The following is a 72,089-nucleotide window of genomic DNA, read 5'->3' on the forward strand; positions in this document are numbered from 1 at the left end:
TAATGAGAATGTATGTTGTGATTGCGAATTGGGGAATACCATTCGGGTGTTTCTATCTTGGGACATCAGTGGATGTGGCATGGGACACAATCCTATGATGCCGCTTGGCGCTTTCCATGATCATTGTATGTCATAACTAGGAAGTCTAGTTGTGTTTGCTTAGAAAGCCCGTCATATCACACCCTATTGGCGTGGGTATTGATGTCGAGTGACCCATGGCAACAATGTGGGGTGTGGGAGCTAAGACCGGTAGCCAACTTGTGAGAGGACACAACCACATTGTGAGGGACATTCATTGGTAGGGTCACATTATAATAGACTTGGGCTCATGGGCGCTCAAGACCCATAGCCAACCCGTTAGAGGACATGAGAGTTTCCTGTCCATTATATGAAGATGACCAATAGGGTTAAGAGTCAGCGTACTCTGAGCTGGTTGGTGCCATAGGATATGATGACTCTAGTAGGGAAGGATATAAAACCAATATTGTGAGAGCATGAAAGAAAATATCTGAACCTAGGTTGATGTGACTCAATAGCTGGCTTGCATTAGGCTAGGTATAACCCTGACACGCGCCTGTACTCATAGTAATGGTGGTGAGAGAGCGGTGACCTAAACCCCAGCCATGGTGATAGTCCAAGAGGGATGCCTTGACCCCTTACCCGAGATTTCAAGACCAGTAACCAACCTATGAGAGATCAAGTGACAATACCTTCCTAAAGGAGGCTGGTGTTCCATCTAAATGTGTGTCCACCATTAGAGACTAGCATCCATTAGAGTATAGTTGCATTCTTGCATTTTGTCTCATATCATATTGCATCATATAATCTCTTGATTTGGATTGTAATTTGTTATTTGTATCTGAACTCCTAGCTAAGTTCTTTTGAGCTCACCCTTTGGGGACAATATTGTTTTAGAATTTACTGCAAATACAGATGTTACCGAGATCCAAGAATACGAGACATTTTACGAGCGATCCATATAGTGTACAAGGTTCTAGTGACTATGGCATTCACAGTGAAGAATGTTCGTGTCTCAACTGCGTGCACCAGGATTAGCTCGACTCATGAGTTGGTCTACCCCGTCCTCGATATGAAGATTTTTGAGCTTAGAAACTACATTTTGCTTAAAGATACATACCTAATGTAACACTTAGAATAGTTTTGACCTTTCCTTATTCTTTTAGTTGTATACATTAGGTTTATTATTTCTTCCACACTTTGATTATTTGACATCACTTCCGCAGTCTAATATTGGTTTTGAGATCCTTTTGAGATCCTTACTTTTGACTTAATTCTTTAATTATATTAATACATTGATTTATTCTTGCTCATGATTGGACTAATGTGTGGATTGGTTGGATGATTGTCTAAGACTTGATCTTTGGGGCTATGGATCACACCTTTGGGCATTCGGGTAATTTGGTACTAGCTACAAGGATGTGACATTAGTTGTGGGAACAAGCATCTAAGAAAGCCCTGACAAGGAATGTTGGAGTATCTCAAGCCTCACAACTAGGAGAGTGAATTGTCAGACAAAAGCTTGGGCTGAAAAGATCACAACAAACATCCCTTGTGGAGATCCTATCTACCCTCCACTCCCCTAGGATCATTCGCGACAATAGGGAACTGAAGAAACACTTGTGGCAAATGCTGCTCAAATCAAAGGCCTTCTTGACAATGTCATGTTAACCTAAAAAAGTGGCCGAAGGGACACAGTTCAAAAACCAAAGGGAAGATCAAGATTTAAGATGATAACAATGTCAATAGTATTCAGAGAGGGGAATCGATTGAAAAGCTAAACAAGGTAGAGTTGATTACTGAGAACCGTACTCGAGTAACCATGATTGGACCCGAGCAAGACAAGAATTCAAAACAAAGCTAACTGAGTTCCTCCAAGAAAATGCTAGCATATTTCCATGGTTGGTAGAAGAAATGCTCATAATTGATTGACAAGTGGTGGAATGCAGTCTTTGGGTCAATGCCAAAGCTATTGCACTCGTGTAAAGACGTTAGAATTTCTTTACCAAGAAACACATAGCAATCAGAGAGGAGGTCAAGAAATTGGAGTTGTTCAGGTTTATAAATCTGACTGAGCTCCCAAGTTGGTTGGACAATGTTGTGATAGTAAAGAAAGCTAATGGCATGTGGATAATTTGTACTAACTACACGACTTGAACAATCATGCCCTAAGGGTCGCCACCCTTTGTCTCGAGTCGACCAACTCATTGATGCTACGGTGGGGCACAAGGTGCTATATTTCATAAACGCTTACTCAAGGTACAACCAAATTCTGATGAAACCCAAGGAAGAAAAGCACATAACCTTCATGACAGGTCAAGAAAGCTATTACTACAAAGCTGTTGGGTTTGGATGTCTTGTATTCTACGGGTCCATATAATTATAGTTTGGTGGTACTTGTAATTAGAATAGGTTTTGGATGAATTACTTGTACAAGGGGTAGAATTGTAATTGTATGGGGTTAGGGTTTTGGGTTTCCTAATGGGTTTAGACCCACACCCCAACCTATTGATCAATGGAAGAAAGTGCTTACAATCCTAGCATTCAGGTAACCCACATAAATCGGGAGTCGGACAATATAAATGAGTGCCTAGGGTAATTAGATAAGAAAGGGACTGATGATATTTACTTGATCCTTTGGAGGACCCCATTCTCAAAAGCCATAGCACAGTTTGAGATTACCCACAACTTCAGGCTCTTGACTTTTTCTTTGTTCGAAGGGGATGAGGATCGAGTGGCACATGTAAGCTACTATAAACACATTCAAGTGTTCCCCTCATCCTCGACCAACTCAAAAGTGGTTTCCAAACCTACCTTTGGGATCGATATCGAGTTTTGATGAACTTGGGAGGAAATTTATCGGTCGGCTTTAGAGTGGAATATGGACTAAACACACTGAAGAAACATTGTTCACTCTCAAACAAGGAAGGAATGAATCCATTTGGGAGTTCTTGCAATGCTTTAATAAAGCTTCAATGGAAGTCAAGAACTTGGATGAACAGGTGGCTAGGATAGCACTATACAATGGGATAATCCACCCTTGGCTACTTAAGGCTCTGTTATAGGATAAACCGACAACCTTTGCCAAACTGTTGTAGAAGTGCCAGAAGCAAGTCAAGGTTTCAGAAATAATAGAGGCCCGAAGCATGGAGGCAAAGACTTGAATAAAGAACAAAATAAAATTGACTACCAACAAAGCTTAAAACCACGGATGACCGACATAACTAGAAAGGGTTGATCATATTGGAGAAATAGATCCCCCCATAGAGGATTACACCCCCTGAACGCAAGAAGATCTGAGACATTGATGCAGATAAAGGATTGAGACCTCCTCAAATGGGCAGCAAAGATGATTTCAAAGCCCAAGGAAAGATATATGAACAAGTGTCATAGGTTCTATAAGGGCTATGGACATTACATTGATGATTGTCAAAACCCAAAAGCAGCGATCAAGAGATTGATATCACAAGGGCATCTATCCCAATATATCCAAGCATCAGGCAGTTACCGAGCGAGGAGCCAAACCGAGGAGAAAAAAGAGACCATTCGGTGCGTAAAGAAAGAAAGAACAATCAGCTTGCGGTAAAGAAAGAATGAGAGGAAGTAGAGAATCGGTCTCCAATCTACACCATCTTCAAAGGACTGACCTTTGAATACATCCATAAGTTGCAAAATTTTGTGTGGGGACAACAAAAATTAGAAAGTAGCGTAGACATGAGAACTATCCCGAACTAATAATGCTCACGGATGAGGACCAAAAGAGAGTATAGACACCACACGATGATGCCATTGTGATAAAGGTAGAACTGGCTAGCCTAGAAGTGCACTGAGTTTTGGTTGATACTGGCTCAACAACCGATCTCTTCTCATGTGAAGCATACTAGAATTGAAGCTGGAAGATGATATGCTAGTGCCAAGTTCGAACCAATTGTATGGAATCGCAGGATCTTCCACTATTGGTGAGGGAATAGTGTAGTTGGACCTCACAATCAGAACATATTCAAAAGAAGCAACAATAAGAACCACTTTCCTGGTAGTTCAAGACTTGTCAGTGTACAATGTTATACTTGGAAGGCCAACCCTAACCCTTCTAGGGGTAGTCATGTCTATGAAGCACATAAAGGTGAAGTTCCCAACTGAAAACGGACTTGGTGAGGCCCTACCCGACTAGGAGACAATGCGACAATGTTACCTGACTTATATGAAGGGAAAATGAGGTCCATTATCAGCAACAACCTAGGGAATCGAGGTTAGATGATCAGGATGAAGAAACACTTCAAAGACTGAACCTGTTGAAAAGTTGGAACGAGTACAATTGCCTCTCGAAGATCCAAGCCAAGGAACCTTTATAAGGTCAAAGCAACCCTCGAATTTCAAAGAAGCATTAACTGAGTTCCTACAAAAAAATTGATGTCTTCGCCTGGTTTGCGGAGCATATGCCTAGGATCAACTAAAGTGTTACAAAGCATCTTTTGTGGATAGATCCAAAAGCAAAACCAATGATCTAGAGGAGGGGGAATTTTTTCCATAGAAAAGCACGAGGTGATCATAATGGAAGTGCAGAGTTAGAGCAATCGGGAATCATCAAACCGTTCGAATGTCTGACCTGGCTAGCGAATGTGGCCATGGTCAAGAAGGCTAATGGGAAGTGTCACATGTGCACCAACTATGCTGATCTCAACAAAGCATGCTTGAATGACTGCTACCCATTTCCTAGGATCAACTTTTGATAGATGCCACAGTAAGTTACAATACTTTGAGCTTTATGGATGCATACTTGGGTTATAATCAAATTCTAATGCACCCAAATGATGAGAAACACACTACCTTCATGACCGATAGAGAAATCTTTTACTACAAGGTGATGCCATTCAGTTTGAAGAATCAAAGGGCAATGAACAAAATTTTTAAAGATTTGATTAAGAAAACCATGGAAGCATATGTGGATGACATGCTGGTAAAAAACTTTGTTCGAGCAAAGCATATTGAAGATCTAACAGAAGTTTTTCGGGGTATTAAGAAAGTACCATATGCAACTAAATATAGAGAAGTGTGTGTTCGAGGTATCATTTGGTAAGTTCCTTGGGTTCATGGTCTCTCAGAGGAAGATCGAGAAAGGAGACAAAGAATCCCAATAGACCGAGGAGTGCCAAAAGGCCTTTGAGAAGTTAAAAGAAAACCTTGGATAACCACCAATATTGTCTTAACTAGAGAAAGGAGAAAAGCTACAGTTGTACTTGGCAACTTCACCCTCAGCAATATGTGTGGCTCTTGTTCAAGAGGAAGGAACAAAGCAATTCCCGATCTATTATGTTAGTCATGTCTTACTAGATGCTAAAACCAGGTACCCAAATGTGACGAAAACAAGTGTGGGCATTGATGATAGTAGCAAGGTAGCGACGCCCATACTTCGAAATGCACTTGATCAAGGTCTTACCAAACTTCCTTCTAAAGAAAATACTATATAGACCAGACTTGGCCAGAGAATGTTGGCCTAGCCAATGGAACTTGATCGTGTTACTAACCAATCAAAAATAAAATCCATACAATCTAGCAGGAGACGGGCGAACATGGGGAACTAAAAGGCTAAGTCACTAAAATTGAATTCAACAAAACTAAATTTAAACTAAATCTAATAATTAATGCAAAAACGTTAACTATGAATATGTGAAGATCTTTGGGATTTCGAATCCCCAATGCTTTTCCCTAACCGATATAAATCTACACTCAAAGTAAATTAGGGATGGCTTCCTAGGATGCCCTATCTGCAAGACTACGCCTGGGAAGCTGGCACGCAGTTCGCTGAGCTATAGAACATCTTTGGCCAAACTCAAACACAATCAACTAGAAGAGATAGAACAATCAAATTAATGAAATAAGCATGGTTCAACACATCCCAAAGAAAAGGAACTAGCACCATTATTACAAAGTCAAGGAAAATAAAGATGAAACATAGGGGGGAGAGAGATGTGGCTCTTCTTCAGCAATGAGAGATGAGAGGGGCTCCTCTCGTGGGGCTCTCTATGTCTCCGCACACAAGAACCCCCTCTTACGCGTTTGACCTTTATTCTTCGGATTTTGGAAAAACCAAAACTGGAAAGTTGTAAATATTTCAATACGTCAAGAACTTGAATCACCGAAACCAAGCTCATAAGATAGAGATAGCCCAAAAACGAAGGAGGCTGTTACCCGATTTCAGATTTAATTACCAATTTGTCCTACACCAGTCCAATGGCTAAAATCCACTTATGATTCTGGGCAGCAAGATTGAATGCAGATTTAAAATCCTCCAATATCTAATATATTGAACGTTACTCCATATTATCTCTAATATCAAAATCACCTATCTGAAAAATACACAAAATACAAAGCTCTCATTAATTAAATAAGTATGGGGAATTAAACAAATAAATAATGGTAAATGCATGCTATCAAAACCCCCACACTGAGTGTTTGCTAGTCCCGAGCAAAACAAACAATAAAAGTAATAGAAAATAAAGAAAGAAAACCCACTGAGGAACAGGGCACAGCATGGCACAAGCCTTCAAACCCAAGTACAGTGGAGAGGGCAGTGAATGTGGAGAATATACACACAAAACTAAGTGCTCTCAATATGCGAGTAAGAGTAGAAAGATAGGTCCAAGACAAAGACACTCCATTAAAGATTGAAGGGAATATGGGCACCCCCACACAGCTCTTACACCCTCTCTGAGTCTAGCCTAGGCAAACAACAACGAGAAGTCTCTTATCTTAGCTACCAGTTCACCCAAATAAAACAAACTAGATACCAAAAATACAAGAACCAAGATAAGCAAATAACCTAGACATTCTCCTTATAAGCACATTTATCACCCATTAATGGCAGAGGGAATGTCTTGCCTCTAAGCTTCAGATGGCCAGTAACGAGTGTTGGGTCAGGCAAGCGATGGCCTAAGAGACTAGGGTAGAATACTCCCGAACTTACTACCAAGCCAACAGGCTAGGGCCAAGGGACAAAGACAAAGTGAGCGAGGACGATGTTGATGACAGAGACCGGTTACTAAGAAGGAGGTCTAACCTTAAACTAGCATTCTTTCTTTTCTTTCACATTTTACTCAATTCACTCACATTTAAATAGTCTAAAATGGTCTCAACTTGTCACCATAAGCACAAGGCAATACAAGATAACAGATGGTCAAACTTTTGGACTACTTGGAATTCCTATTTCCGATTCAACCGGTCTCAAAATGTAAAACCATTACTATTCTCTCAAGAGGGTATTCATTACATCAAATGGGATTTCTAAAACACTTTAACTCTCATTTTGTATCTAAGCAAGGAATTAAAACATTTATCTTACCAAAGCGAAAAATTGGGCACTTTTTATCTTTGTGACAATGCTCTACCAACTATCAACAAGTCTTACTGAGTTGACACCCCCCCCCCCACACTTAAATTAGCAATGACCTCGGTGCATGCAAAAAATAATAGAAGCAAATAGAGGAAAGAGTGTACCCGATGTTTGAACTCATGATAGAGCACGCAACAGAAAACCTAACAACAAACAAAGAAAATAAAGGAAAAGAACAAGAAATAATATCTAAACATATGGGTTGCCTCCCATAAAGCGTAAGTTTAGAGTCTCAGCGGACCGAAGAAGCAGCCAATGGAGGTGGAAGCTCAAATCTAAATGTGAATGGTGATGCTCCAAAGAAGTGGAAGAGTCCAACAATATGTTGACTTCCTCAATATTTAGGTTATATTCCCCAAATGGCAAGTAATGTTGTAGGGGATCATCAATAAGAATGTTTAGAATATAATCAATGACTACCACACAATAAAGTTAATGAAAGCACCTCATCTCTATTTGGGCTTAAAGATACATTCTTATAGAAGGGAATGAGGACTCAAGAGCTTCAGGGAAGGGGGCTTTGGGAGTGTAAGATTCAGGAGTATGACCCTCTACAATCGAATGTGCAACCCCACAAGGAAATTGATGGGAAATACTCATAGGTGGTGTTCTTTACTAGGCTTGTGTGCATCATGCAGTCTCATGGGTCAAATCAACCCTCGACTCCAAGATCAATGGGCAATGGCTTAGGAGTAGGCAAAGGTGCATAATATTCCTTCCCACGCATGTCACAACAGAGATTGCTTGGACTTGTTCTTTCCTAGACCCAATTTGATGATTAGGGTTACCTATTGGTTGACTAGGTAAGACCAACCTCCCCCCGATGGCATCAGCTAGTTGACCAAGTTGAGTTTTCAATTTGTTAATGGACTGAGAATGGGAATGCAACAATTGAGTGTTTTGCTCTAATCCACTAAGTGCTTTTAGTACCTTATCCTCAAATGATGAATTATGTGAGGGTTGTGAAGATGATGGGTGCTCATTCCTATAGGCATTTTGGTGCATATTAAATGGAGGTGGCCTATAAGGTATTTGATTAGAGGGATTGGGCATTGAGTTTCGCCATGAAAAATTGTGGTGGTTTCGCCATCTTGGGTTATAGGTATTGGAATATGGATCATTGCCAAATTTAGAGACTCCTTGGGCCAAATGTGTATGCTCCTTAACAAACTCAGGGTATTGTGTAGCCAAATAGCAATCGGTGACATGATGGGATAGGCTAGAACATAAAGCACATGCTTAATCGATTAGGTGGAGAGAAACTTTTAGGAAGTGGAGATGGGGTTTGTTGTCCTAATGACAAGAGATGATCCAATTTCTTTGATAGCAAGTCAACCTTAATGCTCATCTCAATGGTAGGATTTATCTCATAGAGACCGCTCCTCTTTGGTTGCCCAATGGATGGAATCTCAGTCCTAGCTGCTGAAGTATGGTGTTGGGAGTTTTCACTAAGGGTCTCAAAGAGTTCCCATGCTTCATTCTCATTCTTGTGCATGAAAGTCCCACCACAAGAAGAATCAACCATTTGCCTATGTCGGTCTCTAAGGCCATCATAAAAACATTGAACCAATTGCCATTTAGGAATAGCATGGTGGGGGCACTTTCTAAGTAATTCTTTTAGTCTTTCCCAAGCCTCATGAAATTGTTCTCCTTCTTGTTGGGAGAAACTCGTTATCGCTCTCCTAATGCTATTGGTACGGCCAATGGGGAAGAATTTTTTAAGGAACTCCTGTTGCATTTCTACCCAAGTGGAAATTTTAACATTGTCCAAAAAATGAAGCCAATGCTTAGCTTTATCTTTAAGGGAGAATGGAAAAAGAAGTAACCTTAAAGCATCAACTGAGAGGTTTTGAATTTTAACCGTGGATGACACCTCTAAAAACTCATCTAAGTGCTTATAAGGCTCTTCATTGGCAAGTCCATAAAAAGATGGTAGCATTTGAATCACACTAGATTTGATCTCATATTGAGCCGCCTCTATGTTAGGCAACTTAATACAAGAAACCGGAGTATATATCGTAGGAATGAAATGCTCACTCAAGGGCCTCATTGGAGGCTCATAATTTGCCATGGTTCTTTGCCTTCTAAGGTTGGCCAAAGTCTCTTCTAACTCTAAGTCAAGTGGGGTCAACTCAGGGTTTAGGGACCGACGACCATGCATACACACAGAAAAATAAAAATAAAAAGAATAAGCTAAATAAGTAAAATTAAAAGAAAATAACTATAGCAAAAGGGAGAGTTTAGGACGTACCTGAAGCGCAATCCACGTGATCTTTCGAACAAAAGTTACACATGTGGGATATGAGGGATGGGGATTTTTTAAAATTAATCTAAACAACCCAATCTAATGCAAATATTACAATTGAAAAGTCCTAAATAGAATTATATCTAAGAAAGAAAATATGACAACCTAAACTAATTATCGAATCGCTAATCTTGCAGTTACCTACAAAACAAAAGAAAAAGAGATTAGTTAAATAAGCAAAGAAAAATTAAAAATTAAAAACACTAAAATTACTCTAAAAATTATGTCTAATTGACAAAAATCAATCCTAGCAACCGTGCTTTGGTTCCCTGGCAACGGCGCCAAAATTTGATCATGTCGCTAACCAATCAAAAATAAAATTCTATACTAATCTAGCAAGCAGAAAGTACGAGGTCGAACTATGGGGAACTAAAAGGCTAAGTCACTAAGATTGAATTTAACAAAACTAAATTTAAACTAAATCTATTAATTAATGCAAAAACGCTAACTATGAATATGTAAAGATCTTTGGGATTTCGAATCCCCAATGCTTTTCCCTAACCGATATAACTCTACACTTCAAAGTAAATTAGGGATGGACTTCCTAGGTATGCCCTATCTTCGCAAGACTATCGTCCTTCGCGGAAGCTTGGCACGCTTAGTCTGCTGAGCTATAAAACATCTTTGGCCAAACTCAAACACAATCAACTAGAAGAGATAGAACAATCAAATTAATGAAATAAGCATGGTTCAGCTACATCCCAAAGAAAATGAACTAGCTACTCATTATTACAAAGTTCATAAGAAAAATAAAGATGAAACATAGGGAGGGAGAGAGAGATGTGGTCTTCTTCTTCAGCAATGAGAGATGAGAGCCGCATTCGCCGTCTTCTTCTTCTCTGTGGTTGGCTTCTCTTTTATGTCTCCCGCACACAATGAATCCTCTCTCTTTACCCGTCGATTTGACATTTATTATTTCGGATTTTGGAAAAACTCAAAACTAGAAAGTTGTAGATATTTTCAATATCGTTTCATAGCATCTTGAATCACCGAAATCCAAGCTCATAAGATAGAGATATGCCCAAAATACTGAAGGTAGGTCTGTTTACCCGATTTTCAGATTTATTACCAATTTTGTTCCTTAGACCTCCACATGTTTCCAATTTGGCTAAGATCTCACTTTTCATGATTTCTTGGGAAGCAAGATTGAATGCCATGATTTAAAATCTACCAATATCTAATATATTTGCCAACGTTATTTTATATTATCTCTAATATCCAAAATCACCTTATTCCTGAAAAAATACATAAAAATACTCAATTAGCTCTCTTTAATTAAATAAGTATGGGGAATTAAATCAAATAAATAATGGTAAATACATGCTTATCAGAACTCTGTGAACATGAAGTGGATTTTAAACCCCAAATAGGTAGCCTTGGAAGATTTCTTGGTCTAGACCACCACACTAAGTATTGAAGTATGTGAGTCCTTGGACTCAGGGGATGGAAGTTATTTGTAGATGGCTCGAGTAATAGGTTAGGGACAAGAGATAATGTAGTCCTATAAAGTCTAAGAGGGTCCTATAAAGTCTAAGAGGGTTCACCATTCTGTATGCACTCCGATTTGGGTTCCCGGCAAGCAACAATGAAGCAAAATACGAAGCATTACTGGTAGGACTTTGATTGGTTGCAACACTCTATGTGGAGGAGTTGAATGTTTACAGTGATTCCCAGCTAGTCATGAATCAAGTTTGGGGGGAGTACAAGTTTAATGAACCAAGGATGGCTAAGTACCTTGAGAAGATAAATCAAAGCTGAGCAACCTTCGCCAAAATGGAAATTACATAGATTCCAACGAGGGAGAACAAGATGGTAGACAAGTTATCCCGACTGGCCAATGTAAAACACACAACTCTTGAGTTGGCTATTTACATTGAAGAGTTGAAGATCCCCAACACCAGAGAACCCGAGCTAATGTACATTGAAGAAGATCCAACGAGATAGATTTGATAATCAGCTACTTAAGAGCTAAAGACCCGAAGGAATCCCAAGCAATAAGATGAAAGAAGAAAGATATACACTGCAACATAGGAAACTATACCAAGTGTCATTTGCAAGGCCACTACTTAGGTACCTTGGTCATAGAAGTGCCTAAAATGCCTTGGTAGAGGTACATGAGGGGATGTTTGGAGCCCATATAGGGGGACGAGCCCTAGCTCATAAGGATATAAGACATGGGTTATTCTGGCCAGAGATGCAGGAAAACGCCTTAGCTTATGTTTATAGATACAAGCAATGTCAAATTCATGACAATGTCCCGAGGAGTCTAGTAGTCCCCCTTACTTTGATTTTGAACCCGATCTCGTTCTCTATGTGGGGAATGGACATAATGAGCAAATTCACAAAGGCGTTTAGAGGACGGGAATACCTAGTGGTCGTGACTGACTACTTCATTAAGTGGGTAAAAGCGAAACCTTTAGCATCAATAACTGAGAAGCGTATGGAGAAGTTCCTTCTTGACAAAGTGATTCATCGGTTCGAGCTACCAAAGGTAATCGTGACTGATTGTGGGACTCAATTTGACAACCCTTGGTTTAGTCAATTCTACGAATGATACATGATCCAGCACGAAACTTCATTAGTGGCATATCCCCAAAGTAACGGCCAAGCCAAGGTAACTAACAGAATTTTGCTTGACAAGGAACTCCCAGACATCCTTGGGGCATCTAAACTACCATAAGGAACCCAACCGGCGAAATTCCATTCAAGATGACCTATGGAGTAGAGGCAGTAGCATCGCTCAAGCTTATGGCTGGGACGATCCAAGAACAAGAGTTTGATGAAAAGGCAAATAAAGAAAGACTTTTGGATAATCTAGAGTTTCTAGATGAAGTTCGAGTTAATGCAGTGATTTGGATGCAGCAATATCAAAGGAGAGTATCAGTGTACTATAACACTTGGGTAAAGCCCCAATGTTACTGGCCAGGAGACCTAGTGTTAAGGAACATAGCAACATCTAACTCACATAATCAAGGGAAGCTCGACCCTAGCTGGGAGGGACCCTATGTGGTGGTTAAGGAAGTTGGGATAGGAGCATATTGACTGAGGAATAAAACAACAGGCCAAGAGCTGGACCGATCGTGGAATGCAACGAACCTGCAGAAGTTCTATCGGTAATGTTATTTCAAGTTTTCTTTTCTCTCTAAGCATAGCCAGTCAGGATTGTTATGTAATATTTATTCGGTTTGAGCAATTTTTGTTCGTGGCTCTAATCAAGACATTAATACAAGATTATTGCAAGTTTCTTACATCAGTCTACATTAATTTACCATAGGAAAGCTCCCTAAAAACATCTTAAACGCTAGGAAAGGTCCCCAACATAGACAATCAAAGTAAATCGAGACCTATGACTTGGGGGCTATACCCTTGGGGGAAACAAGGAAAAGTCACAGGGTTTCAGTCATCCCGAACAAGACCCACAAAGCATACTTAGAAAAATTTCAAGAAAAGTTACATAGGGCATTGATCATCCCAAGTAAGACCCATAAACTTTACTTAGAAAATTTCAATAGGAAGGGGCCTCGGTAACTCAAGTAAGACCAGAACAACAAAACAAAGAAAATTTTCCATTGAAGAAACAAGGAATAGAAAGTCCTCACCATAAGCATTACCAAATGTAAAAGGCCACAAGGGCCATTAATCACAGTATCAAAATAAATTCAAATGCTACGAAGGCCACCCATCATCAAACAGAAAAATAAATTGTAAGAACTCGGTGCCAAATATACAACCAAATTGAAATTGTTTTGATGACCCCTTAGGGTCAGATAAATTGAAAGAAATTGTTTTAAAAACCCACTCAGGGATAAGAGAATGGAATTTTGAAACCACTGTGATGCTCGGTCTCAAGACTTCAGTATGGGGGCTCATAGATCAAGTACGCCTTGTTGTCTAGGTCTTCCAGGACAAGGTCAGGGTATTCCACGGTCCAAGTCGGAGGGTCCATCTTCAAAGAGTGGTAAACTCGGGCGCTACAAACATCCCTATATGGCTTGGTGTTGAAACCTGACTCCCTTGGAAGAATTGCCTCCTACATCGAATCTTGTCCATCTTGATAAGAATTGCCTCACACATATGGTTGGTTAGAAGACTTTAGAAACCCTTAAAGTCCCTTAAAAGTCCTATTCTTAGCCTTTAGACGGACATCCGTCTGGTCACAGAAGCTCAAATGGATTTTTCGTCTGAGCAAATGGAGATCCGACAAATCAGATGGATATTCACCTAGTTAAAATAGCCTCAAGGACTATTTTTCAGACGGCGATCCATTTGGACTGAAATTTCACCCAAAAAAAAATTTTATTCGATTATCATTTTGGGTGGGGAGTGGGAAAGAGTGAAGATTCAAGATCAGCCAGAATACATTCGAAACAGAGGCCATAATTTTGAAAACTAACTTAATCAAAAGACAGAGCAGACTAAACTCCTATGACCAGTGTAGCTAACCATAAGTATAAAAATCATAAAGTTCAGAATTAAGAATCTTAGAGAGTAAAAGAACAAACGGAACTACAGCAGTGTCCAAACCTAATGAACTAGCTGATGTGGGTGAAGAAGAGGGTCAGTGGACAAACGAGACCTAGAGCTGGAACTCCTGGGCAAAGACTGCTTCTTTGAGCCCGGAACAGGATATCGAAGAGAAGCTGAATGGTCAAATGAAAGCGAACAGTTCTGTTGATGCTGGTGAAAGAGTAAAGCCGCAGCGAGAACTTGTTCTTGTGTGAGAGAATTTTCACGCTCTTCCTTCTTTGAGGATCAGATTCTGTTCCATCTATTGTTGAAGCCTGCTGCTGCGCCGGCCGAAGGTGGATTCGAGTAACGTTTGGAAGGCCTCTTCTTTACTTCCTTACGGGAGCAACAGGCGAATAGAAGCTGCTTCAAGCTACTTCTTCTTCTCCTCTGTTACTGCTTCAAGATGTGTTTAACATGATAGACTTGTGTGACCAAAGCTTGGAATGAAGCTTCTTCTCTTCTTCTCCGTCAGAGCTTCAAGCAAACGCTGGGTATAATTCTGCAATGAGGTCGTAACACTTGCTAGGTTGGGTTTTGTGTTTTCGGTTTTTCAACCGTATATTTTGATTCAAAATTTGAATTCGTAGGTTAAATTTTGAATCAGGTATAAAATACCTAAAACGATGGGATACGAACCGCTTGTCTCGAACCGACGGTTTGCACTGGATCGAACCGTTACTTGAACCGACGTTTTAAAAACCTAGATTTCAGTTTTTTACATTATTTTAATGAAATAATGAATCCAGCCGTCCGATTAGATCAGACGGCTGGCTTACGATCCTGCACATTAATGGCGCAGGACCCAAGCAAAATTGGAAATGAATGCCCATTGGATTGAAAAAGACAAGGGGTTTGAGATGGTTTCTCTAGCTTTTTTGGTTGTGGATAAGGATATTAATATGCTAGACAGGAGACACGATCTATCAATCTATGGCTAATGGTATTTTTCTTTTGGGAATTGGTACAAGGATGGAGACTGACCTTGCTTCAATCTTGCTTATCATCATCATGGGTTCGTCAAAAAATTTCGACTTAAATTTCCGATCTGAGGGTCCAAAATTTTGCTGACCATTCAGTGCATGACTAAAGCAATTTTGGATGGAGACAACTTCTTTTTCTTTTTTGTGGTAAAAAGCATAACTATGCAAATGATAAGAACAACACTTTTTTTTTTCTTTTTTTTTTCTTTTTTGGTGAAAGGAGGTTTTATTCAAAAGAAGAAACATCAGTAGAGCAAAAGCCCGGTTCTAAAACAAGCAAAGCTTGGCCCCAGGGGGAGCTCACAGACCAAAACTGTCTGGAGCCGAGAGAGATGCCACGAGGGCAAAGAGTCTACAACAATGTTGCCAGAACGAGGTAAAAAAGAAAAAATTACAATTGCAGAGCCAGCAAGTTCCAAAATATCATCCACCAATGGAACAGCCATTAGCGGAGGCAACTGATTCTTTGTTGAGAGCTCGAATAGCAACTTGGCAATCCAATTCAATGATCAATTGACTTACACCAACTTCCAATGCAACCAGAAGACCAGCTTTTATAGCTTCCAGCTCCCCAATAAGAATGCAACTCATAATCAGGCCCTCAGAGAATACAAAATTGATGCCCGCAGAGGCCAGAATCTGGAAGGGCAGCATCAACATTGATTTTAATCCATCCTTCATCCGGAGGAAGCCAAATGCAAGGCTATGTAGAAACCGCAGGATAGGGGGGAGTGTTCCAAACAGAGAAGAATTCTGCCCATGCTAAATTGGCCTTATCTATCACCATTTGAGGATTAATGTCAACACCATTAAATAAGAGATTGTTCCTGGACAGCCATAAGACCACAAATAGAATGAAGCTCGACCGAAGAGTTCTCTGCTAAGCCGTTTGTCTTTCTTTGTAATATCACATCAAGCTTAAAGCCATGCAGCTAAAAAGAATTTGATGTAGTGCTGATTCTAGGAGAAATGTGAGACCCAAACCGGGGGGCCGGGGGCCCAATTTGGGGTCCCCAAAAGAAAAAAAAAACCCCGGGCCCCAAAAACACACCACCATCAAACCAAGGGCGGAAAAAAACCCCCCCCATTTCCCCCCCGCCGGAGGGCGCCCCCCGCCAGGGGGGGAGAGCGCCCCCCCACCCCCCCCAAAAAAAAAAAAAAACCAAACCCCACCCCCCCCCCCCCCCCCCCCCGGCCCCCCCAACCCCGGCGAGGGCGGGGGGCCGGGCCCCCCCCCCCCCCGCGCGGGGGGCCCACCCCCCTCCCCCCCCCCCCCCCCCCCCCCCCCCCCCCCCCGGCCCCCAGCGCGAAGACCCACCACCCCACCCCCCCCCCCCCCCACCCCTCCCTCAAATAAAATAAAAAAAAAAAAAAAAAAAAAAAAAAAAAAAAAAAAAAAAAAAAAACAAACCACCCCCCCACGTGAGTCCCAAATGTCGGCGACATATCGCCGACACGCCCCCCCCCGGGCGGGACACCCCCGGCGACACCGACATCCGAGAAGTCGGTCGATATCGCCGACTCTCGCGATATATCGTACGGTCGAAATTTCGCCGACATCGCGAGAAGTCGGCGATTTATCGCCGACCCGCGATAAAAAGAGTCGGGCGAATTTGCCCGAATTTCGTTCGAATTTTTTTAATTTCTCTCTCTTCTCTCTCTTCTCCGAGCTTCTCTCTCTCATTTTTCGCACTTTTCACTATATTTTCGTCCGATCTTGAACAGGAGCGGAGTGTGGAGGGGGGATGAGAGTTTGAAGAGGAAATAAGAAAAAGAAGGTGGATGATTTTGAAAAAAAGGAGGGTGATTGGGTGGATTTGAAAGTATTTAATTATTTTGTGGGTAAAAAATGATATTTGATTATGATGATACAAGTGATGGGGTTGATGATGATAGAAAAAAGGGAAGGAGGGAAGGGTAATGAGAAAAATAAGTTATTATTTAAAAAATATGATATAATAAAAATATAATAATTATGAAAAAGAAAAAAGGGAAAAATGGGAAAGTTTTGAAAATATGGAAAATTATAAAGTATTTAATGGGTGGGAGTGGAGGTTGATATGGGGTATTAAATAAATAGAAAATAATCATAAGATGTTATATGTGTATAAAGTATAAAAATATAATGAGGAGTATGTATGAGGGGGGGGGGAGGGGAAAAGAGAGTGGGAGAGAGGGTTGTGGAGACAAAAAAGATGAAAAAAGGGGAGGAAGGACAGGAGAAAGGATGTGACTAAATGAAAAGATTTAAAAAAGAAAAAGAATAAGTCGCTAGTGGGACAGTGGTGATTCGGATGATGTATGGATGATTAATAAAGTAAATATGAGCTAGGAGTGTATGGGAGGGTGTTTGTGTTTGTAGGCCCAATCGTTGGAGGGTAACGGAGGAAAGTAAAGGTATAAAAAGTAAAAAGGAATGTCAAGTGGTTATTACAACATGAGGAAGAATTGAATATCCCAGAGAAGAGGGGATGGGTGGGAAAGTCCATAGGAGGTTGTTTTGAAATCTGAGGTCAAGAATGGCGGATGTGAGGTGGTAGGAAAATGTGAAGCAAGTCAACTATAAAGGGAAGTGTGTGGTACGTTATCTGTGGACGGCAAGAAACAGGACATGGAAAAAGGGTAGAGTAGGAAAAAGGGATGATGAATCAAGGGAGGAAAAGAGAGATAAAGTGGATATTTGAGAAGTGGTTGATGGGGGATAAGTAAGATAATATCAATCATCTATAAATAAATTTATATATGTTTATGATTATCTTGATGGTATTGACTTAATGAGTTTGATAATTAGGACAGAAAAGGGAGGGTTCTGTGGCAAGTTATAGTAGTTCTTGGGGACCCACTCCTAGTCCTTGAAGGATGTATAAAGAAACTAGAGATTTTAGATATTGTGTGTGGGGTGTGATCCTCTTAGGGGGAAGTAAATAGGTTGTTGATTTGTAGTTGTAGACTTGTAGTCTGTAGACTTGTGGGCTTGTAGAATTGTAGGTATTGGTACTTGGTAGTTGGTACTAATTTTAAGCTTTTTAATTATGGGATATTTTCTAAACAGATCAATATAGTCAACATTGGTTGGAACAACCTATGGATGGGGTATGAAGTTGGGGGATGAGATGGTAACAGATGAGGTGAGACAGGAACAACGTAGTGAGTTGTATTAATTGTTTAAAAATTTAGAAACCAATCAAACAATGATTGTATTATTATCAAAGTTTAGAGAGCTTTGGGTCTTTAGTGGGGGGGGGAGAAAGGATGTAGATACATATAGTTAGATCTTACTTAGATGATAAATTTTTGAGTCTTTTACTTTTGTTTCTAACTTAATGTTTTTGTGATAATGGGTGAATGGTGGATCTCATGGCATAGTCATAACGAGTTGGGGATGGTTGGATGTGAAGGTTGGGACAGAACTCAGAGGTTGGGAAGGGGAAATGACGTATTTATTCATATAATATGAGGTTGAAGGATATGGGGGGGGTGGAATGAAAGGAAACAAAGTGATATAGATGTGGAAGGGAGGGGGGAGGGTGAACGGGGGGAGAGTGGGGGTTAATGTGGGTAGTATAGGCCGAAGAGGGTGGAATGGAGGGGTGAGGTGGTGTCAGGGACAGTGGATGAGGGGGGGGGGTTTGTTGTGTGTGTTGGTGGTGGTGGTGGTGGTGGTGGTGGTGGAGGAATTGGAGAGCGTATACATGTTCCACTACCGGAGACACGGAGCCCCCACCCGGATACCGGGGAGAGTCATTTTGATCATGCCACTCGGGATTATGATCATGGTGGTGAGTATCGGCGTGGTCGTCAATATCCGATACGAGGCCGAGCCACCATCGAGGGGGAGCTGGCCATGACTATGTTAATCCTTGGGATGCGGCGATTGCGTCAATGGGGTCCATGAGCTTGGATGAGTCCGCAGGGCTCCACACCGGGTTATTGGCCTACGGGTAATTATGGTGTCCCTCTCCCTCCTTCGGATGGACGGTATGATATGGGAATTAGTAACCCCTCTAATTCTTCGTATCATGGGAGCTATGGTGTCCCCTCCAGTTCTTCGTATCATGGGAGCTATGATGTCCCTCTCTCTCTTTCACAATCGAGTCATTCGTACCAACAAGGGCATCGATGCCATGCGATCGTTCCTTGGCCCTATTCTCACTTCCCTCAATTGGAGTTCTCACGGCGGAAGATGACCGCTATAGAAGCTGCGGTGAATGATTACTTAGACAATTTTCAATATCGTATGAGATGGGATGAGTATGTGAATTTGTTGGGGGGCATCAATGGAGACGATCGAGTCGGAGGAATTCGATCCACCTAGGCACGGTGCCAGTGCGAGGCGAGAGTTTCAGATTTTATATGGTTGGATGACTTTATGTATTACGGTATTTGTACAATGAATTGTAGACTTTATATGATTTGGTTTTATGAGTTTTAGGTTTTTAGTTTCGGGGCTTTCGTCCGCGTATAGTAAGACATGGGTCGATTAAGAACATTAGTTTAGGTAATGTTTTAGATCAAAATAACACTACCAATGTGTTTATTAGCCTCAAATTAGGCTACACATCAAATTTCAGGTCAAAATGACCAAAAAACCCATCGAAACAGGGGTTCGATTTTCATCGAACCCCTACCAAAAGTCGCCCGACTTTTGGCGAAACGCGGGGGGCGCGGGGGGCGGACCCCCCCCGGCCCCCCGGCGGGGAAACAACGGTGGGAAATCCACTCAAATCCAACAATTCAAGTTCATCAAGTCTTGGGTAAACGACTCTTTCATCCCCAAAAATACGTAGCACTAGAACGACCCACTAAATTAAAACTGAATATAGGATTGGGGCATGAAGCCTACAGATTTGCAACATCAAAATCCTAGAATATGATCTCAACATGCATGGAGCCTCTACCTGTTTCACAATTTGTATCTGCAGAATACTGAACCCAAGTTGCAGAAACTTACTTCTGGCCTAGATTCAAAAGTTTAATACACCAAGAAGATGAGACTACGACATAAACAGTACCACCAGTTTGAGCGCCCAACACAAAGCTGCCACATGATATGAACTTTATGCTAAAAATTTTGATTACCATCAAAAGTCTAACAAATATGGGGCATTGAGGAAGGTCAGAAAGACACCTAAGGCTTCAAAATTAAGAATGAAATACACAGTTATTCAAATAAAACCCTAACGAATGAGAGCAAGCCCGGGGGGGGGGAGGAAGTGAACTCAGATATTCACAAATCGGACGTCATTCTGCCCAAACGCGGTTCCACACCCTGGGCACTTCCTATGACGAATCTCCAGGTTTCTTTGGATGCATGGATTGCAGAACAGGTGGTAACACTTTGTAATTACGACCTGCCAAAAATACAGACTAATTCCATCAGCAACACACACCCATGAAGTAGTTAACTTGATGCAGGTAAACTTCTCTAAAAACAAATTCCTATATCAACCAGAGCGTCAACATTATGCATAACCAAAAGTATTCTATCTAATTGGAAGATTGACCTGATATATGTGCAAAAATATAACTCTCAGTTTACTAATATTGATGCACTCACGGTACCAATATAGGCATGAGCAGAAGTACTTAAGTAATGCGAAGGTTAATCTTAACAGCAATGAGTACCAAAAAGGTTCAGAAAGTTTCACTGACAAAGCAAGCTTAAAATCCTACCTCTTTAGGCCGATCAAAACATACACCACACTTGAGGATTGCCTTGCACTCCTTGATCTCATCTTGAAGCTTCTGTACTGCAGCCTCCCCAGTCGCTGAACTCATCTCAAGTACCTTCTCGTTCGACTCCTTGAGCTCTTCCTCGAGCCTCTTTCTCTCAGCTCTGAAGCAAAAACCACTAACAAATCTTACAAACACAACGGTGACAAAAACTAATATGAAACTGAGCCATCCTACACAACAAGTTGAGATGTGGACCATCACAAGGTCAGGACCAACAACGAATAGCTCCATCTGCACTACGTGCAATCTTGTTTGAAGATACAGTTAAAAGTTAAACCAAACCTTTCACTCTCCAGTTCTGAACGGATTTCTGCTGCCTTTCGCTGGTTCAGATCAAATTCTTTTTCTGAGGAAGCAACAGCAGACTTCAGCCATTTCAACTCTTTCTCAGCATCAGCTAGTTCCCATTTTGTACTCTCCATGTTGATGGAAAGGTGTCTGTTTTCCAGAGAAGATTTCCCAGCTTCAGATACATATGGTTTCATCTGCAAAAACAAATTTTGGTTGGAAAGGGACGTGAATTTCTCCTCCCTTTAGAGAATAAGAAGGGGGGGGGGGGGAAGGTGTGGGGAGGGAAGGCGCAAGGGAATGATTTTAGAGTAGACAAATGTCTACCTGCTCTTCGCTGCTGGAAATCTTAAGTTTGAAGGATTCTAGTGATGCATTAACTTGCTGTAGCTGCTTTGCTAACATCTGTTTCTCAGAAAGGAGGAAGCTCTGTGCCTGTTTTGTTTTAACACTCTCAGACACTAGCTGCACTCAAAACCCAAAATAGCCCCAAAAATCAACCATCAGCAAATTTAACGAAGAACAAAAACAAACACACAGCTGGACACAGATATATTAACAGGATTGAGCTAGCAAAGTATGCACAGCTAAAACAGACCTTGATATTGTAATCATCTCTGTCGGTAACCTGTTGCAACAAATGTTGGTTCTGGGTCTGCATATCTTCATATGCTTGACCAATGGTCTGCAGAAAAAGAACGAAACCATTAACATTAGAAATGTTCAGACTGACTGGTTAAGCAGAAGTGCATAATGACAGGAATAGTGCAGGCAAAGAGTCAACTGGAGACCTCAATTTCAGAAATATAAGCCTCTGCTTCTCCATCCTTGATTTTTATGGCCTCTGAAAGCTCCAACACATCCCTAAAAAATGAAATGCAACAAAGTGCCGTAAAGAAACTTATGGATACTACCAATTGGACATAGAAAATACACCTTAGTTTTAATTTGTTCAATAGAAATGACAGTTGCAGAGACTGAAGTTTCAGCCAAAACAGGAGTTTTCACAAGCTTATTCAGTAACCTTGTGAAACATCTTGTTAGTTGCAACCCTAAGCTGGACCAGGAAAGTAATGACCAATTTATAGATAGGAAGTTAATTTGGTTTTAGGAACTCTATTTAAAGGCTATTTCTTAAACTGAGATTTACTTGTTCACTAGGGGTCAAAGCACAGAGTTAAAAAATCATAAAACTAGAAAATCAATAACAATGTATACTTGCACATGCATTTAGTTTCAAATTAACCTTTTTCTGAATTTTAAATCTAATTAATAGGCAAGGAAAAAACAAAAACTAATGCTCAAGGAAGTTTCCAAATGGCAAAAATAAGAATGTCACCTCTCAGAAGCATCCAATTTGCCCCTCAAATCTGCTATTTCTGCTTCAGCTTCAGAAAGTCTACGTTGACAAGCAGCTTCAGCTTCATTTGCAGCTTTAACTCGTAATTCTAGACTATGTTCTTCCAAAGCATTCCTCAAGACTTCAGCCTGTACATGAGCTCTATGTTCTGATTCTTTTATCTCCATCAGACCTCTGGTTCACAATAGAAGCTAATTATAGATGACATCAAAAAATAAAGAAGGAAACCTGCATACATCGACTAGCACCTGAAACTTAAAAAAAATAAAAAATAATAATAAAAAAAAAAACCTAATAATTTGAAAACCCACCTTTCTTAAGATGCACAGGTGTTCTTTTGGATACAATCTAAATTACTGTGCTTAAACCTACAAGTTGAATCCAGCTATTTAGATTCTTCCACAGAGAGCCCCCCCCCCCAAATAATTCATAACATTGAAGCATCGTCATCACATATTTAAAAACTATAGGGGAAAAAAGGTTCTCAGCTTCCAGTCAGCATGTCACCTCATCATTATAGAAACCCCTGTTAAACTAATGCCAAGTTGTCAACAGCACTGTTAGTAAGAACGCCTAGAATAAATTTAGTTAGGTAAGTACCTATTGTCAAAACATTCCTGTCCATGCATTTCCAATAAGATTTCTAGTTCCTGTCTTTCCTTCTGCAATTCCTCAATCTGAAAAGGGAAAAAGAAAAAAAGAAAAGAAAAGAAAAGAAAAGAAGAGAGAGGAAGAATAAGTAAATATAGATAATTTCAAGGAAACAATAACCCTAATTTTGCAGAAAAGGCTGAAGTTCAATCCTGTTTTTAGGAAGATATTCATACACATGAAAAAGAAGTAAAAAAAAGCTATACTAGGACCCAAGGCGGATGAAATGATGACCAACAACTTTGAAAACAAGCCAGAAGTTTGAAAAGCCAAGATTGTTATGTCTGCCTTGTGCTGGATTAAGGTTTTCTTAATCCTTCAAGGATCAGGATAGCACAACTCAAAAAATTAAGTGCATCACTAAGATAAGAGATAACATACCAAAACTTTGAGAAATTTGATCTCTGCAGCTTGTTTAGCACATCTATCTTCTAGACTCTTCATTTCATTCATCTACAAAAATAGAGGTGATCTTACATCCAGATAATAAGAAAAGAAAATCATATAAAAAGCAATAATAACTATTTTAAATAATCTCAAGACCATCAATTCATCTCAAGTGTTAAAACCTTCATAGCCTATACAATCAGTCCGAGCAACCAAAATGTGTTAAACAAATTGCTTGTTGCCACCACAATGAGAAATTCTTCCCTCAACAAAGTGCTTATGGATAGACATTCCTTTTGTTCTTATTACTCATGGAATTCCTTTCAATCTATTGAATGATAAGTTAGAATGGCGAATATGTAGTTCATAAACTCCTATAAGTCAAAACGCAAAATACAAGCAACAGCACACTCATAAGGTGAAACAATGAATAATTAATATTTGATGAATTGACCACCAGATTGAATAAAGAAACACTGCAGAAAAATAAATGAACTGAAATGCACTAACATTAGTCAAAATGAAGCATGTAAAGATTTTAACTGACAGAAATGGGTCCAATTACATCATGACACTGTTGTTACCAAGCATCCATTAATATCTCCTTCTTAAGTCCATATATAGTATATACAACTATACGTATCAGTTTTCCAATTGCTAATTGAGATGGCACATGAATTTATATGTTTACCTTCAAGTTTTAACTCATGTCACAAATTTTTCTTTGGATGAATAATCAACATATTGCAATTTACTTTTAACATCAAAATATAGAGACCAATAATAAATTTTAAAAAATGAGGGGGGTGGGGGTTGCAAGAGAACACAGTAGCGTAGGGAACTAGGGATCTGACAAGAACCTTTCTACTTAACAAAGCTTTCAGAGAATGGGATTCTTCACGTAAAGAGATGGCTTCATGAGCTGTCTCCTTGCATCGATTCACCTGTTCTTCCATCATCCCTATTTCCTTAGACAAAGCAGAAGCCATTACACGGAACTCTGCTTTAATGTCCCTTCTACCTGAAACAGATGGCATGCTTAGACAACAGAAGCTCACCAGAACAGGACGGCAGAAGACAACAATAAATTTCAGAAACAAACTCGCTTTTACCTGAATCTTGCTCAGCTTCTTCCAATTTAATTTCAAGGTCATTTCTTTCAATCACAGACTTTTGCCTCTGAAGCTCTAATTCTTCAATCCTAGCCTCAGCTGTGTTAATAGCATTTCTTGCATCCTCAGCTGATTCTGCCTTTGCATTCACTTCCTTCTCCCTTCGCAGGACATTAGTCCTATCAGCCTGAAGTTACATTTTTAAAGAAACAATCAGAAACCAATGTAGCAGCTAAGCACAAGCAAAAGTGTAAAGGAAAATGTACCTGGAGGGAAACTGTTAGTCCTTTGTACCGCTCAAGTTCAGTACTCCAATGTTGGAGTTGATCACTTAGTATAGTGTAGGGTCTGGATGAAACTATAAATTTCTCATCTTTCAGCTCATCCTATGAAATTGCAAGCAATAACAGGTAATTTGGACCAGAGATCAGTAAACAAATAAGCAGACATAATGATTTCTCAGAGAACTAAATTAAGAAAGGAGGAAAAAGGGATCTATGAGCCAACCTGAAGTGCTTTCAGCTGCTTGGACAGATTTAGATTATCTTCTTGTGCCTCTTGAAGCTCTGAAAGACGGCTTGCTGCTTGTATCTGCAAGATTTGTACAACAATGCCAGACAATCAGAATTCATAATTTTGTTTCCAACTAAGAGAGGGGCAAAAAATGAGGGACTAGGGAAAATAAGAATCTGTGAAGAAGGTCAACAAGTGTGACACAACAATTATCATGAAAGTTAAGCACGATACCTTAGCTTCCTCCATGGAATCCTTAAGCTCACGCAACCCCATCGTCCTATCCACAGTCTTTTCAGGTGACATGCTCCCATTTACTGCATTCTGAACAGGAACATGCGCTCCAGATGTGCTGTCCTTCTGCATTTTCAGATTAACTAATTTCCTCCTACTTTCCTCCAGTTCGGCCATGCATTCCTCTAGCTCACCTGTCAACAGAAAGGACAGATCAGATCCAACAGACAACAATTTATACTATTTAAACCTATAGTACATATTGTGATTAATTATAGCCTAAATGCTTATCCCACAGTCCCAACAATCCTAATTAGCATTCTACATATTTGGAAAAGTTATGGGCATAAATGCTAATTGATAGTAAAATACACTTATACAATAAGAACGTGCATAAAAAAATAATACAATCCAAATATGAATCAGTGGAAATGTTTCTCAAGACCTGCAAGGCGTTTTATCTCAGATTGATCCACAGAGTGGCTGTGCACATAAGTTTGGATCTCATGTGCATATTCTTTATGCTTCAAGTGAAGAATATCAATCACCTTCCGTAGATTGTACGCTTCCTCCCTCATCATTTCATCAAGTTTATGCAATTGGATTAAAGCATCTGAGATATTCAAACATGAGAAGATAAGCAATCATCATAGAAATTCCTCAAAAAGTTCTCATACAATAACTCGGGCAATAACATTAAAGACAGAAAATAAGAACAAAAATACATCAACACACAGATCCTCACACCAAGATACTTTCTGACCTTCAGCAGAGAGCATCCCATGAAGATTTGATGCAATGCTATCTGTTTTAGCTCTTTGGGCATCAATAGTGTCCTCCAAATACTTCATTAAATTCAAAGTAGAGGAATGGCGAGCAGCAAGTGCTTCTTCGACAATTTTGGTAGCTTTCTTGCCTCCACTTTGATCGATAGAAACAACTTCTAGAAGTCTACAGAGAAACACCTCCTCCCAAGGACAAGATGGAATTGAATCTAGAGAAAAAGAAATGGCCCAAATAAGAATCTTATATGCTTCTATAGCAGTATGAGATTAGCTCTACACATTTTATCAACGAATCAACAACAGTTTAGAATACATTAAAGAAATTGAATAAAACCTTGATCGCGATCAGCTTGACCCAGAACTTGCAAAACATTTTCATCAGCCCCAGCACGTACTCCAAGCAGTACTAAATCGTCAACCAACTAACATTTGGGCAAAAATTAAATCAATAAAGATACTAAGGAAAGAAAATCTGTAGAAAAATATTTCCAAGATCGATCTAGATTCCATAATTTCTTGGGATCAGGCTCAGTTGAATATTCTTCAGTTTACCTGATTCCAGAGTCTGTTCACCGTAATTAAAGTATCATCATACGAAGTCTGCCTGTCCTTCATTTCTTTGAACTTCCCTTCTAGAACATGCAATTCATGTTTCTGGGCATCAAGCTGCTGAACAAGTTTTTGATTCTGATACTGGAGAACTGCTGCATCAACCTGCAAATACGGATGGACGTTTTGACCAAGGTTTAAAGTATCGGTATCGAGTATCGTATCGGTAAGATGATTTTAAGAGATGTATCATCCTGTATCGAGTATTGTATCGCTCTGACTAATGTTTTTTAGTATATTTCAATGGAGAGACGTATCGTATCGGTTAGGTCAAATATGGATACGTATCGGCTATTATCGTATGATATCGTGGGATACTTTAAACCTTGGTTTTGACTCTTCTTACTTGATGCAATATATCATAACGGCGAAATTCAGAAGCATAACAGAGACATCTACAGATATAGGGCTGTCAATGGACCAGATTCAGATCCGACGGTGGCATTACGATATCCGCATCCTCTTATATATGGACAATGAAGTCAAATAACCTCCAATTGGTTTTCGAACAGACTTAGTCAGATCGGATGGTATTCGGGTTGTAACTTTTAACTAAAGATTCTCCTAGATGGGTATGAACAAAGATTTAGTATAAATTTTTTACTACCAGCTGATATCCTTACCATTTTATTGATGAGTGCTAGCATTGACATTTGAGAATTTAACAACTTTCCTTGCTTCTTCCCTTCTAATCTCTGATTTTCTTACACTTTGTACAATTAATTTTCTTTTATATTTATTTTAATAGAAAAACTAGAAAAATAATTACATTTTCCTTAAGTTAAAAATTCAAAATAAATTAAAATAACGAAAACATATCCAACAAGTGGGTATTACCATATCTGCATCCTATTAGTTTTCGTATGAATCCGGACTCCCCTAAATAGACACAAATGAGGATTGGAAGCAGATTTCATTATCCATTTACACCCTATATAGAGGTAGCTTCAATCTACACACCTTAGGAAGGCAGTTTTCATGTGAACCATCTAGCTCCAATCTACTCATCCGAAAGAGGAAATTTTCATGTGAACCATCAGGGCATGGTACTCTATTATCTCAGTTTTGTGGCTTCTCAAGTCAAGATATAGGCCAACATGCAGATATTCCATTAATCATCTCATATATTGTTTTCTCACTAGGATCTCAGTTAAAGGTTTATCTTGACTCGACTTGGTGAAACGAAACCAAAACTTCGGTTATAAAAAGCACATTTTGGTGGAGATTTCAATCTCTTCCCACATTCTTTGGTTAAACAGTGGCATAAGATTCTACAGTGATGATGTGCATTCTGCCTGCACTGTATGCACGAACTTCAATGATCAAAATATGCAAAGAAAGAGGTGTATATACAGACAACTTTGACCAAAATATTAAATTTTATTTATTTATTAATTTGGATGAGTAATCAAAAACCTTTACTTTCAGGGGGTATTTGTGGTTCTAAATATGCAACAGGGAGATGACAGGAGGCCTAGAAAAATGGCTTGCTGAAAGAGTAATTTTCTCCACAGTTGTAATGGTTCTTTACCTTTAATGAAACATGCAACCTTTGCAGAAAACCTCCACTGATCACAATTTACAGTAATGGCTGAGGATATGTATAGAAATTTTGAGGAATCATAATATTCTTTTGTTGTTATGGATGCTTTTAGATTCTAAAAACAGAAGGGACTTGACAGGTCACCAGCAATAGCACTATTCTAAAAGGATATCATACTCTCCCAATTTTACTTTGTTTCCTGCAATATGGAAGATATACTGACACTGCACGGCACATTTTTCCTTAATAGTCATGCTTATTTTACTAACATCTTGTTCATGATTTTTTATTTGAATCAGTAGTTTATGGAATACAGAAAACATAAGTTTCGCTGTTCTTGACAATTATAATTTATACGGGTAAGTTTTCTGGGTGTCCAAATCAGTAAGATACGTATTCCATTGGCGAGTGTACCCGTTTCTTCCATTATTTACGTAAAAATCCCATTACATTTAGTGATCAAACTAACACCATCTTCTCAGGCTCGAATTAAACCCATCGAATTATCAAAAGTTCATAATTTCTACAATATTAACCAAGGAACGGATCAAACTCAAGAAGATCAATCAGGATATTCTAAAAAGACATGCATGGACCAAGATGATCAAATCCTTAGAATACAAGATTAAAGAATTTAAAACTGCCAACAAAAAATTGCAAATTCAAGAGATAACAAGAAAGATTAACAGCTAGCTTACAGCTCTGTTCTCAGGGGAAGTAAGTGAGTTCCTAGCCATGGCGGAAGATACAGAATTGAAATGACGTTTCTTCTTCTTTTCAGTCTCCTCGGCTTCGGGATTCTCCATTAAAATCCTCCGAAACCAACGCCACCCATTAAAGGTGGAACCTTGACGATCTTATGAACCTTAATTTTCTGAGACACAATCAGAACCCTAGAGTGTTTCAATTCACAGTTAGCTACTTACTTAATCAACAAACCAAATTCTCCATTTGAAGAGCCCCAGGCTTCCAACAACTTATGCCATCATCTGCGCTGCGAGTTGCGGTTTTCAGGAGTTCGAAAGTGAGAATGGAGAAATAAAATAAATCAACTAAACAGGAGATTTGAGGAAAAGCCTATTACATACAAAGCTAACGTAAATATTATTTTTAAAGTGCAATCGGTATTAATAAACACTTCATTAAGGTCGCCTAGCCGGTTCGATTACGGTTCGGGCTCAATTTGCACGAGTTGAAATCGAACCCTGAAATGAATCACATTCATCATTTTACAGCACCGAAGGTGAAACCAAATAATTTTTTTTTATTGATACATGATTAGGCTCGAATTTGATTTATATAAAAAATAACCTGTCGAATTAAAGAAATTTAAGGTAATTTCATCTTAATGACAATAGAAATTTGTGAAAAAATTAAATTCACATGAGCTAACTTCCCCTTCTGATATTAATAATGTAATAATGAGTGTTGTTATGGACAATTTATAATAAGGTTACCTAGGTCGATAAAAGAAAACCGGACCGATCAAACTTTTGTCAGACCACGAATAAAACGAAAGCACTAAGCTATGCGCACAATTTGAATAGTATCTAACCTCCTTAAAGATAGGGATAAGGATTCCGATCAACTCAGGTATTTTAAATTATTTTTAGAGTTCAAATCGGATTCCACAACTACAATAATAATTACTCTCTCTAGCATTCACAGCTCTACAAGTTGTTTTCGTCTTCTAGAGCTATAAGCTTCCACTAATTTGATTATCGGAGACATTCGTCTACCAATCGACTCGAACACGTTTTTGCAAGTTGTTTGATCACGTAGCCTAACGGATTTTTACAGCAACTGAGTGTAATAATTTTTTTACCAAAAATGAATATAATAAATGACAATATTATATTTCAGGTGACACATCAGATTCAGTTATTATATTGTACATGGTAGACCACATACTCTGAAATTTGACTTATACATGATATAATATGATTCTAATTAATTATTAAATTTTGACGCAATATATATATATATATATATCCCTTAGTTTTCGAAATAACAATTATTATTTTAATTAAAATAATTTTATTAACATATTTTGATTTTTACAAGATTTTCAATAATTTGAATTAAAAATATAGTTGAAGATGAACCACTAATAGATTTCTAATAATAAAAAGGAAAATTGGGAAAAACACAATTAAACTCAATGATAATCTTCGCCTATATTAATTAATCTAGTTTACCAACAAAGAACTGGCATATACAACCTTGGGCTTCTTGTTTCTTTTCCACATATCAAATACTTTGGAACCTGCCTAAGTTTGTGAGTCAAAGTCCAAGAAAAAACTTCAATTACCATAAGTTCTTGTTCCTTTCACATTTCATGAAACCCTTAGAACGTACCCAAGTTTGTGATTCAAGTACAAGAAGAAAGTTAATTACCATAAGTTCTTGTTTCTTTTCCATGTATCAGAAAACCCTTGAACTTGCCCGAGTTTGTGATTCAAGTCCAAGAGAAAACTTCAATTACCATAAGTTGTCCTCTACTCACAGGGACTGGGCCAATAGACACAAGGGATGAGAAGTAAGAAAGGTATGGAGGGATAAAAGTTATAATCCAAGACTTCCTTGGACTTACTGTCCATAAGATTGTCTCCATTGTCTATAAGCACATGTACCATAAATGCATTGGTTAAATACTAAGCCAACAAGCAACTCAACTCCTATTCTTAAAAAAGTTTTCTCAGACCACAAAAAGAAAACTCCAATGCATCCAAAGTAACCATCAGTCCTTTTTTTCTTTATTCTTTTTGGGTAACCAAAGATCACTATATGGGCGGAACCAGGTTATCTCCCCTCTTACGTAGCAAATATATCAAACACCTCCCATCTGTTAACTTTCTTGGTTAAATTTAACTTTTACGGTTAAATATTTTTCTAAAACCCTAAACTATCATTAGCTAAATTTTTTTTTAACCCTAAATTAACGTAATCATCTTAATAGTTAAAATACTAAATCACCCTCAATTAAAATAATTGTTAAAACCAAAACGCCATAGTTAAAATCCAAATTATCTTTAATTATTAAAAACCCAACATACCCGAAAAAATTTTTTTGATCAAACAATTAAAAAAAACCCAAAATAATAGTAGGTGTTTAATTTTATCAACATACCCTAGTTTTTTTAAGTGCATTTTTTATTTTTGACTTGATAGTAGTACGTGTTTTTTAATTGTTTGATAAATTAAAAAAAAAAAGTATGTTGGGCTTTTAATAATTAAAGATAATTTAAGTTTTAACTATTTGGTTTTTAATAATTATTTTAATTGAGAGTAATTTAGTAGTTTAACTGTTAGAGTGATTACGATAATTTAGGGTTTAAAATAAAAAAAAAATTAGCCAAGGGTAGTTTGGGGTTTTTTGAAAAATATTTAACGATAAAAATTAAATTTAACCGAGATAGTTATCGAAGGGAGGTATTTGATTATATTTGCTAGGGAAGAGGGGAGGTAAGTGATATTATCCAACTAAGAGGGGGTGTAAGTGCTATTTGTCCAGCTAAGAAGGGAGGTAAATGATATTTTAAGATTGGGGAAGCACCAATGCTTTTTTCGTCACACATATTATGTGGGCCCTTATAAGACCCATTAGGGTCCCACCTATGAATTATTTTATTATTTTTAGAAATATGCCAACATATACTGGGACTCACATATATTTGACAAAAATAGGTAACTTATTAATAATGGTATTTTTTTTCAACAAGGTAAATTAAAGCATCAGTTAAAAAAAAATACACGTGACTTTAACCCTAAAAAATTTACAAACAAAAAAAAATTTAGATAAGAAATACAAACCAATAGTAGTTAGTTACCTTACAATTATAGACATTTTATTTACAATATAAAATCAAATAAAGAATAACATAAAAAATAAGTAAAAGAGAAAAAATAAATAAATTGAAAAAGAGAAAGAGAACCTAATTGTGCAGAAGATTTTTTTCTCAAATTTTCCTTCATCCACACTTATAGAATAAATAAAAAGAAAGAAACCGAAGAGAATAAATAAGAAGAAAATAGGAGATATGAGAGAATAAATAGGGATTGAGGAATTAATTTCCATTAGAAATGACATTTTGAAAATTTAATAATATATTTTTTTCAAAAATTTCCCTTAACCCACGTTTATAGAAGGAGAATAAATAGGAAGAAAAGATGTGAGAAAGAAGAGATGGGAGAATAAATAGGAATTGAGGATTTATTTTTTAAATAAAGATGACATTTATACCCATTATTTTACCTTTAAAATTTGTTTTCAAATTTGGGGGAGGGGGGCAAAATAGTGATATTTCACATGTGAGAAGAGAAAAAACTGGAAAAATGAAAAAAATTAATATAAAAAATAAAATAGATAAGGAAATAGTAAAAAAATTAAAAATCCGGTGGCTCGGCCCCTTAGTGGGTCCGCCCCTGTATATGTCAATTACAAGAACCGATGACTAGTTCACATGATGGGAGGGGAGGAAGGAAGAGGAGGTCAAGAGAGGTTTGAACACAAGACACAAGACCTTCCTTAAGCTGCCGCCATTGTGCCAAGGCACATACATTTCTTGTTAATTCATGAATCTTCAATCATATTCTAAAAATTTACAAATTTTAATAACTGCGCCCCCCGGGGGGGAACTACTCATGAACTAAAAATATGTGATTTCGTTTTGACTTGGTGAGAGTCCAAGCACTTGTGTAAGTCCTTCAAAATTTAAATGATTTAATTATCAAAATAATAGCTTAAGCATACACTATTAGTACATTGCATGGCACTATTATTAAGGATAATCCTTTGGTTTTATGTTAGATATTTTAGATTACTTTTTCAATGAATGTTTATTTTTTCCATTTCTAATCATAAGCATTGTTTGTTTGTCAAATTTAAAATGAGATGAACAAAAAACATTTAAAAGAAAAAACACTTTTTACATGAAACCCTAAAAATATAGTTTGTTTGGTTCAATGGGGTTGAAAAGTTGATAGATAAGAAGGCTTACTTGTTGACATAACATGTTATCTGATGATATGGCATTGCTATTTTTTCTATGTTATTCTTTTTCAAAGTCTTAAATATTTAGTGAGACTTTGTGAAGAAGTGAAGAAAGCAACCAAAGTGAGACTTAGATTTGAAACTTTTCTATAAAATGTAGACCCCCTTACTTCTACAAACAAATGGTGCCATAGTGTAACTTTTGATGTTTTTATTGTACATTAATCTCAAAAAGGAATCAACTCGAGAACTTTTATTATTTTTTTTTTTTGAATCCGAAGAGTTTATATATAGGGGAGGGGGAATATTACTAATATAGGTGCCGCCGGATGGGTGCGAACCCAGGACCTCCCCGTGGGAGGTTGGGCTTTTAACCGCTCTACTAATCCACCATTAGCAGAACTTTTATCTTTTTTTTGGGTACAAAGGCGCTTTTTATATATAGGGATAGGGATATTACATATGCCGCCGGTAGGAGTTGAACCCATGACCTCTCCACTGAGAAGCGGGTTCCTAACCATCCTAATACTTCCTCCATTGAAGAACTTTTATCTTGTTTACCTACTACAAGGAGAACGGTTTCAGAGACAACACGGTAGTCTCATAGGTTCTTATAAAAAAATAACATTCCACTTCTCTGATCTTTTGAAGGATAAAAACTAAGTGGTACATGTGATAGCATTTTTAATTAAGGAAAACACAACCAAAAAGGAAATGTCATTTCGTATTAAATAGTAGTTTATTTTATTTCTGGTGGTTCTACATTGAAATACTTTTAGGCAAATTACATATAGACCTCTTGAATTTCAAATCAATTACATATACTATTCTTAAAAGAAAATCAAATTTATAAATGTTCTATTATGTTAAGTGTTGGGGTTAAATGATAATGTCATCAGTTAATGGAAGCAATTACATTTATTACCCCTAAAAAATAAAAAAATCAATTACAAATGCCCCAAGTGTTTAGGTAATTAAGCCAACTTCTAAGGTGTTTGTCATTTTTTCCCCACAATAATTCAGACATAGTCTTGTAGGATTGGCAGGTCTTCTTCTTATTCTGCGTGGTCTTTCTGCAACAGGATTAGCTGCAGATGATATACTTTGTGTGAGTGCGCCGCCGGCGGATATGGCTGAAGTGGTCCCTTCCGCTACTACGCTGGTTGCTGTTGGAACCTCTGTGGCTGCAACTGGTGTATCAATTGTGGCTCTCCTCCCCCTAAAGGAATTCATCACCCATGTTAATCAATGCAGCAATGATTTCTTATATAAGAATGATAGATAACATAAACTAACTAGTCTAAAGTTCAATCTTCAAAATAAAAGAGTTTCTAACTCTTACCTTTTAAGTTGTCGCCTCCCCCTTTTTTCTGTTTTAGGTGTCGGCAAAGTTCCACTGCTTCCAACCTTAAGAGAAACCAGGGTCTCTACAAAACTAGCAAAGAAATTGAAATTGGAAGGATGACGGTAGCATCTAGTTTCTATTATCGTCGTCATCCGTTTTGTCACTGTGTTGAACACAAATGGCTTTGTCTTATCTGTCATCATTAGAATTTTCTGGCCATCTTTCAAAAATCCTCTTGAAGATATGAACCTTGTGTTCATATTTCTAAACAAAGGAGATTTCATCCTAAAAACCTTGGACCAGGATTCCGTCACACCATACTCTTTCATCACCCATAGCTCGATCGAATCCTTCATTGGGTGGCTAGTACATACGGACAGGCACCCTCCTAGATGCCCAAGGCAAAGCTTCATATCTGACTGATAGAAAGGCAGTGACGGCATCTCTTCTAACACTTCTCGCTGTAAATCAAAATATACTATTACATTATAGGCACTACCAGGGAAAGAAATAAAAGCTTTCGTGCTTGGTGCGGCCAGCCAATGAAGAGATCCACCCACACAAACAGATGTGTCATGCTCTGGATATCCAAGAAAGTAAGGAAAAGAATCACAAACGTGTTTCCACCTATGAGAACCATCACCAACTGTATATATCATGACAGATGATGTACCTTGATAATAATTGTAAGCAATCTCCACCACTTTATATTCCTTGGTTATGGGATTAACGCCTAGACCATGCACTGAAAAAATTTTCATTGTAGAAGCTTTATCTCTCTTTCGTGGAAGTAGAAGCTTTTCTCTGGTAGCTGGATTGTATAACCATATATGAGTCTCTTGAATTATACTAATTGGCCTCTTTTCTAAGCCTAAGCAAACCAAACCATCACATGAAGCTTGGAGCCTAATATTACATGGAAACGATCCTCCCAATTCCTTAACGGAATGGACTTCTCCTTCTCCTCCTCCTCCTCCTCCTTTCATCTGGGTAGTTTTGGTGATGTAAGATTCAATCTTTGAGGAGTAGAAGCAATCAAATCCTTCAGCTTCAGCCTCAAGGATGTGAGTTGGATTTGGGTTTTTCTTCATGTGCTTAACAACGAAAACGGGATCGGAAAATAAATTTTGCCATTGTTTGGATACACACCTGAATCGCATCAAGGACTTCACTGCTAGTCTCGAAAGGATTTCTTCCATAATATCAATTGGCAGTTCTTCTGGCCCGATCTCTTCCATCATAACGGTTGACTGTTCTTTCTTCCTCCTCACGTTTGTTCGTTTCGCTCCTCCAGTTTCTAAGCTTTGAACTAGATCTTCGGACAGATCTCTGGGTTGCGATTTGTATTTATATACATTGCATGTACAAGGATTGACCAAAAAAGGAAGAAAAAAAACTTACAATTTGAATTTGAATGGAGTCGTTTGTGAGTTAGAGTTAGAGTATGAGATGATTACTAATAAACAAAACTTACAATTTGAATTTGAATGGAATCGTTTGTGAGTTAGAGTTTGAGATGATTACTGATACAGTCCTGGTCTCTCGACCAGAGAAGAGAAAAAATTCAGACGAGAGAAAAGCGGATTAGAAGAAACAGGGATTTATAGAAATGAAGCACAAATCTCTAAGAGAGAAGCTCTATTATCAATTCTAAATCTTCCATTCCTATATCATTTTGTTCCCCTTAAAGCAATAAAAATGTGCCATCTGGACTAGGTATGATCTATATGTAGGTTGTATCATTGTCTACTGTGAAATAACGGCATTAACAGGAGCCCTACATTCAAGAGATGCAAAATAAATAAAATAAAATAAAAATGATGACGTAGGGTTATTTCCCAATTAAAAAAATTCCACCAAGCTGATAATTCATTTTATTGAAGGGCATTTTGATTTAGTCAAAGCTTTTCCTTCTGATTCCGCAAAAAATAAACCCCATTTAATGAAAGTAAAGATGTCTATTGTCATTTGATTGGGAAATATTTGGGTAATTTTCATCTGACCCCCTGAGGTTTGGTCCATATCATTTTAAGTCCAAATAAATGGACACTTTGCATCTACCTCCCCTGAGGTATCCCAATAAGATCAATTAAGGACAAATTATGATTTGTATGACGAAGATACCCTCAGTTGTAAAAATTAATTTTTATTTTTATATTTAAAGATTTAAAGTTTCTTAATTGTTGTATTCAATTTCAAAGTTTCTTAATTGTTGTATTCGATTTCAAAGCATTTGCTTGAAAGTCTCACGCCCTCAGAGGACCAGAGGTGAATGTCATGATCCTTTTACCTTCTAAAGAGACTTGAAACTGAAATCTTAAAATCCCTAGCAATAATTTGAGGAAATGGCGTCGTCGAAGGTCATGGCGTCGTCGAGTTAGGCGAATTCGGAGTTGGTTGCGGCAGTCTTCAATGTGTTCGTTTCAGAACGATCCGAGTAAGAATTTTGGATCTATGAACATGGACGAGATACTTAAAAACATTTACAGTGATAATCTCGCGGGCGGTGAGATGATTCCCTCTGCTGCAATCAATGAAAATGGCAAATCAAACAGTGCGATATCAATTGTGGCCAACAAAACTATTGAAGAAGTTTGGAAAGATATTGTTACCAATGGTGCAGGTGGAGGTAATGTTGAAGGAAAAGTCAGAGGTGTTAATGATAATCATGTTACAAGGACGCAAGGTTTCAGGAGGAGATGACTCTTGAGGATTTTTTCTGGCGAAAGCTGGGGCAGTTAGAGAAGAAGATGTTAGGGCAACGCAAGTTGCAAGGCCGACGCAAGGTATCTTTCATTCGGATCCAATGATGAGCAATTGGTTTCAGCATCAGGCACGACAGCAACCGATGGATTTAATTGTAAAGACATAATACAAATCCTATGATAGAATAGACATGAGGGTATTTTTGTCATAAAAATCACAATTTGTCCTTAATTGATCTTATTGGATACCTCAGGGGAGGTAGATGTAAAGTGTCCATTTATTTGGACTAAAAATGACATGGATCAAACCTCGGGGGTCCAAGATGAAAATTACCCGAAATATTTAAAGTTGAAATAGTAGACATATAAGGATTAGAAGGTGAATAAGATGACTTGTTGAATTGACCGATGTTTTTTACCACTGATGCAATTGTGGCTGTGTTTGGTCATCGATCAAGAGAGGAGGAACTACTTATGGCATTTTCACCTGAATTTGTGAGGCAATTACATGGTATTATTTTGAAGGATTGTGCTTGTGTCTTACCTTGTATACCTTCTCTCAAAGAAGTGAAAGAAACATAAAGTTATTTGAATTTCATTCATAGATATTCACGGTATGCTCCTTATGCTAGTTGGGTTAATGAATTATGGTCGACAAACAACAAACTATAGGGTATATCAATCAAAGTTTCATGATTACCTTATCCCATGCGAGCTGTTTACCCGTGATTATTCGATATGCTTATGAAAAATTGATCACATCAGACTGTTTCCGTGGTCAAACCCATTTTGAATTTGATAAAAGCATTGCTTGTGAAGTGGATTTAAGCTCTTCTATATATTAGAAGACACCTTGATCTATTTGTTTCTATTTATTCTAAATTGATTTTTTGTTTTTTAATACACCCAAGTTGATGCATTGCCTTTGTTAATATTTGTTCAAACTCAATGTGTGTTTGTATTTCGGATTCTAGTAAGAATGAAAGATACATTTAAACACGCTAATCTGATGCATGAATCGAATAGTACAAAACCAATCATGCTTCTTAAGGGGCTTTTTTCTTTATGATCCTTTGACTTAGAATATTGAACATTCTATGAATTTTGTGTGAATGACCCCAGGCCCAAGAAATGGGTTAGAATGAATGCACAGTCTCCTGAAAGGCTGAAACACAACGCCACGGCCCAGAGATTAATAATTTGTTTAGTTGATTTAATCTATCGAGAGTCGAAGCTATATAGGAAAAGAGACAAAGAAAGAGATGAGATCAACAATTAATATATAACAGATGCACAAGAAGAGAGATGTGCGAATTCGGGTCAAAAGAGTCATCTCAGATGGGATAAGATGAGAATATGGGATGAGATGATTCAAATTACACGATTTATGTTGCTCGCCAAGTCACCAACTGTAGTTTTTGGATGTATCCAGTGGTGTTGCATCAGCATCACCAAAGCAAACGATTTTATTATTATTATGGAAAATGCCTCAGAAGTTGTCTCGGATCGGGGAGCTTTTGGTGGAAGAGGTTTGGTTCAAAGACATGAATTATTTAAATCAGACGATCCCAAATAGGTTTGGTTTGAGGTTTGCTAGACCGAACCAAGGCATTTCAAAATGAGAGGGAAATCCCTTTTTTCGTTCTTATGCAAGTGCTTCACTAAAGGGAGCTTCAAAACCTCAATCGCAGAGGAGTCGGAAACCCTCTCACAGGGAGCTTGGAACCTTGGAAGGAATAATATTGTATCATGTCGAATAATGTAATCGTTGATGTGGTAGTTTCTACCACGACCGGTGATTTAAGAAATTTGAACTGCTGCTTTGATTTCTTTGAGAGGCATCACATTATTGCAATTTTACTAGGTAGCAATCTTCGACTTCAGATACTTCTAGGATTAACTTCAACTTCAGATAAGTGAATGAGGTGTCCTTAAAACTTAAACGTGTACACTTTTTCAAAACTTAACTTGTTATCTATTGCGTTTAGTTATTTACAAGCTTTGAAAGTTAATTTTTAACTTATCTTATCCTTATGATCTCACGTTCTCTTGTTTCCATTAATATTTTACTTTTTAATTGAACATACTAAGGTGTGGTGTAGACTCCCAGTGGGACCCTCGTGGAGGCCATGAGGATTGAGAACATGAGTTGCGTGACAAAAAAAAGAGAAACTAAAGTTACACAAGAAAAGAGAAACTAAAGTTACACAAGTCAAAAAAATGATGATAAGATAAACTAATGAGGATGTTGAAAATATATAGTAGATGATATCATATGAGCATGTATTGTCCTGTAATTATATGATCTATCTTGTATAAGATTATTGTTATAAATACTCGAACTGTAACACTAATTAAATAGTGTGAAACATACTTCTGTCATTCTTTGATACTATAACAGAGATTCGTTTCCTAACACTTATTATCATGGTATCAAAGCATGACAGAAGTATGTTTCACACTATTTAGTAAGTGTTACCGTCAGAGTATTTATCACAATGGTCCTATACAAGATAGACCGTATAATTACAAGACAATACATGCCCATACGATATCATCTACTATGTATTCTCAACACCCCCATCGTGTTTCTCTTGCTTTTCTTCCTCCTCTTGTAACTCCACTGCCTCTTTTGCTCCTTCGTTTGCGTCAAGGTGAACGTTTAACGAGTTATGGTATCAATAACGAGTTGGAAATCAGGGTTTATCCAGCACAACAAAATGAGATGGGTGTATGCGGATGTCAAGGGTTATCCCAGGACATATTTGGAAGAGGGTAGGTTTGATAAAGGGATTTATCGTTTTTAAAGGATGGAGAAGGAATCCACTAAAGATAAACTCAAGTAGGTCATTTATTCAAACCCCATTCTAGGTCTTAGTATTTATCCGTTGATGACTTAAATGTCTTTCTGATAACTAAGTATGAATCTGATGATGATGATAGGAAACTTCAACACTTCGAAATAGACAGCCAGAACCTTTATTTCTTATGCAGATATCAGACCATGATTAGTTAATGTTTTGGATAATACAAAAAATTAGGAAACTCATTACCTTATTTAATTATTTAGCATTTCAGTATTGTCATTAAATCTGATATTGCTTTAGCAGATTTATTGCTTTCTCTAAGTAAGATGTGGACTCAAATTCCTCTATTGACAATACATAGTAGATGATATCGTATGGGTATATATTGTTTTGTAATTATATGATCTATCTTATATATGACCATTGTTATAAATACTCTGACTGTAACACTTATTAAACAGTGTGAAACATATTTTTGTCATTCTCTGATACCATGACAATAAGTGTTATGAAACGAATCTCTGTCATGGTATCAGAGCATGACATAAGTATGTTTCACACTGTTTAATAAGTGTTACAGTTAGAGTATCTATAACAATAGTCATATACAAGATAGACCAGGGTTTTGAAGGTCTTACGAGAGGGTTTTGGACTATGTAAATTGGAGATGTCATTTAGATAAGTTAAATTTAATTGTCAAATGAATAAGTTTGAGGGTTTTGTAATTCCTCAGAAATATGTTTTTCCGTGACATTTAACCTTGACATGATAGGATCAGCGATGTATCTGAGTTTGAAAACTGAGGGTCCGAGGGATATCAATTTTGACAGTTTCATCTTTAGTATGGTTAGCAAATTAAGTATTCTATGTCCTATGATTAGTGTATTATCAATTTTTTTTTTCGATTGAAATTATGATAGTATCTTATAAATTAAATTTATTTTTCAAATTTCATTTTCAGGCAATTTGTGACAAACTATATTATTCTGTAAAACTGGTACTCCCTATTTCTCAGCTACGGTTCTACGACACGAATGTCCCTTTAGATGAAGAAGACAAAGGGTTGGCATCTCTTATTACAAATTACTTCTGAACTGCCTCAATTTCATTGAAAGGGACATCAGTGGAGGCATGCTATAAGGAGTGTGCGAAACTGATAAAGAAGAATCTGACTACGGTGAATACTCACTACGCAAATTTGGCAGCTGAGATGTTTACCTGGCTGGATGTGTGGGCTGCCATTAATAATAGAGTTGATACACTGCCAAGGTAAAGTCCCCTGCAAAAGTAATTTACTTGTTCTAAAGTGATTTTTCAATTAATTTGATATAAGTTTTATAATTTAGAATAGAAGAGAGAGAGGCTTGGAGTATATACTTAAGATTCCAGTTCGCTCTATAAATAATATGGATTCTTGTTATAAATACTTTGATTGTAACACTTATTAAACAGTGTGAAACATATTTCTGTCATTTTCTGATACCATGACAATAAGTGTTAGGAAACGAATCTCTGTCATGGTATCAGAGCATGACAGAAATATGTTTCACACTATTTAATAAGTGTTACAGTCAGAGTATTTATAACAATAGTCCTATACAAGATAGACCAGGGTTTTGAAGGTCCTGCGAGAGGGTTTTGAAACTCCCTGCAAGAGGATTTTGGACTATGTAAGTTGAAGGTGTTGAAGGTGTCACTTAGATAAGTTAAATTTTATTTTAACAAATGACTAAGTTGGAGAGTTTTATAATTCCTCCTCATAAATGTGTTTTATCGGTTTTTGCCCACATATTGGCATTTAACCGTGACATGATAGGATTAGCGATGTATCTGGGACTGAATACTGAGGGTCAAAGGGATGTCAGTTTTGACAGTTTCATCCCTAGTATGGTTAGCAAAGTAAGTATTCTATGTCCTATGATTAGTATAGTAGCAATTTTTTTCCAATTGGAATTATGATAGTATCTCATAAACTAAATATATTTTTCAAATTTTATTTTCAAGCAATTTATGACAAGATATGTTATTCTATAAAACTGGTACTCCCTGTTTCTCAGCCACGGTTCCATGACACGAATGTCGCCTTAGATGAAGAAGACAAAAGGTTGGCATCTCTTGTTACAAACTACTTCAGAACAACCTTAATTTCTTTGAAAGGGACATCAGTGGATGCATGTTATAAGGAGTGTGCGAAACTGATAAAGAAGAATCTGACTACGGTGAATGCTCACTACACGAATTTGGCGGCTGTAATGCTTACCTGGTTGGATGTGTGGGCTGCCATTAATAATAAATTTGATACACCATCAAGGTAAAGTCCCTTACAAAAACAATTTTACTTGTTCTAAAATGATTTTTCAATTAATTTGATATAAAGTTTTATAATTTACAATAGAGGAGAGAAAGAAGCTTGGGGGTCTATACTTGAGATTCCAATCCGCCCTATAAATAATATGGATTTTTATTATAAATACTCTGACTGTAACACTTATTAAACAGTGTGAAACATATTTATGTCATTCTCTGATACCATGACAATAAGTGTTAGGAAAAGAATCTCTGTTATGGTATCAGAGCATGACAAAAGTATGTTTTACACTGTTTAATAAATGTTACAGTCATAGTATTTATAACAATAGTCCTATAAAAGATAGACCAGGGTTTTGAAGGTCCTGCGAAAGGGTTTTGGACTATATAAGTTAGAGGTATCACTTAGATAAGTTAAATTTAATTGTATCAAATGAATAAGTTGAATGATTTTTGTAATTCCTCATAAATGTGTTTTTTCGGTTTCTGCCCACGTATTGGCATTGATACGGAGGAAATATGATCGAACCTGGTTCGTATTCGGTTTGACCCTCGACCTCGGTCGAGACGGAGGGAATCGACTCGCTTCCGGGCAAGCCGGGTCCAGGAGATAGCTTGCTGAGGAAGAAAACTAAATCGGCAACAAGCACGCCCTAATCCGGCTAATGGATTAGGTTAATTACCCTAATGATGGCAGACTCAACTTGGCGGCTGTCACTTATCGCTATTCAAGGGATAATCATCGGATAACCGTGAGGTTATCTCAGGAGTCCATTACTAGTTCAAACTTGTAGAAGTCTATTGCTCAACGGATCTAACTATTAGAATCCAACGACTATCCGAAGAAGGCTCAAATGCATCCAACGAAGAAGAGTCAAAGGTACACTCTATATAAACCTTACTTACCTACGAGGTGAGGAGGACCCAGATCCATATACACATTGGTAGACGTAAACTCTCATATGCTTACGATCTAGATCACTTTCCCAGTTTTTGATTCCTTAGCTCTGTGCGTCTAGCAGAGCCGTTTGTGATTAAGTTCATCGAATGACTTAGCCTTCGGAGGTGGACTCCCGACCCCAGCAGTTGGGCCACATCTGACGCTTTCGTTTTGCAAGTCATCACAAGGAGATCTAAGGGCTGAGCAGATTTTGGACGCATCATTTGGCGCCGTCTGTGGGAAAGACTTATAAAGCTATGGTGACTAGATCGGCAACAGCCGCTGCACAACGTGATACTAGTGTTCAAATTCCTGGAGAGAATAATCCAGATATTCCCCAGGGAAGTTTACCACCTCTTGAGGTAGATGGTGGCCAAGGAGGACATGATCCTCCGGAGACATTCCAAGATCAATTGAATCAGGTAAAGATTCAACTTTTGGAGGTGAGTCAAGCACTCCGCCTGCCAACCAGACGAGTGGTATTACCACAAGAACCTAATCATCGCGATTCAGGGAGGCGTGTATTACCACGGGATCAAAGATTGACTGAAGATCGGAATATCGGTCAGAACTTTCGCGAAGGTGACCGAGGACCTAGGAGAGTCGACGATCTACCTAGGTGGGACGATCGGTTTGACAGACCACAGGAAAGTACAACCGATTCAAATACAAGGTTGGATACAGGAGTGAAGACTCACTCACCAACTGTTAGACGAACCTTTCGTGATGATCGAGCAGTTCGCGATGAGCGAAATGTTCGTGACGAACGGGCCGTTCGTGATGATCGAATAGCTCGTGACGATCGTGTTGTTCGAGGTCGTGATCGTGTTGCAGAAGATCATTCGACTCATATTGGTCAGGAATTGGCCAATATCAATCAGAAACTAGAACAATTGGCTAGAGGAAGGATAACTGATGATATTTATTCAGTTATTCGAAAAAACCCCCTTTGCTGAGCCAATTGCGGGATATCAGTTTCCTCACAACTTCCGTTTGCCAACTTTTTCTACATTCGATGGCTCTGGAGATCCTACGGCCCACATCGGCTATTATCAGCAGACTATGACAGTTGCAGGTAATTCTGATGAAATTCTCTGCAAGGTTTTTTGTTCATCTTTAACCAGAGCAGCACAAAAGTGGTTTTCGAACCTCCCGTCCGGAAGGATCGTAAATTTTGATGAGTTGGCACGCAAATTCATAGGGAGATTCCAGAGTGGAATTCAAGTCAAGAAGATAGAAGAAACCTTGTTTACCATCAGACAAGGAAAGAGCGAATCGATCAAAGAGTATCTGAAAAGATTCAATAGAGTAACAATGGAGATAGAGAATCTGGATGAGCAAGTAGCTAAAACTGCTCTATTCACTGGACTCACTAACCGAAGACTCTTGGAGTTATTACTATAGGATATGCCTACAACTTATGCTGAGTTGGTACAGAGATGCCAAAAGCAGGCTGAAGTCATGGAGATCTTAGATGCGCGCCAAGGAGACAATAAAGCCTCCACTAAAGAACAAAAGGCTCCTGAGCAAAAAAGAAGCCAAAGCAGAATGTTCGAGATCAAGTTGGAAAGCCTCAGGCTTGGTGGCAGAGATCTCCCGGTAAAAGTGAGTATACTCCATTGAATGCTCCTCAGGCTGATATTCTGAATATCATTAAGAAGCGAAATATTTTGAAATGGCCACCCAAAATTCCTTTGAAGCCTGGAGAGCAGCAGGATCGAAAAAAATATTGTCGTTTCGACAAGGATTACGATCATTATACTAATGATTGTCATCATTTAAAAGTAGATATTGAGAGATTAATATCTCAGGGACATTTGTCCAATTTTGTTAGCAGAAGAAGAGAGGAGCCACGTGAAGCTGGCCCCAAAAGGGATCGTTCAATTAGTTCAGAAAGACCGAAGGAGGCTCCGAAGTCTAAAAAAGGTAAGGAGATGATTGATGCTACTCGGTCACCGATCCTTACAATTTTCGGAGGCCCAAAACCCGAATCACTCCGGAGGTTAAAGACAAAATCTAAATTTGTTGGGACCGGAGAGACGCAGAAGCGGAAGAGGCCAAATGGTGAAGATTCCATCACCTTTGGCGAGGAGGATGAAAGAGGCGTTTGTCTACCTCATGATGATGCCATAGTCATCAAGGTAGATATTGCACGCCGAGAGGTACATAGAGTTTTAGTTGATACAGGGTCTGCAGCTGACCTAATATCTTATGAAGTGTATCAAAAGCTGAAGGTGGATGAGGATTTGATGGAGCCATCATCCACGCATTTATATGGCTTTGCAGGATCGTCTGCAGTAGCGGAAGGATCTGTCCAGTTGGATTTATCTATTGGGAGTTTTCCCAAAGAGACTACCGTCCGAATCAATTTTTTGGTGGTTCGGGAACTTCCAGCTTATAATGTTATCCTCGGACGGCCATCTTTGTCCAAATTAGGTGCTATTGTTTCAACGAAGCACCTGAAGATAAAATTCCTGACTGACATGGGAATTGGTCAAGTTTCCTTTGACCAGAGGATCTCTCGGCAATGTTATGTTGCCTTTTTTAAGGACAGGGAGGGCCCGAAGAAAGTGACTACCCTACCAATAGAAGTTCAAGATGATTGGGAAGAAGCAGAAATGCAAAGGCCCGAGCCGGTCGAAAGGCTGGAGTAAATCCAGTTGTGTACCGATGATGAAAAGAAGATTACTTATATCTGGTCTGAGCAGCTAGAGGAGTTCAAGGAAGAGTTGAAGTTTTTTCTTCAACAAAATAGTGATGTATTCGCATGGTCTGCAGAAGACATGCCAGGAATCGATCGGACTGTTGCAGAGCATAAACTCTGGATAGATCCAAAGGTGAAACCAGTTATCCAGAAAAGGAGAAATTTCTCCATAGAGAAGAAGTATGAAGCCGTTCGCGGCGAAGTCGAAAAACTGAAGAGTTCAGGTTTTATAGAACCCAATTGAATGCCCAATCTGGTTGGCCAACGTAGTAATGGTCAAGAAGGCCAATGGGAAGTGGAGGATGTGTACAGATTATACTGACCTCAACAAGGCTTGCCCTAAAGATTGCTATCCGTTACTACGGATTGACCTCTTGATAGATGCGACTGCAGGATATGAAACTTTGAGTTTCATGGATGCCTACTCAGTGTATAATTAGATCCTCATGAATAAAGAGGATGAAAAGTTTACAGCTTTCATGACTGATCGTGAAAGCTTCTATTATAAAGTCATGCCATTTGGCCTGAAAAATGCAGGAGCTACATATCAGAGGGCCGTCAACAAGATATTCAAGGACCTAATCGGAAGGAATGTTGAGGCTTATGTTGACGACATGTTGGTAAAGAGTATTACAAGGGCAAATCATATTGCAGATTTAACTGAGGTATTTTCAGTATTACGAAAATACCTGATGAAGCTGAATCCGGAGAAGTGTGCCTTCAGAGTCTCGTCAGGCAAATTTTTGGGCTTCATGGTATCGCAAAGTGGTATTGAGGCTAATCCAGCCAAAATACAGGCTCTAATTGACATGGAAGCTCCAAAAATTGTTCGAGATGTACAATGCTTAACGGGGAGAATTGCCGCTCTGAATCATTTCATCTCAAAATCTGGAGAAAAGTGTCTACCATTTTTCAAAGCACTCAAAGATCGAGGGGCCAGGAAGGAATCAAATTGGACTGAAGAGTGCCAGAAGGCTTTCGAGGAATTGAAGGAAACACTGGGACAACCACCACTTTTGTCCCGACCAGAGAAGGGGGAAATCTTACAGCTATATTTAGCAGCATCCCTTTCAGCGGTCATTGCAGTACTTGTTCGGGAGAAGGATAAGAAACAGTGGCCAATTTATTATGTTAGCCACGTGTTACTTGATGCGAAGACACGATATTCGCAGATTGAGAAGCAGGCTTTAGCTCTCATGATAGCAGCCAAGAAGCTACGTCCGTACTTTCAGGCTCATTCAATAGAGGTATTTACAACTTTCCCTCTTAGTAAAGTTCTTCATAAACCTGACTTATCTGGGAGAATGGTGGCCTGGTCGGTTGAACTCAGTGAGTTCCAAGTAAGCTTTAAGCCCATAACGGCAATTAAAGCTCAGGCGTTAGCCGAGTTTGTAGTAAAAACTACTGCAGCAGTGGAGAACATTGTTGAAGATCCCATTATATCAACCATTTGGGAAGTATATGTGGACGGTTCGAGCAATAAGGACGGAGCAGGAGCTAGAATTCTTTTGAAAAGTCCGGCGGGATTTGTCATTCGATATGATGCGTCCAAAATCTGCTCAGCCCTTGGATCTCCACGTAATGTCCTGCAAAACAAAAGCGTCAGATGTGGCCCGACCGCTGGGGTCGGGAGTCCACCTCCGAAGGCTAAGTCAGTTGATGAACTTAATCACAAACGGCTCTGCTAGAAGTACAGAGCTAATGAATGAAGAAACGGGAAAGGTGATCTAGATAGCGGACGACGCTGATAGTTGAGGTCTATCAGTATGTATCTGAACCTGAGTTTCAGATAGTATTCTCCTTGATCAATTGATCCGTCCCTCACCTTGTATAGTAGTGAGGTTTATATAGAGTGTACCTTCGAATCTCCTTCGTTGGATGCACTCGAGCCTTCTTCGGGTAGTCGTTGGATCTTATCAATAAGACCCGTTGAGCGATAGACTTCTACTAGTTTGGGCTAGTAGAGGACTCCTGAGATAACCGTTAGGTTATGCGATAGTTATCCCTTTGATGATGATTATCTGCAGCCGTCAGTTTGAGTCTGCTGTCATCAGGGTGATTACCCTAATCCATAAGTAAGATTAGGGCACGCTTGCAGCAGAATAATCTTTCTTCTCCAGCAAGCCATCTTCTGGATCCGGTTCGCTCGGGAGCGATTCGGTTTTCTCCGTCTCGACCGGGGTCGAGGGTTGGACCAGGTGTGAACCCGGTCTGATCATAAACTCTCCATATCACGAGCCCCCCAGACCAAGCGTTCGGTTGATCCCGAGGGTTTGGTTTTTAACTGGGTTCGTTGTCGAGTGATGATCTCTGCGTGCTTTATTAAATGTCATATCACATTTAATGCGGTGGTCACTTTTCCTCGAGCGTTGTAAGTGTAAGGCCACATGTCTCCGTTGCAGTTGATCTATCGTGGCTCACGTCATCCAAGCGACGGTTTCCGAACGCCTATTTCGGATTCGTGAGTTCAAACTTTCAAAACGTCTTGCAATCTTGATCGTCAATTTTGAATCAATCTCGATCGTTCAGATTCCCGAACACTCGTGCGGGAGTTTTAAAAGTGGTTCGTTGTCTTCGTAGGTTTCATTCTTCCTGTCCGGAATTTGAACCTTTGTCGTCTGCTTTGCGCCTTCCTGCTCTCAAGCTTCCGTCTCACTGAATCAGTAAGTTTCTTGATCTTTTCTTTTTGTAGTTTCTTGAAACGAGTAATGGCGGACGATAGGGCTTCTTTAGTACCCCATGCTGGTGATAGCGGTGATGCTTTTGCTTCTCCCGCCTTTGAACAGTCGGATAGTGATAACAAAACCCTAACCGTCCTCGCGGGGAGTTCGCTGAAGTTTCTCAAAAAGGTTTTGAAAAGAAAAACCGAAACTTCTCTCTGTCTTTGTCGAGTCTGGATCTTCCAAGATCGTTGATTCCTCTAGGCAACCTCAAACCTCCGGGTCCAATAGTGGGCACGGCTCTCGTTCCCTCCATTTATAATGGAGAAACTCTTCTTTTTGCATTGTTCAAGATTTTGACCTTCCTTCCTCATATCAGGTTAGGGCTCCCCACCCTGATGAGAGGGTTGATTCATCCCTTTCGGGTGAATTTTCTCTGTACATAGATACACTGGAAAGCGGGGTTCGCTTTCCCTTTTTTAATCCTTTATTTTCCGCAGTTTTGAATCACTGGAACATTTGTCCCGGAATGCTCCTCCCCAATAGCTGGCGTCTCATCGTCGGCTTCTTGGGTTTGTGTTTTGAGCTTGGCATCACACCATCTCTTTCTCTTTTTGTACATTTTCATGTTCTTTCTATCTCCCATCCTCCCGGATGGGTCTTTCTTTCCAAACGCAATAGGGCTGAACTTGATTGGAGGGGCAGCATCCTCGCCAAAGGAACTTGCCCTTCTAACCACAAAAGATGGCGCGAACGATATTTTTTCTATCGAGCGCCTCCATCAGATCTTAACTTCCCGACCACCTGGAGGAGGTTTACTTCTTCGTCCGAAAGTAACCGGGGCCTTCCCTTATCCAAAGAAGACGAGGCGGCCATCTTGAAGATCAAATCCATTCCGTGGTATCAAGAGATACATGGATATGAAATGGAGTATAACTCCATCCTTCAGTACTGGGGCTTGGCTCATTGTGAGCTTCTAACCATCATCCTTTGATTTGACTGAAGTGAAATGTCTTGAATTCCGATTCTTGTCCTTCTTCTTTGCAAGTGCCTCCCGAACGAACCCCGAAAGTCTGCAGGGTGAAGGCCGCTAGAGCCGTTGTGACAGCCGAACAACGATCGCCCGGGGTCTTAAGCTGCAGATCAAGAGGCTTCTCTTCCCTCTCCCGACCCCTCTTACAGGGGTATCAGGAATATCAGGCATGTAGCTGACGCTCCGGGTAAAGGGAAGAAACCAATGGTGGAGAGGGCCACCGTCTCCTCCTCTGTCCGAACCAAGAGGAGGCATGACACAATTGATGCTCCCTCCAACAAAAAATCCAAAGCTTCGACGGATAGTGAGGAAGTCTTCCTCCCGCAGTGGACCCTGAAGATGACCGACAGGGTCACTCGGGATCCTGAGAAAGCTGCAGAGTGGAGCTCTCTCAGTCTTGCTCCTTCGATCGCCAGGAGTTTGAAGCCCTGGATGACACTTCCCTTGTGAGTCAATCTACAAGGTAACGGTCTTCTCGCTTATTTATGTTCTCATAATTTCTTATGACTTCTTCTGATATCTTCTGTCTTCCCGGGAATGCTTTGTGTTGAGCTTTTATCAACACATGGAAGCTTTGAGCCGTGTTGGTCACACCAGCTCCTTGCTTGCAAACTTCGAAGAGAAATTGGCCAAGGCCAATTCCGAAATAGACCAGTGACTGCAGCTCTTTGTAGAGTTGCAGAAAAAGCATGAGGAAGAAGTGACTTCCCTCAAGGAAGCCCTTGAAGCTTCAAGAATTCGCGTCTCTGCTGCCGAGCGCGAGGCCAGGAAGCAAAAGGCAGCTGCCACGTTGTTTGGTGACCGCCTTGAAGTTAAGAGTAGGGATCTCGAAGATCATCTGAAGTTGGCAATCCCTAGCAAGCCTGAGCATATCAAGCCAAACCTTCGGAAGGAGTGCATCCGGAAATACCTGAACAGCGTACCTTTCTCCGAATTGCTAGGTTTCTACAACATTCGGGCTTATCGCATGGGGGCGTAACGACGTTTGGGAGCAGATCCTTGGAACGATCCCACGACTTCGACACTTGCTCCTTTTCGTGAGGTATGCCACCCAGAGGTCTTCGGGAAAGTTGGTATGGATCTTCCAGACTGGGCTCAGGGAGTAGATGATCCTTTTCCAGCTGACCCTCAATATGAGGCATATCTAGATGACGAGCCGGCACTTCCAGAGGAGAAATCACAAGCCGAGTCTCAAGTTGTTGCTGTAGAGGATTCAGCCGATGACATTCTTGAGGAAGGCTCTTCTCAAGATCCTGAGAAAAGTCATCCCGACCAGGGTCCTTCGGGCAACAATGAAGAAAAGGCTTAGGGTGTTGTTCCTTTGTAAAGATGTACCCTCATTTTAATGAATAGACATTTCTTTATTCATGTTGACCTCAAAATTTCCCCATCTCTTGCCGAAGTATTGCCTTGAATATCAAAGTATTAATGATAAAACTTATCACTTAACTCTTCATTCCTCGCCGAATAATGATCTTGTAGAAATATTATGAAGATGCGTTTCGGGAAGATGCGTTAATCTTCCCCACTTCTTCATTTATTGCAAAGTCCGCACGTTTCCCTTCTGCGAAGTTCAAACGTCTTCCTGCTTTTGTGTACCATTCTTGTTTCCAATGAATCGGAAATATCTCCATTATTTTAATGGCAGTGCGACGATTGGAGGTTTCTCTGCATCAGGTGCTCGCTTCCACATGTTTCCATGTGGCATCCCTTCGACCGTTGATCTTGCTTTTTACGGATTTCGAAGCGTCGTTTCGATCTGGGTCGTCGGTTGTCCTTAGCCTTCAACCGTCGTCTTATACCTGAGGCTATTTAAAGCCTTCGTGGGTACCCTCCATCTATCCTGACTTCTGCAAGATAGATTTGCTAAAGTGCCAAAGCAACCTTTCGTCCTTCGGCCTGCCTCCGTATTCCTCGTACTTCAACGACAGCTCTATCCATTTCTGAACAAGTGAGTTTTTTGATTTCTCATCTCTTTCCCCTCTTCCCCCCGAAGTAAACTGCACAGTAGTTATACTTGGGGTTTAGTTTGTTGGCTTGTCAAAAGCTTTAGAAAACTAGGGTTTCCCCATTGTTGCTGTCGTTTTATTTCTGTACTGATACGGCTGTTTGTTTTTTGTATAGTGGCTCCCAAAATCAACCCAGACTTTATCAGAGCAAAATCTCGCAAGAATATCGTTCCGTCGGTGGTGATTGGGGCCAGTGCGGTGGTTTCAGCTAGTGAATCCTCCAAGCGTAAGGCGACTGCTGGCGGTGAATCTTCAAGTCAGATTCCTGCAGCTTCTGTTGATGCCGTCCCTGCGCCTTGTCTTTTAAATAGGCAACATAACACTGCCGAGAGATCTTCTGGTCAGAGGAGACTTGACCGATTCCCATATCAGTCGGGAATTTTATCTTCAGGTGCTTTGTCGAAACAATAGCACCTATCTTGGATAAAGATGGTCGCCCAAGAATCATATTATAAGCTGGTAGTTCTCGAACCACTAGAAAGTTGATTCGGACAGTTGTTTCTTTGGGAAAACTTCCAATGGAAAGATCCAACTGAACCGATCCTTCCGCCACTGCAGATGACCCTGCAAAGCCATATAGGTGTGTTGATGAAGGTTTCATCAAATCTTGATCCACCTTCAATTTTTGATACACTTCGTAAGAAATTAGGTCAGCTGCAGACCCTGTATCAATCAATACTCTATGCACTTCCCGCCGTGCAATCTCTACCTTGATGACTATAGCATCATCGTGAGGTAAACAAACATCTCTCTCGTCTTCTTCGCTAAAGGTGATAGAATCTTCACCATTCAGCTTCTTCCGCTTCTGCTAACAAAATTCTGCCGGGGGATCTTTGGCGCGAAGGTTGGGATCTTCCAACCCGATCACGAACATTCTTCTTTGGCTTCTGCTTTTGCTCAGGAGCCTTTTGTTCCTTATTGGAGACTTTATTATCTCCTTGGCGCGCATCTAGAATCTCCATGACTTCAGCTCGCTTCGGCATCTCTGTACCAACTCAAGCATAAGTCGTGGGTATATCATGTAGTAATAACTCCAGGAGTTTCCGATTTGTGAGTCCCGTGAATAGAGCGGTTCTGGCTACCTGTTCATCCAAGTTTTCTATCTCCATCGTCACCTTGTTGAATCTTTTCAGAAACTCTCTGATCGATTCGTCCTTTCCCTGTCTGACAGTAAACAAGGTTTCTTCCGTTTTCTTGACCTGTATCCCACTCTGGAATCGCCCTATGAATTGGCGTGCCAATTCGTCAAAGTTTACGATCCTTCCAGAGGGGAGGTTAGAAAACCACTTTTGTGCCGCTCCGATTAGAGATGATCCGAAAACCCCGCATAAAATTTCATCGAATTACCCGAAAGCGCCATGGTCCGTTGGTAATAGCCAATGTGAGCTATTGGATCTCCGGAGCCATCGAATGTTGAGAAGGTAGGCAAACTGAAGTTATGGGGAAACCGATATCCCGCGATTGGCTCAGCAAAAGGAGTCTTCCGAATGACTGAGTATATATCCTCAGTTATCCTTCCCTTAGCCAATTGCCCTAACTTCTCATTGATGTTGGCCAATTCTTGACCAATCTGGGTCGGGTGATCTTCAGCAATACGATCACGACCTCAATTAACACGATCATCACGTGCTACTCGATCATTACGAACAGCCCGTCCTTCACGAACGTTTCTCTCGTCACGATCGCTCGATCATCACGAACGGTTCTTCGACAATGGGTGAGTGAGTTCTTACCCCAGAATTCAACCTTGTATTTGAATCAGTTGTACTCTCTTGCGGTCTATCAAACCGATCGCCTCGCCTTGGTTGATCATCAGTCCTCCGAAGTCCTCGATCTCCTTCACGAAAATTCTGATCAACATTCCGGTCTTCAGCCATTCTTTGGTCACGTGGTAATGCGCGTCTTCCCGAATCGTGTTGATCAGGTTCTTGTGGCAAAACCACTCGTCTGGTGAGCAAGCGAAGTGCTTGGCTCACCTCCAAGAGTTGAATCTTTAACTGATCCAATTGATCTTGGATTGTATCAGGAGGATTACGTCCTCCCCGGCCTTTATCCACTTCGATAGGATTTTGGCTTTCCGGGGAATATCCGGATTATTCACCCCGGGTATCCGAACACCGGAATTGCGTTGTGCGCGGGCTGCTGCGGCTGCTGATCTAGTCACCATGGCTTTTTCAAGTCTTTCCCACAGACGGCGCCAAATGATGCGTCCAAAATCTGCTCAGCCCTTGGATCTCCACGTAATGTCCTGCAAAACAAAAGCGTCAGATGTGGCCCGACCGCTGGGGTCGGGAGTCCACCTCCGAAGGCTAAGTCAGTTGATGAACTTAATCACAAACGGCTCTGCTAGAAGTACAGAGCTAATGAATGAAGAAACGGGAAAGGTGATCTAGATAGCGGAGACGCTGATAGTTGAGGTCTATCAGTATGTATCTGAACCTGAGTTTCAGATAGTATTCTCCTTGATCAATTGATCCGTCCCTCACCTTGTATAGTAGTGAGGTTTATATAGAGTGTACCTTCGAATCTCCTTCGTTGGATGCACTCGAGCCTTCTTCGGGTAGTCGTTGGATCTTATCAATAAGACCCGTTGAGCGATAGACTTCTACTAGGTTGGGCTAGTAGAGGACTCCTGAGATAACCGTTAGGTTATGCGATAGTTATCCCTTTGATGATGATTATCTGCAGCCGTCAGTTTGAGTCTGCTGTCATCAGGGTGATTACCCTAATCCATAAGTAAGATTAGGGCACGCTTGCAGCAGAATAATCTTTCTTCTCCAGCAAGCCATCTTCTGGATCCGGTTCGCTCGGGAGCGATTCGGTTTTCTCCGTCTCGACCGGGGTCGAGGGTTGGACCAGGTGTGAACCCGGTCTGATCATAAACTCTCCATATCAGATACGCACTGAGATTTGCGTTCGAAGCAAGTAATAATGAGGTAGAATATGAAGCCCTGATAGTTGGACTTAGGTTGTCAAAAGCATTGGCAATAGCAGATGTAACTATTTATAGTGACTATCAACTTATTGTCAACCAAGTTCATGGGGAGTATGGTATAAAAGAACCTCGCTTGCAGAAGTACCAAGAGATTGTGCAAACATTTCAAAAAGAATTCAAGAATTTGAAGGTATGTCAGATTCCAAGGATAGAAAACACAGTGGCAGATGAGCTATCTCGATTAGCTAATGCCAAAGAAAAAAATTTAGACTCATCGGTCTACATTGAAGAGATAACGTTTCCAAGTTATCATGAGAAAGAAATCTCTTATATTGAAGCAGAGCGTTGCTAGATGGATCCAATAGTTGAATATCTGAGAGATGATAAACTACCAGAAGATCCGAAAGAGGCCAGACTGATCAAGATACGATCAGCGAGATTTATCATGCAGAATGGAAGGTTATACAAAAGATCTTATTATGGACCCCTTATGAGATGTTTAGGTCCTGAAGGAGCGGACTCGGCCTTGGCCGAGGTTCATGAAGGAATTTGTGGAGCTCACATGGGTGGACGAGCCCTGGCACACAAGATTCTGAGACTTGGGTTATATTGGCCTAAGATCCAAAAGGCTGCTATGGAGTATGTTCGTCGATGTAGCAATTGTCAAATCCATGCTATGGTATCAAAGCGTCCAGCGGAAGCCATGACTTCAATTCTAGATCCCATCCCCTTTGCGATGTGGGGAATTGATATCATGGGCAAATTCACCAAGGCGTCAGGCGGACGGGAATATCTAATAGTAGCAATTGATTACTTCACGAAATGGGTTGAAGCCAGTGCCCTGGCAACAATCACTGAGAAAAAAGTGGAGAAATTTGTGCTTGAGTCAATCATATATCGCTTTGGGATTCCAAAGATTATCATCACTGACCATGGCACCCAGTTCGACTATCCACAATTTGAGCAATTTTGTGGAACGTATATGATCGAGCATCGTATGTCCTCAGTGGCATACCCCCAGAGCAATGGACAAGTAGAGGTTACTAACCAAACACTGCTTGAGGGGATAAAGAGAAGACTTGAGGTTGATAAAGCCTTATGGGTCGAAGAGTTGCATAATGTACTGTGGGCCTACCGAACTACGGTTCGAACACCCACAGGAGAAACTCCATTTAGGTTAGCCTATGGATCCGAAGCATTGGCACCTGTAGAGATAATGGCGGGAACATTGCGGGACAGAGAGTTCGAAGAAAAAGCAAACGAGCAAGGACTGCTTGATAGCCTTGATTTGTTGGACGAGGTTCGTGCAAAGGCAATAGCACAAACTCAACATTATCAACGAAGGATAGTGTCACATTACAATACCCGAGTAAAGAATCGTCGGTATTTGGCAGGAGATTTGGTGTTGAGAAATACCTTAGCTTCAGATCCATGCCACCAAAGAAAGTTGGGTCCTTCTTGGGAAGGACCTTATATGGTTGTAAAACCAGTCGGTTCAGGAGCATACAAGCTGAAGAACATCACCACCCAGAAAGAGTTGGATCGTTCATGGAATGCCAGGCATCTCAAGAAATTTTATCCTTGACGATTTCAATTTTGTTCGTGATGTAACCAATTTCAACTCAATCAATGCAATTATTGGTTTTTAACAATTATCTTTTGATTGGGGGGCATCATACACCACATTCAAGAACAGATCCAACTACAAGGCCTCGGTTTAAAACCCGAGTGAGTTCCTTCTCAGACTTATTGTATTTCTCCGGAAATCCTTAAGTAAAGGCATCGGTTTAAAACCCGAGTGAGTTCCTTCTCAGACTTATTGTATTTCTCCGGAAATCTTTAAGTAAAGGCATTGTTCTGAACAACTAAGACCTAGTGCAATAGCGACTCAAGTGACTGGTAAAGTTCAAGATAAAGTTAATTTCTTATTTCTTCAAAAGACCAGAAGGGGCCAACCTTTACATCAAACATATACATGAGATTACAAGAGTTGGGATACAATCTTCGGTCGAAAAAGAAAGTCATCATCGGTGATCATTAAGAAATCAAACAAGATCAGAACAACTTTGCCAGAACAAACACAAGAGTCGAGCAGCGACACGGATTCAAGAAGAAAAAGAGGAGGAATGGGGATTACAAAAGTATTACAGTATCCTCCGCAATTTCATACTCTTTGTCCAGCTTGACCAGAAGAAGTATGGTCCTTGATCAGACTTGCATTCTGGCCAAGCTCTTCATAACTGAATCCTTCCAGGGGAGAATAAACAGGAGAATCTTCAAGATAATGCATAATATCTAGATCAGAAGACGGAGGATCGATCTTATCTTTGGTCCAGTAAGGAGAAGGAAGACCCAGGTTGGTAAACACTTCAGGATGACAAACAACGCTGTAGGGAGTCATATCAAAATGAGGATCTTTCCTTAGTATTGATTCCCATACTTCGTTCTCGCCATCCCGGTACGCCTGCAAGTTATAAGCGTTCAGCATGTCATTAAAGGGCTTACTGTGTAAATACTTGAAAATGCAGGCTCTGCGAACGTCAGTCGGAAGGGATTCGGGCAAAGGAATGACAGCTTGCCTTTGAGGTAACGCTTCAGAACCCTGGGCCCTTAACTTTCCCGCTTCTCGTTCAAGTCTCCAGATCTTCTCCCTGGCATCATCCAAGTCTGAACGGAGACGCTCGATCACCAAGTTCTTTTCTCCTGCAACCTCTCAAGCTAATTTCCTAAGACGAGCAATCTCAGCATCTTTGGCTTTGGAGTCTTCCCGAAGCCTGGAAACTTCATTACTCAGTTTACTGAGTCTAGAGGCTGCTTCCACTTGGTTGTGGAAGTTCCCAGTAAGACTCCTGCAAACAACTTCCGAGTTAGTCAGGAGCAAAAGAGTAATCTTCAGCATCAAAAGAAAATTGAAGAGAAACTTACATCACCAATGACTTCATAAAGTCATCATCTGGAAGTTTGGAAAGAACTCTGCTCTGGCTAGACATTTGAGCAGCAGTGCACCACTCCAACGCTTTGTCAAACTCGTTTGACACTACTTCAGACCTCCTTAAAGGAGGAGAAGGATGAGCTACATCAAGAGAAGGGTGAGTTGCATCCTCCACCAACCAACGACGCTTCCTAGTGGCAAAATCCTCCGGCTCCAAAGAAGGAGAGGCAGAGGATGCCAAACAAGCTCTAGAGTTGGAAATAGAGGCAGCACCTACTGGGGCCGCGCCTTCATCAGATGCCAACATAATTGCCTCAGATGTCTGAAGAGTCTCCTTCGGAGATGCCCGACTGGTATCTTCGGCAGGAACATCAACAGCACCATCAACGATGGAGTGATCAAGATCTTCCTAGGAAAACCGGGCGATCTCTTCAGATAGAGGGAGCGTAGGAGAGGCATCAGTAGAAACTGTGGGAATCTAACCTAAAGATTCACCAACAGCAGTCTCCTTACGCTTAGAGGATTCACCAGATGAAATCACATTATTGGCCAAAACTCCCGTCGATGCTGGAACAATTTTCTTGCAGGACTTCGTTCTAATAAAGTTCGGATTGATTCTGGGAGGCACTACAAGCACATAAAAAATCGTATCAGTACGAGAATCCAACAACATAAGGAAAAAGGGAAAACTCTAGTTCTCTGTCAGATATGAACTACTCAAAATACCCATCAAGTAAACCCCAAGTATTTCTATTATGGAGTTTACTCAGGGGGAAGGAGAGGGCAAAAAAGCTTAAAGCTCATTTGTTCAGAGATTATTGTTGGAGTACGAGGAATACGACTGCAGGGCAGGAAGACAGAATGTCGTTTTTGCAAATCTAACTTGCAGATAGCAGGATAGATGGAGAGTACCCTCGAAGGACTTAAATAGCCTTAGGTAGTAAGACGACAGTTGAGAGCCAAAGGCAACCAATGGCCCAAATCAAAGAAACGCTTCGAATTCCTCAACAAGCAAGATCAACGGTCAAAAGGAGGCCACATGGAAGTAGGCACCTGATACGAGAATACCTCCAACCGTCGCACCACCATTTAAATAATGGTTGTATTACCAATTCATTGAAAACAGTGAATGGTGTACAAAGGCAAGAAAACGTTTGGACTTCGCAGCAAATGAAGGGAAACGTGTGGACTTTGCAATAAATGAAGGAGTAAGGGGGAATAAAGGCTAAGGCATCTTTCCCGAACATCTCTTCATGATATCTTTACAAGATTATCCTTCGTCAAGGTATACGAAGCTTTAAATGATAAGTTTTATCATTTATATTTTGATTTTCAAGACAAGCTTTCAGATAGGAGATGAGGAAATATTGAGGAAAACATGGAAAAGTATCTATTCATTAATGAGGAGGATCAATCTTTACAAAAAAAAAAAGGTAACTCCCTATGCTTCTTCCTCATTATTGCCCGAAGTGTCCTGCGTAGGAGAGCCTTCCTCAGGATTGTCATTCTCAGGGTCCTTTTCAACGGCAGCCTGTGACTTTTCTTCTTGGAGGGGCGGTTCGTCAGCAAGATATTCCTCATACTTTGGGTCAGCTAGAAAAGGATCATCCTCTTCCAGAGCCCAGTTAGGGAGGTCCAATTTAAGCTTCCCGAAGACCTCTCTGTGACACACCTCAAGAAAGGGAGTTGTATCGAAGGAAGGGATAGATTCGAGGATCTTTTCCAAAACGTCATTCTGCCCCAAGCGGTAAGCTTGGATGTTGAAGGCACCCAGCAGGTTGGAGAAAGGTACGCTGTTCAGGTACTTCCAAACACAATCCTCTCAAAGCTCCCGCTTGATATGCTCGGGTTCGCTAGGGACTGCCATCTTCAGAATATTTTCGTTCTCCATGCACTTAAGCTCAAGTCTGTCACCGAACAACGTGGCAGCTGCTTTCCGCTTCTTAGCCTCGCGCTCGGCAGCAACAGCGCGAGCCTTTGAAGAGTCGAGGGCCTTTTTTAAGGAGTTCATCTACTCATCATGCTTCATCTGCAGCTCCTTGGCAGCTGCCGTTAACCGGTCTATCTCAAAATTGGCCTTGGCCAAATTCTCTTCACAGGTCTGCAGCAAGGAGCCGTTACGACCACCCGGCTCAATGCTTCCATGTGCTGATAAAAGCTCAGCACGACATTCCTGGGGACGAGAAGATTATCAGAAAAAATCATAAGAAAATATGAAAAAAAATTAAAGAAAGATCAGGAAGGCCGATACCTGGTAGACTGACTAACAAGAGTATCATCATTCAGGGCCTCAAGGTCCTGACGGTCAGTAGGCAGAAGACTGAGGGAACTCCATTCTACGGCTTTCCCAAGGTCCTGAGTCACCCTATCAGTTTGCTTCAGTGTCCACTGAGGCATGAAGACCTCCTCACCATCTTCAACATTTTTGGATTTTTTATAGGAGGAAGCATCAACTGTATCGTGCTTCCTTTTGGTTCGAGCGGCGGAGGAGATATTTGGCTTCTCCACCATTGGCTTTTTCCCTTTTCCTGAAGCATCAACCACGGGCTTTAAGTTCCTGATACCCTTGTAAGAAGGGTCGGGAGAGGGAACAGAAGCCTCTTGATCGACAGTTAAGGCTCGGGGCGACCGTTGCTCAGTTGTCACAACAGCCTGGGCAGCCTTTGCCTGAAGATGTTCAGGGTTCATTCTTGGAGGCACTGCAAAGAAGAACAAGAATCAGAATTGCAAAAAGACATATCACTCTTATAAATTTGAAGGATGATGGTTAAGAAGCTCACAATGAGCCAATCCCCAATACTGAAGGATGGAGTTGTACTCCACCTCAAGTCCATGTATCTCCTGATACCATGGAATTGATTTGATCGTCTTGACGGCCGTCTTGTCTTCTTTGGATAAAGGAAGGACCCGGTTACTTTCAGAGTATGAAGTATATTGTTTCCAGATGGTCGGGAAGTTGAGATCTGACTGAGGCGCTTGACAGAAAAAGTATTGTTTGCGCCATCCTTTGTGATTGGAAGGGCAAGTTCCTTTGGCAAGAATGATGCCCCTCCAGTCAAGCTCAGTCTTATTATGCTTGGAGAGCATAACCCAACCGGGAGGATGGGAGATAAAAAGTAGATGAAAGTGCACAAAAAGAGCAAGAGAGGGCGTAACGCCAAGTTCAAAACACAAACCCAAGAAGCCGATGATGAGATGCCAGCTATTGGGAAGGAGCATTCCAAGGCAAATGTCTCAGTGATTCAGGACGGCAGCAAACAAAGGATTGAAAAAAGGAAAGCAAACCCCGCTTTCCAATGCATCTATGTATAGGGAAAATTTGTCCGGAAGGGTCGAATCAACCCTCTCATCAGGATTGGGAGCCCTAATATGATAAGAAGAAGGAAAATCAAAACCCTGGATGGCCGAAAGAAGGTTTTCCTCCTTGTAAGAGGAGGGAACAGAACCAGGTCCACCTTTAGACCTGGAGGTTTGTTTTGACTGTCCAGAAGACTCGGCGGTCACCCTAGGAGTCTTGGAAGATCCAGACTCAAGAAAGGCAGAAGGAGTTTCGGCCTTTCTTTCTAAACTTTTATGGGAAACTTCTGCGAATTCACGCCAGAGGGCAGTTAGGGTTTTATTATCACTATCCGACTGCTTAGAAGGAAGGGAAGCAAAGGCTTCGTTACCACTACTATTACTGACGTTGGGTACCAGGGAAGAAGAAATCCTATTATCCTCCATTACTAGCTTCAGTAAGGTACAAAAAAAAAAAAAAAACTGGAGCCAGGGAGTTTTTAACTTTGCAAAGGGATCAGTAAACTTACTGATTCAGTGGAGGCGAAGCTTGAGAACGAGAAGGCGCGAAGCATACGACGAAGTTTCAAAAATCCAGACAAGAAGAATGAAACCTACGAAGACAACGAACCGCTTTTAAGCACCCGCACAAGTGTTCGAAGACGTGAAGGATCGAGATTGATCCAACGTCGACGATCGAGATTGATCCAGCATCGACGATCGAGATTTAGAATCGGTTTGGAAGTTTGAACTCACGAATCCAAAACAAGCGTTCGGAAACCGTCGCCTGGGTTACGTGAGCCACGATCATTCGACTGTAATGGGACACGTGGCATTGCCCTCACAACGCTCGAGGAAAAATGGCCACCGCATTAAATGTGATATGACATTTAGTGGGATACGCAGAGACTATTGCCTGACGAAGAACCCAGTTAAAAACCAAGCCATCGGGATTGACCGAACGCTTGGTCTGGGGGGCTCGTGATACGGAGGAAATATGATCGAACCTGGTTCGTACTCAGTTTGACCCTCGACCTCGGTCGAGACGGAGGGAATCGACTCGCTTCCGGGCGAGCCGGGTCCAGGAGATAGCTTGCTGAGGAAGAAAACTAAATTGGCAACAAGCACGCCCTAATCCGGCTAATGGATTAGGTTAATTACCCTAATGATGGCAGACTCAACTTGGCGGCTGTCACTAATCGTTATTGAAGGGATAATCATCGGATAATCGTGAGGTTATCTCAGGAGTCCTCTACTAGTTCAAACTAGTAGAAGTCTATCGCTCAACGGATCTAACTATTAGAATCCAACGACTATCCGAAGAAGGCTCAAACGCACTCAACAAAGAAGATTCGAAGGTACACTCTATATAAACCTTACTTACCTACGAGGTGAGGAGGACCCAGATCCATATACACACTGGTAGATGTAAACTCTCATATGCTTACGATCTAGATCACTTTCCCAGTTTTTGATTCCTTAGCTCTGTGCGTCTAGCAGAGCCGTTTGTGATTAAGTTCATCGACTGACTTAGCCTTCGGAGGTGGACTCCCGACCCTAGCGGTCAGGCCACATCTGACGCTTTCGTTTTGCAGGTCATCACAAGGAGATCTAAGGGCTGAGCAGATTTTGGACGCATCAGGCATTTAACCGTGACATGATAGGACCATCGATGTATCTGGGTCTGAAAACTGAGGGTCAAAGGGATGTCAGTTTTGACAGTTTCATCCCTGGTATGGTTAGCAAAGTAAGTATTCTATGTCCTATGATTAGTGTGGTAGAAATTTTTTTCCAATTAGAATTATGATAGTATCTCATAAATTAAATTTATTTTTCAAATTTCATTTTCAGGCAATTTGTGACAAGCTATGTTATTCTATAAAACTAGTACTCCCTATTTCCCAATCAAATTGGATTCCCAACTTGAATCCTAGACATCCAACATACACAAAATGAAAGAAAAATTAAGAGATAGATGAAGTGGATTAACGATTACCTTCAATTCTACTGCCAAGAAAGTACAATGACATGGCATCCCTTCCTCCATTATGATTTATGGCACGGCAGATTGAGCAAAGTTAGTACATCAACAGTTCATTCTCTAGTCCCTTTCTCTCTTTCTCTTTTCAGATTGCATTAAATGTTTAGGAAGATGATGACTAAAGCAATGATTATAGGAGAGCAAAAACTTAACACAGCAAAAAAATATTGCATTATCCATTCCAATATAGTATCTCATCTCCACCAGGCAAAATATCCAAAATTTCCACAAGACCTTGAACTATATCAATGATGAGGACAATGCGTTCATATAAACTTTGTGCACTCAAGTGCCGAAGAAAATATTCTAAAGGCTCAAAGTAGGCTCCCTACGGAATCCTCATGTTGCCCCTTGAATATTGCACAGTAGGGAGCATCTACAGTCCACATGCAAACAAAAACTGTTATTGCAGTTTAGATCTTTGCATCATTCACACTACTCCCACTCAACCTCCCACCCAAAAAAAAAAAGAAGAATCCAGTATTACATCCTTACTTGAAAAGAGGAGGGGGACTTTGTACATGATATATTCAACCCTAAAAAGTTAGATGCAAACCAAAATTTTCTTTAAAATATGAAAATCAAATTTTTTACCTTAGGTAGGAGATGCAAACCAATGGTAGTTAGCTTCTTTCCTAACTATAGACATTTGATTCACAATATAAAATCAAATAATAAAAACTGAGAAAAAATAAATAAATAGAGAATATAAAATCAAATAAATAAATAAATAAATAAAAAGAAAGAAAGAAAAAGAAAGAAGAAGAGAAACAAAGAAACGATAATAGAGTAGATTTTTTTCCAAATTTTCTTTAACCCACGTTTATAGAAAAGAAAGAGAATAAATAGGAAGAAAAAAGGAGAGATGAGAAAGGAGATATAAAGAATAAATAGAGATTGATGAATAAGTTTTTAATTAGAAATCACATTTTAAATACCTAATAAGATTTTTTCGTTTATAGAGAAAGAGAATAAATAGGAAGAAAAAATGAAAGAGAATAGAGGGGAGAATAAATAGGGATTGAGGAGTTAGTTTTTAATTATGAATGACATTTATACCCATTGTTTTACCTTTAAAAATTGTTTTCAATATTGAAAGGGTGGCTAAATAATGATATTTCACATTGAAAAGAGAAAAAACTAGAAAAATTAAGGAAATTAATATAAAAATGAAAAAAATTTAAGGGAATAATATATATTTTTTTAAATCGTGGGTCCCCAGCCCCACTATGGTTCCGCCTCGGAGTACCAAGGAACAACCTGCATGCATGGTTTTTTGGTTGTAGTAGAGATGAATGGAGAAAAGAAAGCAGCGGCGGGAGGAAAGAGGGAACACGGAAACAATGCGGGAGGAGCGGTATCAGGAGCCCCCACGGGAGAATGGGAGGAAAGAAGAAACGAAAAGCAGCAAGAGAAGAAGTTAGCAACCACACCGGGGCCGAAAGACTCCAAACTAAGAAAAGAAAGCAACAGCCTCCAGAAGAAGCGAGAACGGGAGGAGGATGAAGGAAGGAACAAGGGAAACCAACTACTTCCCTCTTTGAGGAGGGTCCCTTGGTTGTTGGGGATTATCAACACCAAAGGGATTTATGAAGATAACAGGCGCAAGGTGTTGGGAGATCACGAGCAAGCTTGAAAATCTCCAAGAAAGGGGACGAACGATTTCGATGGAAACAAGAACAAGATGGAGGTCTAAGAAGATTAGGAAAGAAATTGAATCTCAACAATATCTCCGAGGAGCCGATTGGGAGCAGGTGGATTGGCGAGTTGTATGGGAATTCTACCTTGAATGTTATAGAATCTAACAAAGAATGATTGATGTGAAGTATCTTTCAATGGAGCAACATCCTTTTACATCACTATGGTGTATGGGGACCGGAAAGGGATAAAGAGAGCTGGTTTGGGACAAGTTGAGAAACCTAGCAGTGAATAGAAGTGGCCAGTGGCTATGCTTTGGAGACTTTAACTCATTTGTCTCTTGGAAAGAGAAGAAAGGTGGTTCCAAGGAAGTAATTATGATAATGAGATTTCAAAGAATGATGGATGATTGCTCTTTCTTGACCTTGGATCTAAAGGACCCAATTACATGGAACAATAGAAGGAAAGGGGAGCAAAATCGGGATAAGATTGGATAGGGGAGCAAGCGATGGAGAAACCAATTTGGGGAAGCCGGTGGTGGTCATCCTATTCTGGATCTGATCATTTACCATGAATAGACACGGGGAGGTAGGAGTTCGGTGTAAGACCATTCAGGTTTGAATCAATGTGGTTCCAACACAAGGAGGCAAAAGGGGGCAAACAAGCTTGGAGTACGAAGGGGGCAAAACGTGAAAAATTAATGGTCAAGACTACAAATATTAGGAAGTCTTTTAAAGTGGAACAAAGATACTTTTGGACATGTACAATCAAAGATATCATACTTCTTAGGGGCTGGAAGGTGTCTTCAACATCCTTCACGGGTAATGAGGAGAAGGAGGTTAAACGCATCAACGCGGAGTTAGAGCTAAAAAAGAAGAGGAAATGTGGGCCAAAATCTAGAGAGCTTTGGTGAAAGCGGGGACGAAATACCAAGTTCTGACTCTACTATCCAAAGAAGAAGCCACAAGAAGAGCGAAATTAAGCCGGAAGATGGACCAGCTCAAGAGGAAATGTTTAAGGAGGTTTTGGACAAAACGGGGATATTTATACTTCTAAAGGTATTGATGAAGAAGCACCACGGCACGGCAACCAAAAGTCACCGAAGACAACAAATGGATGAGAGTCCAGCAAAGAGGAGATAAGGCGATGGAGAGATGGCTCCACAAAGTCTCCGGCCGGATGGTCTACCCGACCTATCGGCATCGGGAACGGTGGATGAAGATATATGTAAGTTTGTCTTGATCTCTCTCATCGGTTGTATGCCTAAGGATATTAACTCTACTTATGTGTGCTAATCCTAAGTGTAACCACGATACTATTGACGGTTGAGGCCTATAAGTCTGTGCAATGTCACCGTAAAAATAGCAACAAAGTGATGCAACTAGACTGAAAGGCATCCTTGATAGGATCATAGTGAACCCAACGCCTTTGTCCCAAATAGAAGCATTTCGATAACATTCTAGTGGCTCATGAATGTTTTCATACATTAGGAAGAAAAGAAAGGAAAAAGAAAGTCATGGCCATAAAGCTTGATATTAGGAAGGCTTATGATAGTCTTGAATGGAAGTTTGTGGAAGGAACACTTTCTAAGTTGGGGTTTTGTGATCGGTGGGTGAATCTTGTTATGTCTTGCATTAAATCGGTATCTTATCAAGTCTTGGTGAATGGAGCTGCTAGAGGTCAATTGATCCTTCCAGAGGGATTAGACAGGGAGACCCCTATCTCCCGCTATCTTTGTGTTATGTCTGAAGCCCTTAACTCGTTCTCGAGTTGCTCTGAGAGAAACTTATTTCGGGGCTAAGAGTAAGAAATAGGACTATTCCAATTTCTCATTTTTATTTGCTGATGACACAGTGCTATTCTCAGAGGTCAATGTTCAGGAGTTTCATAACATCAAAGCTTGTCTAGATATGTTCTGTGCTGCAAGTGGTCAACAAATTAATCAAGAAAAGTCTTCTATCTACTTCGAGCCCTAACACTGCTCCTAGAGTCAAAAGATGGTTGGCAAGGATTCTGAAAATTCTGTTGGGGGCCTCCAAAAAATATTTGGGTCTCCTTCGAATTCAAAACTTCAAAGAAGGAAGGGTTTAGAGAAATTCAAGAAAGAGCAAGTAACAGAATGCAAGGTTGGAAATCAAATCTCCTATCTATGGCTGGAAAAGAAGTGCTTCTTAAATCTATTGGCCTCACCATCAACAATTATGCAGCATCCCACTTTACTCTTCCCAAATCACATCATGAAAAAATCGAAAAGATGCTACAAAATTTCTATGGGGTGGAAATGATAATAAAAAAAGATCCGTTGGGTGTCGTGGGAGAGGTTGTGCCAAGCAAAGGATAGAGGTGGGCTTGGTCTCGGGGATCCTTACATCGAACTTGGCCTGTTATGTAAATTAGCTTGGAAAGTTTGGAGTAATCCGGATGTCTCTGGGTAAGAATCCCGAAGCAAATTTACTTTCCAAACTCGATTTTCTATCTGCTAAGGTGGGCTCTAATCCTTCTTGGGCATGGAAAAGTATTATAGAGGGCGGAAGATTCTTAAAACAGGATTAGTATGGATTGTGGGGGATGGAGCATCTATACGAGTGTGGGAAGATTTGTGGATCCTCTCAAATCCCGACTTCAAGATAAAGAGCGCAACGAGAGATCGAAAGGAATTGTATGGGTCTCGAATTAATTGATGAAGACTCCGAACATGGAGGAGGGATCTAATTAATGAAGTATTTGGCCAAGATGATGCAAAGGAGATTTTAAAAATCGAATCAGCTAACATCTAGGGAAGACAGAAAGTTTGGGGTCCAGCAAGAAGTGGTATATTCTCTGTAAAATCTACATACCATCATATCTTAAACTTGAAGGAAAGGGAGAGAAGCACTCAACCATCATCATCAAGAAGTTCTCACGAGTCATCATAGATTCGGTGGTATGGAAAAATATATGGAATTGTCATGCAGCCCCAAAAATCAAACACATGTTGTGGAGAGCGTGTGCGGGAGCTTTACCTTCGGCGGGTGAATTATCCAACACAAATTTTGACCCTAGATGCAGGCGAGATGTGGTGAGTTGGAATCTACCGATCACATATTGTTAGACTGTCGGTTGCACGAGGTATGGTTCGCATCTCCTTTGTCCTTCTCGCCGCCGGCTAATCCTTTGATGCATCAAGCAATTAGTGAGTGGAAATCATGTCTACCGAAGCGAAGAAAGAGTTCAAGGAAGCTTCATCGATGATTGCATATGTTTCTGGAGAATATGGAAAGCAAGGAACGAGCTCATCTTCGAAGGAGTGCGGTGGTGCGGAAGAGTGGCGAGAAAGCGACGGCGAGGCGAGAGAGTTTGTGAATGTTTCATTGAGAATAACCGAGAAGATTTGCGCTTCAAAGAGAGGAGGCGATTAGGGTGCTTGATCGATGGATTTGTCCCCTGATGGGTTTGTAAAGATAAACGTGGATCTTGCTCTAAATAGGGGAGGGTGTGGGCTGGGCTTGGTGTGTAGAGATTCAAGGGGAAGGCCCATTAGAGGGTTAGCAATCCCAGCCCAATTTGAGTCGATCCTTGTTGGTGAAATGTTGGCACTACGTGAAGGTTTGTTATTCTTGTGGAGGAAGGTTTTGGCAATGTCGATGGAATCGGATTCTGCGGAAGTGATCGGGTTCGTGACCAAGTGGAGTTGATTCTGTGGACATTCAAAACTTAGTGTGGGATGTGGTAACTCTTGCATCTCGGCTCCAAAATGTTTCTTTTGATTTTGTTAAAAGGGAGTGTAATCGGGTGACTTCCTGCGGGTAAGGGCGGTGCGTTGCGTGGGACTCTTTGGCTCTTTTGGATCTGGGTTTGGATTTATGTAATCTTGATGCCTTGCGTGGGTCGCGCGTGAATATATAGACATTCTGGGGGGAACGGGATTAAAGGCGTCGGCGGTGGTGTTGCAGGTAGCGGAAAGGGCTGCATTTTAGGAGTGTGACTGTGTGAGGAAGAGACCATGGGGTTGTTAGGCATCAGAGATCAGGGATCCTGGCAAGAAGAGTCATGTTTGGCTGGGAACCTTCGATACGGCGAAAGAAGCTGCAAGAACTTACGAGTTACGACACTGCTGCCACAGAGTTTCGGGGATCTAAGGCAAATACTAACTTTCCTTTACCTTCCGAGAGTAAAAACGACAACAACCACCAAAGTCCCTGCAAGAGCAACACCGTAAAGTCTTCCTGCCGAGAAGGATTTTCTCCGGCACCTATCGTACCTCCATCTCCCTTGGACCTCGATCTACTATACCGAGATGGCACTGGCGTTGCTGCTGGGTACCCTATGAGATTTCCAATCCATGTCCTTTCTGATCCGCAGTTGCAGTAGAGTGTTGCCGCCCCTACTGGAGTGTCGCCACCCGCTCATCCGCTTTTCTTTTTTGATATGGGCATGAACCATCAGCGTTTGAGGTTTGACCCAGCTGCTGCTGCTAGTTTCCAGGGTGCTTTTTTTGCTTGCAGTGGTGGTGGTGGTGGGTCCAAAGTGATTCCGACTCGCCCTCGGTCATCGATCTCAGCCACCACTCAGAGACTCCTCGTGGGAGATTCGATTTTGACCTCAACCTTCCCCCTACGCCGGAAGTTGCTTGATAAATTTGGGTGTCGATGCTTTAGATGTGCCAAAAATATTTTTAGTTCTCACTCCTATGAAAACAAGAGCGGAATCGTTTGTAAATAATTTTCTTTCCCCGGAATACCAAGCTGTTTTTTTTCAACCGAGCAATCATAAGTTGCTCCACGTTGTTGTCTAGTATGGCCATAGTCACTGTTAATCCTTAATTATTATTTTTCGATGCAATGTATTATTTTGATAATATCTCCTCAATTGTCTGGTGTTTTCTAGGGTTACTTTTATTTCTTGTTAATGATCATTAGTCGTTGGTGAAGCTTAGTCCGCCGGAAACGTTGATCGGTGTGAGTGGTGTGGCTCTTGAAGCATGGCGATATGTAGATGAGCAGGTACAAAAAAAATTATTTTACTTGTGGATGATCAATTTTAGTAAACTGCAGCGGCACCAACGACGAGACCACTCATATCCACGCGGGAGGAAATGGGGGTTTGGAATCGGTAGATCAAGGACTTGTTTTGTAAATTTATAAAAAGTTAAATCTTAAATGTAAAAATAAAAAAGTTTTATTTACACGTACACCCCAAAAGTTTGATTCTCAACCGTTGGATTGTATTGTGATGACATGGCACGATCCTGACCCTCAGCAGCTGCTGCTGCAAATAAAAATTCATATCTCATATGGGGATGACGAAATAAGGATAATCATGACAAAGGTTTCACTAGACCTAAACCTAAAAATTGAGCGGATTTAGTAATTGAGCGGATTTAGTTAAGGATTTCTATGCCAGGCCATAGTGACGACGATGTTGGAGAATCCATCACTTTTCTTTCCGGATCCCCGTTGGAAATTGAGAAGATCCTAATGGCAATTTTGTGTTTTGGGTTATCTTAACCCCATTTTTTTCTTTTGGGTAATATCTTAACCCTGTTTATGCACTTAGCTTAACAAGTATTCTTTTAATTAAAATAAAGTTATTAACATTTTTTTATTATTACAAGATTTTCAATAATTTGAATTAAATAAATGGTTGAAGATGAATCACTAATAGCTTTCTAATATAAAAAGATTGGGAAAAACACAACTTAAACTCAATGATAATCTTCGCATGCAATAATCAATTTAGTTTGCACTTAGTTTAACAAGTATTCTTTTAATTAAAATAAAGTTATTAGCATTTTTTTATTATTACAAGATTTTCAATAATTTGAATTAAATAAATGGTTGAAGATGAATCACTAATAGCTTTCTAATATAAAAAGATTGGGAAAAACACAACTTAAACTCAATGATAATCTTCGCATGCAATAATCAATTTAGTTTACTGACAAAAGAACTAGCATATACAACCCTTGACTTCTTGTTTCTTTTCCACATATCAGAAACCATGAATTTGCTTGAGTTTGTGATTCAAGTCCAAGAAAATACTTCAATTATCATAAGTTCTTGTTTCTTTTCCACATTTCAGGAAACCCTTGAACCTGCCCGAATTTGTGATTCAAGTCCAAGAAAAAATTGAATTACCATAAGTTCTTGTTTCTTTTCCACATCAGGAAACCCTTGAACTTGCCCGAATTTGGGATTCAAGTCTAAGAAAAAACTTCAATTACCATAGGTTGTCCTCTACCCACAGGGACTAGGGCAATAGATACAATGGATGAGAAAGGGAAAAGGTGTAGAGGGACGGAAGTTCTAATCTAAGACCTCCTTGGACTTACTCTCCATAGGATTGTCTCTATTATACTATAAAGACATTTACCATAAATGCATTGGTTAAATACTAAGCCAACAAGCAACTCAGCTCCTATTCTTAAGAAAGTTTTCTTGGTCCACAAAAGAGGAAATCCTATGCATCCAAGGTCACCATGACTCCATATCTTCTTCTTCTTCTTCTTCTTCTTTTTTTTTCTTCGAGTAACCAAAGGTCACTATCGGTCAGTTACAAGAACTGAGGACTGGCTCACGTGATGGGAAGGCACATGATGGGAGGGGAGGAAGGGAGAGGTGGTGGAGTGGAGAGAGATGTTTGAACAGGAGACCTCCTTGTGCATAAAAGGCTATCATCGTTGTGCTAAAACTCTAAACCCACATCCACATTTCTTGTTAATCCATGGATCTTCAATCATAATCCAAAATTTCACAAATTTCTGTAAGATACTATATATTGTTCCATATATATAGCAAACCCCGACTTTTTTATTCATTATTTTACTTGGGATTGCTGCTGTGGACGGTTAGGAGGCAGAGAACATGTGCTGGAAGGTGAGAGAAGCGAGGATTACAAAGTAGAACCAATCCTTCGTCTGTTTTGCGAATCTTGAAGAGGTAAGTGATCTTCACTCACTCCATTCTCTTCCCTCATCTTTTGGAATGGTGTAGATCTATTCCCCTTTAGTTGGTGGTGGTTGAATTGTATTGGTTCTATTCATTATCAATGAATTTGAGAAGATCCTGTCCGAAATGGATTCTTGCATTCGAATAAAGGATAGATCTAATCAAAGGAGATGAGTTGAAGTATGAATCTTTAGAATTTTGGGTTGTTGTTTCGTACCTTTGTTATAGGCTTCTTAAGAATGAAATTCAGACTTAAATCTTCCCAAAATCGGATTAAAATCGGATGATCGAAAGTCAAAATTTCAGACTTGCAGACTATCTGTAATAGGGGCCGTCGCTTGACCGAACCAACCGCCCCAAGCGACCGGCTGGGTCACAATAGCTCTGTGAAGGTTGTCTTTGCTCTGATTTGACTTAT

General features: G+C 40.1%; 3 protein-coding genes, 1 non-coding gene and 2 pseudogenes across 4 annotated transcripts; 4 read left to right on the forward strand and 2 right to left on the reverse strand.

Annotated features, from left to right (window-relative positions):
- Positions 1–8,991: 8,991 nt before the first annotated feature.
- On the forward strand, positions 8,992–9,098 carry LOC149002415 (small nucleolar RNA R71). The gene has a single exon (XR_016170525.1). It is a non-coding gene; the product is annotated as a small nucleolar RNA R71 (small nucleolar RNA).
- A 10,928-nt stretch (positions 9,099–20,026) lies between these two features.
- On the reverse strand, positions 20,027–29,495 carry LOC149002416 (E3 ubiquitin-protein ligase BRE1-like 2). Its single transcript, XM_089137430.1, has 19 exons — positions 29,119–29,495; positions 26,821–26,982; positions 26,603–26,690; positions 26,247–26,477; positions 25,929–26,096; positions 25,484–25,677; positions 25,244–25,327; positions 25,003–25,122; positions 24,737–24,923; positions 24,485–24,645; positions 23,619–23,690; positions 23,187–23,263; positions 22,566–22,760; positions 22,018–22,090; positions 21,825–21,911; positions 21,554–21,691; positions 21,221–21,423; positions 20,876–21,038; positions 20,027–20,553 (listed from the first exon to the last, which is right to left on the reverse strand). The coding sequence occupies exons 1-19, from the start codon at positions 29,224–29,226 to the stop codon at positions 20,422–20,424; spliced, it is 2,643 nt and encodes an 880-aa protein (XP_088993556.1). The 5' UTR covers positions 29,227–29,495; the 3' UTR covers positions 20,027–20,421.
- A 5,626-nt stretch (positions 29,496–35,121) lies between these two features.
- On the reverse strand, positions 35,122–36,042 carry LOC149002417 (putative F-box protein At4g38870). The gene is made up of 2 exons (XM_089138711.1): positions 35,432–36,042; positions 35,122–35,219 (listed from the first exon to the last, which is right to left on the reverse strand). The coding sequence occupies exons 1-2, from the start codon at positions 35,997–35,999 to the stop codon at positions 35,122–35,124; spliced, it is 666 nt and encodes a 221-aa protein (XP_088994837.1). The 5' UTR covers positions 36,000–36,042.
- A 1,061-nt stretch (positions 36,043–37,103) lies between these two features.
- On the forward strand, positions 37,104–37,630 carry LOC149002418 (ABSCISIC ACID-INSENSITIVE 5-like protein 5; annotated as a pseudogene).
- A 4,365-nt stretch (positions 37,631–41,995) lies between these two features.
- Positions 41,996–42,585, forward strand: LOC149002419 (putative UDP-arabinopyranose mutase 1). Its single transcript, XM_089138712.1, has 2 exons — positions 41,996–42,169; positions 42,328–42,585. Exons 1-2 carry the CDS (start codon positions 41,996–41,998, stop codon positions 42,583–42,585), a joined length of 432 nt encoding a protein of 143 aa, XP_088994838.1.
- A 25,570-nt stretch (positions 42,586–68,155) lies between these two features.
- LOC149002420 (ethylene-responsive transcription factor 4-like) lies at positions 68,156–69,583 on the forward strand (annotated as a pseudogene).
- Positions 69,584–72,089: the final 2,506 nt, after the last annotated feature.

Source organism: Hakea prostrata, chromosome 10 (assembly GCF_041222555.1).
Source record: "Hakea prostrata isolate BN-2017 chromosome 10, UWA_Hpros_2, whole genome shotgun sequence".
In the NCBI taxonomy this organism is placed as follows: Eukaryota; Viridiplantae; Streptophyta; class Magnoliopsida; order Proteales; family Proteaceae; genus Hakea; species Hakea prostrata.

What these genes read in the sequence shown, in the direction of transcription:
- LOC149002416 (XM_089137430.1), bottom strand. Translation starts at nt 29,226, where the DNA reads ATGGAGAATCCCGAAGCCGAGGAGACTGAAAAGAAGAAGAAACGTCAT. An exon ending in ATTCCATGGAGGAAGCTAAG is followed by an intron (nt 25,328 to 25,483) that starts GTATCGTGCTTA and finishes CAAATCTTGCAG; the next exon opens with ATACAAGCAGCAAGCCGTCT. An exon ending in AAATTGGATGCTTCTGAGAG is followed by an intron (nt 22,091 to 22,565) that starts GTGACATTCTTA and finishes TTCATTTTTTAG; the next exon opens with GGATGTGTTGGAGCTTTCAG.
- LOC149002417 (XM_089138711.1), bottom strand. Translation starts at nt 35,999, where the DNA reads ATGATGGAAGAGATCGGGCCAGAAGAACTGCCAATTGATATTATGGAA. An exon ending in TGCTTACAATTATTATCAAG is followed by an intron (nt 35,220 to 35,431) that starts GTACATCATCTG and finishes TTTGATTTACAG; the next exon opens with CGAGAAGTGTTAGAAGAGAT.
- LOC149002419 (XM_089138712.1), top strand. Translation starts at nt 41,996, where the DNA reads ATGACTAAGTTGGAGAGTTTTATAATTCCTCCTCATAAATGTGTTTTA. An exon ending in TCCCTAGTATGGTTAGCAAA is followed by an intron (nt 42,170 to 42,327) that starts GTAAGTATTCTA and finishes CCTGTTTCTCAG; the next exon opens with CCACGGTTCCATGACACGAA.